The 72,089-nt window shown below is 37.9% G+C and overlaps 1 protein-coding gene across 1 annotated transcript; it reads left to right on the top strand.

Moving 5' to 3' along the window:
- The first annotated feature begins 36,207 nt into the window (after nucleotides 1-36,207).
- LOC132622860 (uncharacterized) lies at nucleotides 36,208-40,467 on the top strand. Its single transcript, XM_060337533.1, has 5 exons — nucleotides 36,208-36,335; nucleotides 37,078-37,356; nucleotides 37,436-37,546; nucleotides 39,304-39,806; nucleotides 39,912-40,467. The coding sequence occupies exons 1-4, from the start codon at nucleotides 36,333-36,335 to the stop codon at nucleotides 39,802-39,804; spliced, it is 894 nt and encodes a 297-aa protein (XP_060193516.1). The 5' UTR covers nucleotides 36,208-36,332; the 3' UTR covers nucleotides 39,805-39,806; nucleotides 39,912-40,467.
- Nucleotides 40,468-72,089: the final 31,622 nt, after the last annotated feature.

Raw genomic sequence — 72,089 nt, 5'->3', positions numbered from 1 at the left:
CTATGAAACTGTGTCTAGTAGAGTCCTACTTATGGCTGTGAAGCGCACCACACTTATAATTGGGAGGCTACAGGGCATCTAGAAAATGTTACCATTCTTTCAACTCTAGATGGTGCCATAGAGATATGCTGTAAGAAACCGTTCATGTGTTGTTCCCTTCCTACCGAATACGCGTCGTCCCTAAAAGAGGAAGGAGATGTAAAGCTAATAATTATCGATGTGTTACTTTCAGATGTAGTCACCACGAATGGAGCAAGTTGCAAAGGAACTCGTGGGGAGAATGGACCGAGCCCTTGGTGCATTTGAAGCTCTTATCTCGAGAGGATATGCTCTTATTCCCCCTCCCGATAATGTAACTCTGACCACGACTCCTAATAGAGTCGCTCCTACAATAAAAAGAAAGTAGAGGGCCACTTTTACCAACATACTAACTTTCCCTACTTGTGGGAAAAAACACTTAGGCGAATGCTACATGAGACTAGAAATATGCTACCATTATGGTAAGAGGGGCTACAAGAGGACCCAGTGCCCCAAGTTCGGATGTGGGGAGCGTCGCACAACTCCTTATCATAAGGACGCTCGTGAATGCTTTGTTTCTAAAAGATTGTGACATCTTCAAAAGGAATGCCCCCAGTTTTATAACAGTATGAGTTCTGAGATTCAGCAGCATCCTCCTTGCAGCAAATATAGTAAGGGACATATTGGACGGTGTCATATAGGTATGAATATGTGTTATAATTGTTGTCTTCGAGGCCACATGCAGAGAGAGTGCCCTTGGGTCAGGTATAGTAGTGCCAACAGAGGTAGTGGTGCAGTTCATCCCACCGAACCAACCGCAGCCAATTCAACAACAACTCTCCCAGCCTATGGCGCTCAGGCACCAGTAGGGCGAGGCACAAGTAGGAGTGAAATGCCAGGATCAAGAGGGGGTCAGGCCCGTTATCATGATATGGCAGGTTATTAGGCTTGAGAGGCCTTGCTAAACATTGCCACAGGTATGCCGATAATTTTCCTTCTTGATATGTATGAGCTGGTATTGCCCCTTGATCTACTGTGTTTGTAGTGGCTATCTCGTGTTTGAAAGTTCATAGTAGAGTATTTTAATTTTTCCCTTCAAGGATGTAGACATACTTCAGTGTGACTGTGTATGTGGCTAAAAGAAGGTATTGGTCGACCAGGAGATATGGTTAGATGATGTTGAGTCTCTTGACATAGTCCTAACTTATTTAAGTGTTTTGGCAGCATTAGAGGGTATGGTGTTAGTAAGTTGTCTTAAGAGGATTATTTTGATGGGTAATACAGAGGGTAGGTAACGAGATTAGAAGATAAGTCTCATAGAGATACTCATAGAGGCAGAACCAGAAGAATGATTAGATGGCAAATTATAGCTAGACTTAAAGGATCCACAGGCTTAAAACGTCAACTTTTGAACTTAGGTGGAGATGGTATGACAAGGTACCAAGGTATATCATGTGTTCCTTATATCGATAAGTGTCGAGAAAGAAAAGTTCGACGTGATGTTGCGTTTCCAATTCTAGAATAATTCACGTACTAGGTGGTACTTTTGCCCAGACGTACTCTGCTTATACCTTATGTACTATATCATGCCCATGTTAGCTCTTTACACTCCATGTTTATGATTCAAGGATGAAGACTCCCTACGATAGTAATCTATGCAACAGAAATGTTCTTTTATGTTCTGCACATCATGTTGTGCTTGTGTCTAAAGTTAAAAACCGCATTCATGTCCCACGTATCTATCGTGCTTTTATACCCATGTCCATGTTCTAGCTTCTAAGTGCTTTTCAAATATAATGTTGATTTTAATAATGATCGAGGAGAATGAAATTTAAGTGTTTAAAAAATATCCTATGGAAAGCACACCTATCCCTTGAATAAAAGGATAATGCCTAAGATAAAGTTTTATTTTGACTCCAATGTTATGCTATCTATGTTTTCACATACTCGTACCCACTATCCACTTATAGCAATATCATGACAATGATGTTGACAGGCAATGATGAAAGTAAGTCAAGATAGATGTCCTACCATGATTCTATGTAATTCGTGCTTATGTTTCTGTGGATAATGTTTTACAATCATGATGAAAACAATCAACTATAAGGGTAAGTTATATGAGTAAATGAGATGTTGAGCTAATGTTGAGTTTCATCTCCAAGGGAATTTTTGAAACTATCTCATAACTTGGCACAAAGGGTGCCCTTGATTTCACTAAGTACCTATGCCTTGTTTATGTTCAAAGTAACTTTCTACTCATGCCTGATGAATGAAGTATTCATGCATATGATTCTTTCCCTCATGAGCTTTATTTTATAAAGATGGTGTCGACTTACAATGATAAGAGTAAGCTATGTTGAACCATGTCCCATTCTTTCAGTTTATCTAAGTTCTAAAGGTAATGCTTTATTTATGCCCTACGTCCCTGAGTACCCAAGAGTGAAGCCTACAATCGTACTCCATGCTTGTCACTTATGTCTTATTCTTACTTCAGTATTCATGACCAAATGCCAAGGTATGTAACTTCAATGGACCCATGTCACGACTATACCTAAAATGAAGTGTCTCATATGATTCGTACCTATGATTCCTTTCCTCTCAATCCTTTATGATGCGCTCACGATAATGGAGTTGATGAACGAAAAAACAAGATAATTTAAGGTGTTTGCATCTAAGTTTTAGAGCGAACAAGATAAGGTTCAAAATAATGTATGTTCCAATTTAAAAAGGAGTTCCTTTCATGTACCCAGTGCTACTTATTTCAGAAGTATGCTACTCAAATTTGACGTATTCATGTCATACCCATGCTCGAGCTTCATGCTATAAGTTAGGATCCTATTACTGTTCTATGACTCATGTCTGTCTCATTCGCACCGAGTTGTCCCTTCATTGAAGGCCTAAGTCGTACTCTTATCTCATATGTCTACCGTGGTAATATACCAACATCTATGATCAAGTTGATGTGTCGTAGAAATATGGCACATTTAATGCCTTTTTACGTAAAGTTTTACTTGTTTTTAAGTAACTTGTTGTCGTTTTTGATATCTTTTGCCTTGTAGGTATTTTGGTCATGTGATGGAAAATACATGGAAAATAGAATGAAAAAGGCCCAAAATGTGAAGTTTAGAAGAGGCAGATTCAGAAAAGGATTTTACGGTGACTTATACGGTCCGTAAAAGATTCTACAAACCGTATTCCTTGCCCCATACATCAACAGAAACCTCTTTAAGACAAGTCAAAATACAGTCAGGATTTACCGACCGTAAAATATTTTACGACCCGTGAAATCCATCATAAAACTGCAACAGGAACTATTGCATGAAGTGTCATTCTCCGGTGGAAATATACGGACCGTATTTCTATTTTACGGTCCGTAAAAATGAAGCGTAAAAAGAAGACCTAATTTGAAGAATTCTGTTCTACGGTGGATGATGCAAATTTTATGGACTGTATTCTTGTTTTACTATCCATATTTCTTTCATCGGGGCAATTTTGTATGAAATTACTTTCCATGTTCGGACCATTATACATATATTTTTTAGGGTTTGTATTCATTATTCTGACTTTTACTCTTGGTCTTTGAGCATTAAATACATAGAATATTGGTTGTTGAAGCTTTTAAGAAGGAATCTTGCCCTTTTGTCATCTTCTTTTGTTACACCCCGTACTTTCAGAGAAACACTTATTAAATTTGAACGTAAGTATGTTGAGCTATGGCTAACTAAAACAACTTTGGATTATGAGAAACGAAGCATTATTAAATATATTGTAGGAGTAAAGGATGAATTACGATCTCTTAAGTCGTAACCGGGAAGGACAACCTTGGAACCAAAGGACCTGACCATTATCAAGTATGATTAATGACGAATATCATATACGGAGAGTTTCGGAGGGTTCCGGAACCAAGCAAATCGAAGAAAATAAGTTTGTCAAAAATTTGAAAATTGGTAGAATTTTGGATAGAGTTTTGGGTCAACTTTGGAGGGGAATATCTCCTAGTATATTAGGAGTTTTAAGGTATTTCAAAAGCCTAAAATGAAGTTCGTCGAGTCTAGTTTCCAACTCAATGGACCGCTCATCGATACAAAATCGCAGTAGAGAATTATGGACGTTACAAGTTAGGCTGACGGAGTAGAAACACGCTGCTGCAGTAACCGGGTGCTACAGTACCCGGGTTGCTAAAGGAAACCGACCCAACACACACCTATAAATACCCCTCTAACCCATTAATTTTCATCAATTTTCACCATTTTCTCATCCTTCATACTTCTTAAGTGTTCCATAATTTTCCATCACTTTCCATCATCTTCCATAACATTCCATAACTCTCCATAATTTTCCATAATCCTTCCATAATCTTCCATATCCTTTCCATATTATTAAGAGAGAATACCTACATCAAAACCTCAAAGAAAATTCATGGCAGGTTGTTCTTGTTTCTCTTTAAGGTGGTGATGAACTTGATCTTAGAAAGGGGTGAATAAAGTGAAGTTCTTCTACTATAAGGTATGTTCTTCCTATTATTTACATGATTGAGATGATGTAAAGGTTTAGCAATTCTTAGAGAGGAAAGAATCATAGGAGAAAAATCATAAAAATTTTAATTGAAGTTGATGGCCATGAGGTGTGTTTGAAAGAGAATTTTGGATTAACTTGAGATTAAATTAAATATAATTCTTTGATTATGGTATTACTGATGCTGTTATGGTTGGTTGAAAAATTGGACAAATGTTGTGTGGGACATTTTATGGAATATATTGGTGTTGACAATATTGTGGTTGATGTTGGTATTGTTGTTGTTGTTGTTGTTGTTATTGGTTGCTGGATTGTGATTTCGGGCGAGGCATATAAACCGGGGAGATGCTGCCCGAATTTCGACAGATTCTAAAGGGATTTTATTTAAATGCTTGAGACAAATGGGTGACAACTGGCCTAATGATAGTATGAATGGTTTATGTGTAGATTTGCGAGCTTGGAAGAATAAACGTTAAGTGACCAAGGAAACCGAAAGTTATGTTAAGGCTAAACCCTTTTTTTCTAAAGGCATGATTCTTTTGTTATAAACCTTTGTGCCATATCCACAATATCCTTGCTTCCACAAATGCTAGAAGTCTATGAATCTCATGATCCTTACGATATTATTGAGCTTATTCCTGATCTTGAGACTATTCTCTGTGATTGATCTCACCTCATAATACTTGTTCTTTCGAGGTGAGATGTAGCGATGACGATTCTATTTCTAGTGCTATCTAAGTTCATGGTTCTCGATACTCCCATGACATTATCGATTTCATCGTACGATGGTTGATCCTTCATGGAATGATATAGTGATAAAGATAATGCTGATGATGATGTTGATTTCATTTATGTATTTTTATGTATATGTATGTATGTATGCATTGCATCCCACTAATCAGTTGGGTATGACACCGGGTCCCGAAAGGGCCGGGTACAGATTACGTCGAGTCCCGAAAGGGCCGAGTACGGATATGACTGATATATGTATAGTAAATGTATGTGAATGCAAATGTGTGTATATTGTGTATGAATTTTTTTTTTCTCCTATAGACAAATTAATTTACGTGATAGAGTTCTGAGAAAGTGTACGAGGTATAATTACTCACCTTATCTTTTGCTATCTTCGTTTTTATATCATGTTACTATTTATGCCTTACGTACTCAGTACATTGTTCATACTGACGTTCTTTCTTGTAGAACCTGCGTTCATGCTCGCAGGTGCAAATGGACGAGACGAGGATCTTCCACCGTAGGCAGCCTTCAGGTAACAGTTACGTTTGGTGGCTCCACTTCTTCATGGAGCATTGCCGAGTCTAAGTATATATATATATATATATATATATATATATATATATGAATTGCGTTAAGGGTATGTCAGGGGCCCTGTCCCGACTTGTATATTTCAGTTATGTTCATAGAGGCTTTGCTGACAGTTCCTTGTATAACTTAGTTATGTTGTGTCGGTAGTTATGTTGGCACCGTAGCCCATTTCACATATATTTGTCCATGATATTATGTTCATATTTAGCCCTTAGCCATATTTTTACCATTCCAGACAAGAAGTATGCAAGTTATAAGTTGGTTCGCTCGGTTCCCGTAGGGTGCCGGGTGCCAGTCACGCTTTACCAAGGGTAGGGTGTGACAAATTGGTAGCAGAGCAATTCTGTCCTAGGGTTGTCTGCAAGCCGTTTCTAGCAGAGTCTTGTTTATGATATGCAGTGCACCACACTTATAAACAGGAGGCTGCGGGACATTTAGGAATGATTGACCCTATTTCCTCATCTTATATCGTGTGATAGAGCTATGTCATTAGGATTCCCTTTTTTCTAATTGTGCATTATGATTTCAGCAATGCCTTTGAAGAGAAAAGCCACTGCCACCCAGAAGGGCAAGTCAGTAGTAGAAAGGAGAACGAAACGAGATCTGCCTGCAGATATAGAGAAGGGTGAGTCTCAGAATGAGCTTCCGTCTCGGACCTCTTACGCTCCACCCATTTTAGAGGGGCATAACGGAGCCTCAGCTCCATCTCCAGCACACCCAGTTCCTCCACCAGATGCTTCAGGCCAGCAGATGAGAGAGGTCATTCAGTTGTTAACTCAGATAGTTGCCGCTCAGGCCCAGCGGCAGGGTGTAGGCCAAGGTGACAGAGCAGTTAGTGCAAGAGCCCGTGATTTTAATAGTTTAGACCCTCCAGAGTTCTTTGGGTCAAAACCGGATGAGGACCCACAAAGCTTTGTAGATGAGATGTCGAGCACGTTACGGCTAATACATGCTTCTGATACTGAGTAAGTAGAATTGGCTTCTTATAGATTACGGGATGTTGTGGTCCATTGGTATACGATCTGGATGTCCTCTAGAGGAGTTAATGTACCTCCCCCAGGATGGCAAGAGTTTGTAGACACTTTCCTTCAACATTATTTGCCGCCAGAGGTTCGGCGGGCCAGAGCCGATCAATTTTTGAATCTCAGACAAGGGAATATGAGTGCTCGCTAGTATAGTCTCTACTTTAATTCTCTGGCTAGGTATGCTCCAACCATGGTAGCAGATATGGGAGACCGCGTACATCTATTTGTGAGCGGTTTGGGGCCACATTTGCTTAAGGAATGTTTGACGACCTCACTTCAGGGGGGGATGGTCATTTCTCGTATTCAGGCACATGCTCAGAATTTGGAAGAGCAACGGCAGCTGCAAGAGGGTGAGCGCATTATGATAGTGGTGAAAGTAAGAAGGCTAGATCTTCAGGAGATATTAGTGAGTTTAGAGGAGGACTGGAGCCGCAGTATTCCAGGCAGCTAGGCCAGTCAGCGGCTAGTGCGTCTTCCCGATTTGTAAGTAAGAGATTTGATCTCCCTATCTATTCCGAACCGAGGAAGAGTTCCGAATTCTCGGGTATACAGTATAAGGGTGACTGGGGCCGGATGAGGCCACCTGCACCATGATGTACTCAGTGTGGCAGATTACATTGGGGACCATGCCGATTAGGTCTAGATGTTTGTTATGCTTGCGGCCGGTCAGGCCATATTATGCGTGAGTGCCCGTCCCAAGGTAGTATGGATACGGACCGGCCTACAAGATCAGTAATAGGTTCGTCATTATCGGTACACCCTCTGGGACAGGGGTCGCAGGTACAAGTAGAGGAAGAGTGTCTAGTTCAAGCGGCCCTTAGAACCATGATTATGCATTAGCTGAGCAATAGGATCATGAGCCTTTCCTTAATGCTGTCACAGGTATATCATCAATGTCTTCCCATGATATATATGTAGTGATCGATTCGGATTCTATTTTGTCATATATATATATATATATATATTACTTCTTGTATTTTCGATTGTGCTGGGGTAAAAAATGAAGCCTATGTTAAAGGTAGGTATTGATAGCATAAGATAATAGGCTTGGACTAGAGATATGGTTGTAAGGAAAGCAGGATGAATATACGAGGAGTAGACATACATGAGCATACGAGCAAGCTATGGTATTAAGAAGGGAAGTAAGAAATGAATGACAAGATGAACTTTATAGGTATTTCATGACGAAGACAAGGATTGACTAGATAAGGTATTGGAGGAATATGACACCCGATAATGGGGCAATCGAAAAGTAATAGAGAGCTATGAAGCAAGATGAGCTAAGGAAATGCAAGGAGAAGTTATGAAAATAGGTAGAGATGAGATCGCAAGAAAAAGATTCATGGCTATAAATAGAGGAGACGAACATTGAAGGAATCAAGGGACCCGTTTGATTAATGAATCAAAAAACCAGATAAGTGAGCTAGATTATGGGAAAAAACTTATCAGGTGGGAGTCGACCGAAGGCTAAGAGTAAAAGGAGAGCTCAAAGGAAATGATTAAAGATATCGCATTTGATGGGAACAAGCTGGTGACTAAGACAAAGGCCGGGAATATCTATGAAGCGTAAGAAGGATATGTAGAGATCGAAGAGAACAAGAATTTCTGAATGATAAGAAGAAGGATAAACTGTGCAATTGCAGTTTTTAAATAAGTAGGTAAGACTACAAGTGAGTAAACTAAATACCGGTAAATGCAGATAAAAATATCGACATTGCCCTCGGAATGAACTCTGCTTCAACATTCGGGGATGAATGTTTTTAAAAAGGGGAGGGGGGGGGGGGGGGGGGAGGATGTTACACCCCGTACTTTTAGAGAAGCACTTATTAAATTTGAACGTAAGTATTTCAAGCTATGGCTAAGTAAAACAACTTTGGATTATGAGGAACAAAGCATTATTAAGTATATTGTATGAGTAAAGGATGAATTACGATCTCTTAAGTCGTAACCGGGAAGGAGAACCTTGGAACCAAAGGACATGACCATTATCAAGTATGATTAATGATGAATATCATATACGGACAGTTTCGGAGGGTTCCGGGACCAAGCAAATTGAAGAAAATAAGTTTGTCAAAAATTTAAAAATTGGTAGAATTTTGGACAGAATTTTGGGTCAAATTTGGAGGGGTATATCTCCTAGTATATTAGGAGTATTAAGGTGTTTCAAAAGCCTAAAATGAAGTTCGCCGAGTCTAGTTTCCAACTCAATGGACCGCTCATCGATATGAAATCGGAGTAGAGAATTATGGATGTTACAAGTTAGGCTGACGGAGTAGAAACATGCTGCTGCAGTAACCGGGTGCTACAGTACCCAGCTTGCTAAAGGAAACCGACCCAACACAGACCTATAAATACCCCTCTAAACCATTAATTTTCATCAATTTTCACCATTTTCTCATCCTTCATACTTCTTGAGAGTTCCATAATTTTCCATCACTTTCCATCATCTTCCATAACATTCCATAACTCTCCATAATTTTCCATAATCCTTCCATAACCTTTCCATATTATTAAGAGAGAATACCAACATCAAAACCTCAAAGAAAATTCATGGAAGGTAATTGTTCTTGTTTCTCTTCAAGGTGGTGATGAACTTGATCTGGAAAGGGGTGAATAAAGTGAAGTTCTTCTACTATAAGGTATGTTCTTCCTATTATTTACATGATTGATATGATGTAAAGGTTTAGCAATTCTTAGAGAGGAAAGAATCATAGGAGAAAAATCATAAAAATTTGAATTGAAGTTGATGGCCATGAGGTGAGTTTGAAAGAGAATTTTGGATTAACTTGATATTAAATTAAATATAATTCTTTGATTATGGTATTATGGATGCTGTTATGGTTGGTTTAAGAATTGGACAAATATCGTTTGGGACATTTTATTGGTGTTGACAATATTGTGGTTGATGTTGGTATTGTTGTTGTTGTTGTTGTTGTTGTTGGTTGCTGGATTGTGATTTCGGGCTAGGCAATATAAACCGGAGAGATGCTGCCCGAATTTCGACAGATTCTAAAGGGATTTTATTTAAATGCTTGAGACAAATGGGTGACAATGGGACTAATGATAGTATGAATGGTTTATGTGTAGATTTGCGAGCTTGGAAGAATAAACGTCAAGTGACCAAGGAAACCGAAAGGTATGTTAAGGCTAAACCCTTTCTTTCTAAAGGCATGATTCTTTTGTTATAAACCTTTGTGCCATATCCACAATATCCTTGCTTCCAAAAATTCTAGAAGTCTATGTATCTCATGATCCTTACGATATTATTGAGCTTATTCATGATCTTGAGACTATTCTTTGTGATTCATCTCACCTCATAATACTTGTTCTTTCGAGGTGAGATGTAGCTATGACGATTCTATTTCTAATGCTATCTAAGTTCATGGTTCTCGATACTCCCATGACATTATCGATTTCATCTTACGATGGTTGATCCTTCAAGGAATGATATAGTGATAAAGATAATGCTGATGATGATGTTGATTTCATTTATGTATTTTTATGTATATGTATGTATGTATGCATTGCATCCTACTGATCGGTTGGGTATGACACAGAGTCCCAGAAGGGCTGGGTACGGGTGACACCGAGTCCCGAAAGGGTCGGGTACAGATGACACCAAGTCCCAAAAGGGCCGGGTACGGATGACACCAAGTCCCGAAAGGGTTGGGTACGAATGTGACAGACGTATGTATAGTAAATGCATGTGAATGCAGATGTGTATGAAATGTTTTTCTCCTATAGAAAAGTTAATTTACGTGATATAGGTCTAAGAAAGTGTACGAGGTATAATTACTCACCTTATCTTTTGCTCTCTTCATTTTTATATCATGTTATTAGTTATGCCTTACGTACTCAGTACATTGTTCGTACTGACGTCCCTTCTTGTGGACGCTGCGTTCATACCCACAGGTGCAAATGGACGAGACGAGGATCTTCCACCGTAGGCAGCCTTCAGGTACCAGTTACGTTTGGTGGCTCCACTTCTTCCTAGGGCATTGCCGAGTCTAAGTCTATATATATATGAATTGCGTTAAGGGTATGTCGGGGGCCCTGTCCCGACTTTTATATTTCAGTCTTGTTCATAGAGGCTTTGCAGACAGTTCCTGTGTATAGCTTAGTTATGTTATGCTGGTAGTTATGTTGGTATCGTATCCCATTGCACATATATTTATCCATGATATTATGTTCATATTTAGCCCTTAGCCATATTTTTACCATTCGAGACAAGAAGGATGCAAGTTATAAGTTGGTTCGCTCGGTTCCTGTAAGGTGCCGGGTGCCAGTCATGCCTTACCAAGGGTGGGGTGTGACATCTTCATTACACCTTTGTAAGATTTATGAAGGCTTTTCATGTTATTATATTTTATTTAATGAATATGAGTAGCTGATCCCATTAGCTAAGGTTGTGAGATCAAATATGTTAGTTATGTGATTTGGTTTTGCATTCAAACTATTTGTTAATGGTGTTTCCTATTAACTCTTCAAGCTTGAATGACTTTTAATGGTGGCCAACATTGTTTGTGCCTAAATACTTCTATTTTGCCTGGAAAAGAAAGTAAAAGTTAGGAAAAGAGTTAAATAGAAAGAATTTGGGGATTTAAATCCCTTCTAATAGCTTAAGCTAAGAATAGTAAAGCTAACTTGAAACTAAAATGGGTCTAAGGCTTGGAGAAGCTTAGAAATGATATTTATTGATTTGGTTGGAAAACTTTTGGTAAACAAAAGAAACCTATTGTTTATTATATCTAAACAAACTAATGAATTGAATTAATACCCATTTGCATTACTTTTGTTTGGAACCACAACCTTAGTCCCTTTATCAATAGATTAAATTTACAATAATATTTCTCTAGCAATTAGCATAACAATCTTCAAATCAAACAATATTTATAGCCCCTTCCCTAGAAATATAGACTAATAGTCAAGCGTTACACTTAGTAAGTAAATTTCTTCACTGTATTCTCCGTGGGATTCAATCCCAACCTCATTGACCAACGACCACTTTATACCTATTTAAAGGTGTAATTTGAGCGCATCAAATTTTGGCGCTGTTGTCGGGGAATACAGTATAGAAATTTACCAATTAGTATAAAACTCTACTTTTAGTCTTTATTTCTCTACTTACTTTTTGTTGTTGTTCGTATTGTTCAGGTGAAATGTCGGACACGGAATTCGATGATGGAATTGTAGGGGAGATCGGAGCCGCAATCCACCCTCCCCCACTTCAAGGGAACACAAGTTTCGATGTTAACAATACGATGTTGCATCTGCTCAACACTAAGGTCCTATTCGGAGGTCTACCCGCTGATGAACCGAATAGGCGCCTTAAGAACTTTCTTGGGATTTGTACCACCAATGTGAACCCGAACATCTCATGCAAGATGGTCAAGTTGAGGCTTTTCCTTTTCTCTCTCACGGGGGAAGCCATTGCATGGTTGGATGATCTTCCATTCGGTTTCATCACCACTTGGGCGGAATTGACCGAAGCATTCCTCAAGAAGTTTTTCCCTCCGAAGCGTTCCTCAAGAAGCTTTTCTCTCCATCCCAGATGTTGCAACTCCGCGATGAAATCAACAACTTTCATCAACTTCTTAATGAGGCTCTCCATAAAGCTTGGACTCGATTAAAAAAGAAAGTCAAGAGTTCTCCATAGTATGGGTTGCCCGATAGTGTTCTTCTCCAAATATTCTATTGGTTACTTCACTCGGTCAACAAGTCGATGGCTAACAATATTGCGGAGGGGTCCGTTATGGACAATTCATATGATGTGGTGAGTGCTCTACTAGATAAATTGACCGAGACCAATGAAGTTTCGCATACTAGAGAGGCGGAAGTCGTTGGAGGAGGTCCGTCTAAAATAGTATTGTCTCGAGGAGAAATAAAGAAGGAAGAAGAGAGAGATGAAATATTTGCTAAATTGGTCACTCAAATGGCGCTTCTCACAAAGCATGTACTGGGAGGAAGTACTAAACGGGTGAATGCGGTAGGGTCTTGCGAAGGAGGCCCTTAAGATGAACAGTGCTTCCAAATGTGTGATGAAGAGGGTAATTTTGTCAACAATCAAGCGGGAGGTTCCCAGCCTAACTACCAAGTTTCCAATCAAGGACCATGGCGGCAAGGTCAAGGGAATCAAGGTTGGAACAAAGATTAAGGAAACGCACAATAGCGGGACAAATCAAGGTCGTTATAATAACAATTACAACAATCACCAGAGCTCTGATCCCTATGTCCCACCCTATGGAATCAACAACTTTCAAGCCAACCATCCACTAGTGATCCCGCTAGTTTGAAAACGGAGGACATGCTATCTAGAGTGTTGAAGAAGGTTGAGTCGACCGACGCCTTTGTCAAAGAGACGGGAGATGAGATGAAAAGCATCAGGCAAGTTGTAAGTTCTTACTCTACTTACATTAAGGAATTGGAAGCACAACTTAGACAAATCTCTGCTATCCTAAATCAAAGGAAAAAGGGCACACTCCCTAGTGACATGGTTGCGAACTCGAAGAAAGATGGTGACTATAAATGCCATGCAATTACTACTAGGAGTGGCAAGACACTTGGGGAAGAAAAGTTGGTGAAAGATAATGTGGTTATTGATGATGAGGCAATTGCTGATGAACCCGTGTTTATTGAAGAAGAAAGTCATCCGACGAAGAATAGGGTAAGCATTAAAAAGCCCATTGTTGTTGAAGAAGTGTCCGAAAATGATGAAGCTACCCAAGGCAAGAAAGTGGTGGAGGAGGTAGCTAAAACTTTAACGCCTATTTTGAAACCTCCTATTCTATTTCTTCAACTGTCGGCAAAGAAAGCGGATGATGGAAAATTCATCAAGTTCATCGAAAAGTTGAAATAACTCTCAATCAACATCCTATTGGTAAAAGCCCTTGAACAAATGTCGGGATACGCTAAATTTATGAAAGATCTTGTGACAAAGAAGATGCAAACTAGCTTTGCGACGGGGGATGTTACGCATCATTGTAGCTCTATCGTCACAAAGGTTTTAGTACAAAAGAAAGAAGACCCCAGAGCCTTTACTATTCCATGTACCATTGGGGTGCATAAATTTGCCAAAGCTTTGTGTGACCTTGGTGCAAGTATCAATTTAATGCCGTTTGCAATATTCAACAAGTTGGGTTTCGACACTCCCCGACCTACAACAATGCGGTTACTAATGGCAGATCGAACCGTTAAGAGGTCGGTAGGATCCTTTTTGATGTACTTGTGAGGGTGGACCATTTCATATTTATGACCGATTTTGTCATATTTATCACGACCTAATTCGGCTAAGCCGTGCGGTCACTTACCTATCCCACCTCAGTAAGCGAACTCTCAACCCAATGATAAGTAAAGACATGAATAATTAAATCGAGCAAGCAGAAAAGAATAAATACGTAAGTCTCACAATAATATATAATAGAAATAGTCCTTTAACATCAACTTATATCAAGAATAACCATTAGCACCCGTCGCAAACTCATCTTGACAACCATGCCAGATACCAATTTTCCTTTCCTAATCTCTCGAAACCTACTCATATCCAAGATATTCTATGAAGTCTCACTTCGCTACGCACTTCCCACAAAAGTCCTCCTTCAGGTCCTTATTGTTAACTTCTTTTCTTTGTTACATGCGATCAGAATACGTTGTCCACATTCGATGTCATCACCGAACTTACACTTGTTCTCACATACCAAAGTCCAATACTCTACTGTTGCTGAATCGTCGACCCGCCATTGGTTCGCCAGTGTCATGCACACCATCATAAAGCCCAGATGAAGCAGAAGTCAAACCGATCATATATCGAGCGACCCACTATTGTTAAGCCATAATTGCACTTTTTCACATCCGGGCAACTCAACGCGGAAACATGGAGACCCTGTAACCCTCTGAACTATCTTCCCATTTATCACGAACTCTCACAATAAACGAGTCTAATCGCGACTCCACACAACAACTGAGTCTAATCGTCACTCTACACAATTAAAACCTCAGGCCATAACTAGTGACTGAACTGGGCCACACGTCCGAATCAAAATAACACATCTCATACCATACCACGACACGTCATAGATCAACTATTCACGTAAGAATTTAAAGATTGATTTTCATCTTCTGAGGATGATCAAGATAAGAAGGTCTAGATACCAATTGGAATCGACTAGATACCAATTTGAATAAAGTCGCACGAGAAAATGAAAGAATTTGAAGTTTCCTAAATGTCTTATAGCCACTCGCAGATAAGTACAGAGCTCATTGTACCGATCTACAAGACTCTACTAGACACACTCTTGTATTATAGACTGAGTAACCTAGGGCTCTAATACTAACTTATGACGACATATTTCGGCTAAGTCGTGTGGGCACTTACCTTTCCCACCTCGATAAGCGAACCCTCAACCCAACGATAGGTAAAGACATGAATAATTAAATCGAGCAAGAGGAAAAGAATAAATATGTAAGTCTCACAATAATGTATAATAGAAATAGTGCGGAATAAGGAACACCCCCAGGGTCTGATCTAAGTAATACAAGAGAATCTAATGAAAATATACAGGTGTGGAATAATATTACATAAATTTGTCTGTGTCTCAGAATAGCAATAATAAGACATAAAATAGGAAGAGTCTTCAAGGCAGCAAACGTCTTGTGCTCACCCTGGACACTCGCAACAATACTGATGATGACGATCAGCCACGAGAGATGGAAGCAGACCCAACCTGATACGCCACATTCATAAAGGAATGCAACAAGTACAGGTCAGTACAAAAAATTGGTACTGGTAGGTATCATTGGCCTACTAACCATAGCTAATACAATTCAGACAACAAAGCAAGATATGCAGATAAACCAACAAGTATAAGTTAAACACAATCGAAGCCAAGTACACGTTATAACCTAGTAGAGCATCTAACCCCAAAAGTGCAAAACCTTAATATATCAAATCCGAATCCAACATCACAAGTACAACACCAAATCATCTCAATGTAAGATGTGATACAATGCAATGCAATAATGTATGGATGCAATATAATGCCATGCAAATGCTGTGTACACATGTACTCTGGACAAAAATATCAACATCTCGGTAGCATAACCCAAGATGACTCGTGAAGTCTAAGTGCCACTCGTCCCGGATCTTTTCCCAACAGACAAACAAGACCCCAGATCTTTGCCCACGGGGGGTTCTCATCAGCACCACCCTGGGGGACCCACAGAGTCCACGCACTCACTCAATTCACGATTCTGCAACAATCATCGGATATATCGGACTCTCACGTCACTCTCATTTTAAAATTGAGCCCAGCTCATCACAGTGTTTCATCATGTATCAACAGTGTCTCATAAGTATATCATGAAGAATGAGAGTGCGTGCAATGCATGTATCAAAATCAATAATTATGCTCAATATCACAAGTACCAACAATGGGTACGCCAACAATATCATAATCAAGATGGAACAACATATTCTAATATCTACTAATAACACTTGGCATCAAGCCAATACAATAGAACAATCAAATCACAACACACGGGGTGGCTAACCTCAATCACGCAACAGGGCCCAATCTAAGACAATTTCCAACCCAACTTCATACCTGAAGGTTTACATGCTTTCTCCGACAATATAATCTAAATATGTGCTTCGCTATACGAAGTTTCACCAAGGGTAAGTCATAACCTACCTGGATGGCCGAACAACAAACACCGACAATCACTCTTTAGCCTTGCCCTCCCGTTGAGCCTCAATATATAAGAAGTCTAGGCATATTCGAAATCTAGATTAGAAATCATGAAGATGGATACTAATATTGCTATCACTCAATTTAGGTCAAATTCAACCCTAGAATTTAGAGAAACGGGGCCCACACGGTTAAAATGGAAAATTCGGGAGTAAAATATCAGATTAAGCACTAGGTGATCATAACCCAACAACTAATTTGCTAATTTAGCTCATGGATTCACCTAATTTCGAATTTCAAGTAAAACCCCCAATTTTGGGTATAAACCCTAACTCATAGATTCAATAATTCAACACTAATAATGGAGGGTATATGATTAACATCCCTAGATACATCATAATCTAGCATAATCCCAATAAATTTCATCATTAATAAGCTTGGATAGCAAAACCACCAAAACCCACTTTTAATCTTCTATTACTAATGAACTAATAAGGAAAAGGGTTTCTAAGATGTTTAGGCATAATGAATTGCAAGAAGCTTAGGTGGACTTACCACCAAGAATCTCTTTTAAGGCTTCTCTAGAAATGCTCCCAAAATGAACCACTTTTGGAATAACAATGAATGAAAAGACTTGGGGTTTTATATCATTTAAATACCCCAGTCACTGCCCGATCACCGCTTCTACGGTCACTCACACCACTTCAGCGGCGCCGCCCCAGTGGTCCCTTGACTGCTACAACGATCATGCCTGGAGGGCACGGGCCGCTTCAGCGGCGGGGTGACCGCTATAGCGGTGCCGCTGCCGCGGTGCTGGTGCTGCCAAAGCGGGCACCAGACACCAGAAACTTTCCCAAGTTTCACACTTCATCTCGAATTTCTAACTAATTCCTGAGGCTAGGTGCTCACAAACCACATACCCAAACACACATAAATACATGCTATGAACGCGTTCGTGGCCTCGGAATTCCCAACAGAGGTTTCGTTGACCGAGTCAACCCCCGATACCTCAATTCTGACGTCCCAACCTAACTTCCAAAATGCATCCGAGTGCATTGGGAACCGAACTAGATATACACACAAGTTCTAAATGACCATCCGGAACTCTCGGATTCGACGAATTTCCAAAAAAAAAGTCCGTTTACCCAAAAGTCAACTTTGAGTCAACTCTTTTTCGCTTTAAGCTCAAACTTCACAAAAATTCGCCCGACCCAAGTCTAAACACCTCAGGAAGAGTGTTAATGGTCCTCTTGGGTCAAAAGGGAGCTAACCAAGCTCGGGAAAGGGTCAAAGGGTCAGAAATGCAATAACGACCAAAATGGTCATTACATCAGTTACTAATTAAGCAATCGCTAGTCCTCGAGCGACAAGGAAGAGAGGACGGAAAAATGCTGGAATTGGCAATGACTGAAGATATCGGCCATGCACGTCGGACTTCTCCTTATTTGAAAAATTCTCACCGAACAAACTGAATCCCCAACGAATGATACAGAAACTACCAGAACGGTACTTCTCCAACACAGAAACATGGAACATCGGATGAACATTTAACAGGTCTGGTGAAAACTAACTCATAGAACAAGGGTCCAACAACAGGTAGTCTCAAACAGGCCTAAGTACCTCGGCACACTTACCAGTCACAACTCTCCACACTTAGCTCAAGTTCCAATTCTCATATCTCCATATTCGGATTTCCCTCGCAACTGATCCTTGAATAAACGAATCGCCTTACTCGAATTCTTCGATTTGATAAAACCGCAACTCTGAACACAAAGGCTCCACAACTACTTCCCAAACCGATGCAATCCTATACAACATAGTCACCACCATAACCCATCCTAAACCGATGAAATACTCTGATTCTGCTAACCTTTCCTTCGCACTTACTAGAGTTGTTTCTCGTACCGTGATTCCTTAGAAACATAAGAACACATATACCAAAATTCTGAACCCATAACTTACTCTCGCTAGAAAGAATCCTTGATTCATCTGCGATCTCTGCTCAATTCTATCAAAAACTAATCTTACCAGCAGCTAACTTCGCCAGTTCTGAATCTCCTAAAACTTTCAAATCACAATACAGGAACCATAGCACCAAATATTTTGTTGAGCAAACAACTGATCACTATAGAGACCTTTCGCACAACAGCACCTCCTCAAATCTGTACTAAGCTCATTGCAATCCATTATTCTATCCATGTAAATGTTCTCAGAAAATATCATTAAATTCACTAGGAAACCCTGACAAAGCTCGATAAATCTGTCATACCTCAATTTTGAGCCAAACGCATCGAATCTTTAAACATCTTCCTAGAAATATAACCATAGACCATTAAGCTTAACTCGAACCATGCTGACCCTGAATGAATGCACAAATCTCAAATATCACCAATTAGTCATTAGAACTGACTCCGAATTTCGAAACCAATCATAGACATATCACGCATAAAAAATCCTGTCTATCATTTTTAGTCCACAAGTTGAGTCCTATCCCAGTTATCAACTTAGTAACGAAGAACTATACCTTACGATTTCAAACTTCATGTTTCTCAACTTTTACCGATACACAAATCCGATACAAAATCGAACCTTTCGACGCAAAACCTAAAGCGTCATATAGTAATTATATAACCATCAAACCTCTCGTAGTACCACCTTGATATGCTCGTAAATTCGCCAAAAGTATCCAATCTTACACTGCCGCTCGAAATCTCATGCAATTATGCCCAAGTCCTTAATAACCAAAAGCTTTTACCCAAGCTGTCCAGTCAATATTATTTGCAATCATACTGCATTACCACGAGTAGGGTCTTACCTCGAAAATATACTCCAACATCACATAATAGGTATTCCACAATCCCTTCTCTTAAAGCACACTGACTCATTCACTGTAGAATGTTATGAACTTTTCCAACGGTGTACCACTGTGCCACTTCTTACAAATCTCAACATGTCGGTTCACTGAATATGCTTATTATTAGCTCCCGATCCCAAATCTTACGGAATTTTACTCATTTCACTTAGTCCATCTATAACTTCCTTCCTTAAGCTCACGCGATTATCACACCTCATCTGAATATGCAAGACAACGATGCCACAATCTAAATAGACTCAAGTAATCGCAAGATGTCCTCATTTTTGCCGACTCTCGTCAACTATACCTTCTCTTAACTCTTCCACTCCTCAATGTCTATCAGTTCACTTATACCGCCATCGTCTGACCATTACTTGAACCCACTCAGTAGTCTATCACATAACCATAAGTCTAGTACGCTGACTAAATCACATCTGAAGGTAATAGTAGGCCATAACTCTAAATCTAGCGTATTACACAACCAGTCTCACTAATATCCTCATGTATCTCACTGAAAAGTCTTTGCCCGAATTGCCATGCCTAATTTCTGAAATGTATACCGAACTTAACTCAATTAACCCATAATTGTCTATTCTATCATTTCAAGTACCCATGTTTAATAATCCTTTACTCAAATCATTAACGTTACGAGTCCTCGAAGAATTACCTCTTACCTCAATTATCGAATCTGAATACCTCTAACCACTTCCACGACTATCCCTTTTTCTTCAATCACCCAAGCCGAGTAATAACACACTACTAGAGGGATCTAGCCAATAACACAATGAATACAAGGTTCTAAAAATTAATGGACCACTAATCTCTATTAGTCTATGATATAATCGAACACACAGCCTATCCATAAAATCTTAAGCCCACTCTACACTGTACATTGCAACCAAACTCCCACATCACTAACTCTTGCTTCAACGATTTTCTTTCTGCCCTTAACCTCGTAGACACCCATCAACCTCATCGGTCACACCCCTTATTGTACATCGTGATATAATGTTCCCGCAATCCAACACAGCTCAAATCCACTCGATCTTCTAAACTAATCACCATTTAAGCCCGACAAACCATAAAACAAGATCAATGCTTCTCCTCCCGTCTAAGTGAACACCCTGTAACTCCTCAAGTCATTAACTTATCGGATATGCCCATATTTGAAATCATTTTCATTAGTCGTTTGCTCGCTTCTCAAAGCCTATAACCCAATCAAATTTAACGACCAAACGATGTGCCCGTAGCATTCACTAAATAATCGAGTAGTCTTTAACATCAACTAACTTATATCAAGAATACCTTTTAGCACCTGTCGCAAACTCATCCTGCCAACCATGCCAGATACCAATTTTTCCCTTCCCAATCTCTCGAAAGGTACTCATGTCCAAGATATTCTATGAAGTCTCACTTCGCTATGCGCTTCCCGCAAAAGTCCTCATTCATGTCCTTATTGTTAACTTATTTTCTTTATTACACGCGATCACAATACGTTGTCCACATTCGATGTCATCACCGAACTTACACTTGTTCTCACATACCAAAGTCCAATACTCTACCGTTACTGAATCGTCGACCCGCCATTGGTTCGCAGTGTCACGCACACCATCATAAAGCCTTGCCAAAGCAGAAGTCAAACTGATCACGAGCAACCCAATATTGTTAAGCCATAATTACATTTCGTCACTTCCGGGCAACCCAATGCTGAAACATAGAGACCCTATAACCCTATGAACTATCTTCCCATTTCTCACGAACTCTCACAATAAACGAGTCTAATCGCGACTCCACACAATAACCAAGTCTAATAGTGACTCTACACAATCGAAACCTTAGGCCATAACAAGTGACTGAACTAGGCCACGCATCCGAATCAGAATAACACATCTCGTACCATACCACGACACGTCATAGATTAATCATTCACGTAAGAATTTAAGGACTGGTTTTCATTTTTTGAGGAACGATCAAGATAAGAAGGTCCAGATACCAATTAGAATCGACTAGATACTAATTTTATTGAATTCGCACGAGAGAATGAAAGAATTTGAAGTTTCCTAAATGTCTTAGAGCCTCTCGCAGATATGTACGGATCTCATCATACCGATCCACAAGACTCTACTAGACACACTCTTGTATTATAGACCGGGTAACCTAGGGCTCTGATACCAACTTGTCACGACCTGTTTCGGCTAAGCCGTGCGGGCACTTACCATTTCCATCTCGATAAGCGAACCCTAAACCCAACGATAGTAAAGACATGAATAATTAAACCAAGCAAGCGAAAAAGAATAAATATGTAAGTCTTACAACAATATATAATAGAAATAGTGCGGAATAAAGAACAGCCCACAGACCGATCTAAGTAATACAAGAGCATCTAATGAAAAATATACAAGTCTGGAATAATATTACATAAATCTGTCTATGTCTCAGAATAGCAGTAATAAGGCATAAAATAGGAAGATTCTTCAAGGCAGCGAATGTCTCGTGCTCACCCTGATAACTCGTAACAATGTTGATGACGATGATCAGCCACGAGAGATGGAAGAAGACCCAACCTGATACTCTGCATTCATAAAGGAATGCAGCAAGTGCAGGTCAGTATAAAACAATGGCACTAGTAGGTATCATCGGCTGACTAAGCATAGCTAACACAATTCAGACAATAAAGCAAGATAGACAGATAAACCAACAAGTATAAGTCAAACACAATCGAAGCCAAGTTCACGTCATCACTTAAGTAGAGCATCTAACCCTAAAAGTGCCAAGCCTCAATATATCAAATCTGAATCCAACATCACAAGTACAACACCAAATCATCTCAATGTAAGCAGTGATGCAATGCAATGCAATAATGTATGGATGCCATGCAAATTCTATGTACACATGTACTCCGGACGGAAATATTGACATCTCGGTAGCATAACCCAAGGTAAGTCGCGAAGTCTAGGTGCCACTCATCTCGGATCTTTTCCCAACAGACAGACGAGACCTCGGATCTTTGCCCACGAGGGGTTCTCATCGGCACCAACCTGGGGGACCCGCGGAGTCCACGCACTCACTCAATCCACGATTCTGGAACAATTATCGGATATATCGGACTCTCACATCACTCTCATTTTAAAATCGAGCCCAGCTCATCACAGTGTTTCATCACGTATAAACAGTGTCTCAACAGTATATCATGAAGAATGAGAGTGCGTGCAATGCATGTATCAACATCAATAATCATACTCAATATAACAAGCACCAACAATAGGTACGCCAACAATATATCAGAGTCACAAGTACCAACAATGGGTACGCCAATAATATCATAGTCAAGATGGAACAACATATTCCAATATCTACTAACAACATGTGGCATCAAGCCAATATAATTGAAAAATCAAATCACAACACACGGGGTTGCTAGCCCCAATCACTCAATAAGGCCCAACGTAAGACAATATCCAACCCAACTTCATACCTAAAGGTTTACATGCTTTCTCTGACAATATAATCTAAATATGTGCTTCGCTATACGAAGTCACACCAAGGGTAAGCCATAACCTACCTGGATGGCCGAACAGCAAACACCGACAATCACTCTTTAGCCTTGCCCTCCCGTTGAGCCTCAATATATAAGAAGTCTAGGCATATTCGAAATCTAGATTAGAAATCATAAAGATGGATACTAATATTGCTATCACTCAATTTAGGTCAAATTCAACCCTAGAATTTAGAGAAACGGGGCCCACATGGTTAAAATGGAAAATTCGGGAGTAAAATATCAGATTAAGCACTAGGTGATCATAACCCAACAACTAATTTGCTAATTTAGCTCATGGATTCACCTAATTTCGAATTTCAAGTAAAACCCCAATTTTGGGTATAAACCCTAACTCATAGATTCAATAATTCAACACTAATAATGGAGGGTATATGATTAACATCCCTAGATACATCATAATCTAGCATAATCCCAATAAATTTCATCATTAATAAGCTTGGATAGCAAAACCACCAAAACCCACTTTTAATCTTCTATTACTAATGAACTAATAAGGAAAAGGGTTTCTAAGATGTTTAGGCATAATGAATTGCAAGAAGCTTAGGTGGACTTACCACCAAGAATCTCTTTTAAGGCTTCTCTAGAAATGCTCCCAAAATGAACCACTTTTGGAATAACAATGAATGAAAAAACTTGGGGTTTTATATCATTTAAATACCCCAGTCACTGCCCGATCACCGCTTCTACGGTCACTCACACCACTTCAGCGGCGCCGCCCCAGTGGTCCCTTGACTGCTACAACGATCATGCCTAGAGGGCACGGGCCGCTTCAGCGGCGGGGTGACCGCTATAGCGGTGCCGCTGCCGCAGTGCTGGTGCTGCCAAAGCGGGCACTAGACACTAGAAACTTTCCCAAGTTTCACACTTCATCTCGAATTTCTGACTAATTCCCGAGGCTAGCTGCTGACAAACCACATACACAAAGACACATAAAAACACGCTACGAACGCATTCGTGGCCTCGAAATTCCCAACGGAGGTCTCATTAACCGAGCCAACCCCCGATACATCAATTTTGACCTCCCAACCCAAGTCCCAAAATGCATCTGAGTGCATTGGAAACCAAACCAGATATACACACAAGTTCTAAACGACCATCCAGAACTCTCGGAATCGATGAATTTTCAAAAAAGGTCTGTTTACCTAAAAGTCAACTTTGAGTCAAATCTTTTTCGCTTTAAGCTCAAACTTCACAAAAAGTCGCCCGACCCAAATCTAAACACCTCGGAAGAGTGTCAATGGTCCTCTCGGGTTAAAAGGGAGCTAACCAACCTCGAGAAAAGGTCAAAAGAGTCAAAAATGCAATAATGACCAAATGGGTCGTTACAATATTGGATTGTGAGATTGACTTTGAAGTCCCCATTATTTTGAGACACCTATTCCTAGCCACTGGGCGAGCTGTTGTTGATGTCGAAAAAGGTGATCTCAAATTCCAGATGAACAGTGAGGAAATCACATTCCATATTTGCAAGTCAATGAAACAACTGGCGGATATGAGTGTTGTGTCGGTTATAAACACTATTGATGAGGCCGTAGAGACCACTGTTGCTCATAGATATGTTGGTGAAGTATTGGCGGCGGTTTTGATGAATTATGATGGTGAAAACTATGAAGAATTAAAGGAGACCGTTAATGCATTAGTTGGATTGGGGTCCTACAAATACAATCCCAAGAAGCTTGATCTTGATTTAGAGAATAGAGAAACTCCTCCCGCAAAGCCATCAACCGTGGAACCACCTACTTTGGAGCTCAAACCACTCATTTCACATTTGAGGTATGAGTTCCTTGGGCCATGTTATGGTTCCCTTTTACGCAGGGGCATAAAAGCTACTACGAGGTTGTTGGTGCTCTAATTTATTTTAGTATTTTAGAGTCGCCACCTAATTTATTTGAAGGAAAACTTGGAAAACCGGGTAAAAGGCTCTTCAAGCAAAAGAGAAATCTTTCAATACCAAAGTTCGAGGTAAGGGTTCTGGTGATCCCCTTAGGAAGGTTTTACACACCCTAGTATTAAAGATCCGTAGAATACGGTTGACTTATGAGCTTCAATGTGTGATTAATGTATTATTTGCTTAAAAAGTGTTTAGTTTTCCGTAAAACGTCATTCATTTGTATCATAAACTCAAGGAAAAATTTGACAAAAAGTCTCCTTAGAAAAAAGGTTTTTAGGGTTTAAAAATCTACATAAGTGTTCAACTCACTTCATTTCCGGACTAAGACACACCCAGAATTTCTTCCGAGTAGAGTCGCTATACTATTTTAGTACTAATGAAATAGGTTTAGTACTTATGGGTTTTATTAAACGTATATATAAAGTATGGAGTATATCTCCGATTTTTGTGTGTATATGTATATATATATATATATATATATATATATATATATATATATATATATATATATATATATATATATATATATAATAGGGATTTTTGTTTAAAGTCCAAATTATTTATTTGAAGCCCATATTAAGTTAATCCGTAATTCAGTCCAGAGTCCATCTTCCTCAAACTTGGTCCAAGTGAATTTCTCCTCATTTTTGGCCCATAAAGTTTGGGCTTTTGGGCCCAACAGTCTCAATTTTCTTTTTGAAAATCATTTAAATCCGAACCACAAAGTACTTTATTTTTCTGGAAAATTTTCTCAAGTTTTCAGAATTCAGTCCAAGTTAAAGAATGTCCATTATCTTTTTCATAGTTTTCACAACTGTCTTTAAACTCATTTTCTCTCGTTTTCTTGGCCCCAAATTAGTTTTTACAGTCCATTAAGCAGTTTGAAACTTTCCATAACGGGTTGGAGGCTCAAAATCACTTAAACATTGTCATCTTTATTCTCAAGTTCTACAAAGGGGCAGAGGGACCAAATTGTTCGCTACTTAATCATTGTTAAAAAAAAATAGTCATTTAACCTTAATGAAATGTCGCACCAGTTTTAAAATTTGATCGAAATCGAATTAAGTGCCAATTTTCATGCAAAGTTATATTAGCCGAGTTTTGAAAGTGTTTAAGCGACTTTCTAAGATACTAAGTGTTATTTCCTAAATTCTAAACATGCATAGGGGTTTCAATATTTATTCAAATGTTTTTACATATTCATATACACAAATAATGAAAGAAATAGAGGGAGTTTAAGCTGGTGGGCCTACCTAAGCCTACTAGTTACTATTTTCACCCATAGTTGGGCCTTCAAAGCAAATATTAGCTTCCCTTTCTCTTTATCGGACTCTATCAATGGACAGAAGCAGTTGGGCCTTAGGCCCGATAGGTTTTCAGGTGTGGAGAAATGGCTCAAATGGGCCGCGGGAGTTTCACATGCAACACGAAGTAGAAAAGGAAGATAGTAAGATTAAATAAGTATTTTGGACTTAATTATTTACTTAATACAGAATACATTATAATTATAAACACACCTATACATAAACAAATGTTCAGGTTATTAATGTAAGAAGTCCAAACCAAAGTAGTATACACAAAGGAAGGTTCAAAAGAGACCAACAAGTCCAACTTAAGATAACTATGGCCCAAAGCTGTGGCCCAAATAGCATTAAATGACAATAAATAAAGCCAAAGCCTAACAACAAAATACATAAGAGTAAGCCCAAAACCAAACATAAACTTAAACAACAAAGCCAACAATTATGGACTCACACGAGTGATAATACCAACCATATACCAATTTTTATACACTATATGTATACAGAACTGGATATACCTGGTATATTTAGGTATATTTCCCTTACCTATCATGATGGAAAAGTCAATGTTCAAGCCCAGCAAGGAACACCATTACACAAAACAAGCTATTTACCTACGCGGGTTACTGAGGGACAAATTTGATGTCACTATTCCGAGGTACTCTGCCACGGCGTCCCTCGGAAAAGTCAAATATTTTAATTTTTAATTATTTTTTAAAGATACCGAGGAACATCCCTCGGTAAACTATTTGACTTTTTTAAAGTCAACATTTAATTGACTATACCGAGGGACTCTATCGATACATAATAAAAAATAAATTAAAATTTCTGAGAGAGACCCTCGGTAATATAAATATAAATATTTTGAATTTTGTTTTTCCTGTACCGAGGGACACCATTAGTATGTTAATAAAAAAATAAATGAAAATTAAATAAAATGTATCGAGAGAGTCTCTCGATAGAGTAGATATAATTATTTTGAGTTTTCTTTTTGAAATTACAGAGGGACATCTCTTGGTAAATTAAATATGTAAAATTGAGTATTTAATAAATAATTATTTTATATTTTTAAATAAAAAATAGCGATGGTGTCAATTGGTAAGTCCCTCGATAATTGTTTAAAGTTTTTTTTTTTTTTTTTTGTTTTTTTAGTTATATTACATTTCTAGACTTATCATAATTAAGAAAATTACCTAGTACCACTTATTTATTGTACCGAGTAAGAGTGTATAGTCATAGCACTCTAGAGAATGTTATAAGTGATAAGTTTAAAAAGTGATAGTATAAATAGAAGTGTTCTTAGTGGCATCCTTAACAAAAGTTAATGATTGTTTAGCTTATAAATTGACAATGGTTAAAGTGCATTGTATTAGAAGTATTGTTTAGTAATGTTAGTGATTGATAAGTCTATTACATAATAATTCTAATAAGTAGAAGTATATTAGTGGTATTCTTAAGTAATACTGATTGATTATTACTGATTGATTAACTTATAAATTGATAATTATATAAATTGATAATTACACTAAGTAGTAGTGCATTAGTGGTATCTTTAAGAAATATTATCGATTGATTAGCGTATACGTCAATAATTACAGTACGTGAAATTGTATTTGTGATATTCTATTATGTTACAACTACTTAATGAGTCCGAATGATTATTAAAGATCTGTAACAAAGTCTTAATATCATTAAAATATCGATTAAAAAAATTCTATAAAGATGCAGCTCATCGTTTCCTCCATTTAATTATCGCTACCACTACGACATCCCCCATCATTAACAATTATTGTCACTGCCCACCATTATTAACTGTCACTACTTACAACCACTGCCATTATCAATTATTATAATCAACGTACAATGCCACTAGTCACTATTTACAATCATCACCACCAACCACCATTTTTGCAACACACCATCGTTCATGACTACCTGCAATCACCACAATCAGTCACCACTATATATCGTCAATCACCGTTATCCTTCACCACTATGCATCGTCAATCACCGTCATTATTTACCAACATTATTAGCTATCACTATCAATCGCCACCATCAACTGCTACCATCATTCATTACCACTAGCTACTACCTACAATACCACCATTAGCCGACACCATCTTCAATTGACACCTACAATACCACCTCTAGTATTGCCACCACCAACATTCAGATAATATTTTAAAAAATATTTTATTGATAACATATTGGATTAATTTTGTATTGTATTAAATTTGATACTGATTTTTTTTAAAATAAAGACATATTTTACACATTCAGATATTGTAAAGCAAACTGTCTTAACTATTAATAATGTAGTATTCAGACCTTAACACAATATCTTAGTATTCATATGTGTATTTAGATTCAGACATATAATTCTTAATGCATATCTTAAATATTCAGATATGCGTTTAGATTTTGACGCCTTAATCTTAATATAAACAAATGAGGCCTTAGTTATTTTGAGAAAACAATATTACGAAAAAAATTATATAAGTTTAGTGATTCTTGATTTGTTTGGAGATAATTTGATTTGACATTCCCAAACAAAATTTTATTTTCACTCTTTTATGATAAATTCATCTTTTATTAAAACAATCTCAATTTTGTCTTCACAAATATATAATATATCTTTTGTTAAGTTAAAATTTTATTCAACTGGTGATTCGATCTAAAATAGGATAATTTGAGTTATCAATTTTTAAAAGTAAATTGTTTTGCAAGTTTTCTACATAATTTGATGGTTATTATATAAATTTCATATTTTTATTTACTTATTATCTCAAAGCTTATAAATATTTTAATACTCCATCCGTTTCAATTTATATGAGCTTATTTTCTTATTAGTCTGTGCCAAAAAGAATGACCTCTTTGTATATTTGGAAACAATTTACCTTTATGCAATGATTTATAGCCACACAAAATATATGTGACTCATTTAACACCACAAGTTTAAAAGTTTTCTCTACTTTTTTAAACTCCGTGCAAAGTCAAATCGGTTCACATAAATTGAAACGGAGAGAGTATATACATTCCATTACCCATCCCCATTTGTGTTAAAAAAAATTAAAAAACTAAGGCCAGAATAAAAGAAACTTAGGCACCAGAACATAAGTGGAGCTGAAAAAAGTTGAAAAAAAAACTTAAAAGCAAAAAAAACAACAGCGGGGAACTTAGGCGCCATATATTTTAGCCAAAAGAAAGATAGAGCACTTTTAACTAGGGTTTGTTCAAAAGGAAGAACTAACCATTCCATTTCCCCAAATCAACATATGGGTCATTCATTCAGACGACTACAGAGAATATGTCCAAACAAGAGGACTACATAAAATATGTCAAGCAATCACAGGCAAAATTCTCATTTATCATCTGTATATGCTTCTTGTACCATCTTGTTTTATGTGCTGCTCTCTTCTCTTAAGTCCAATCTTGTATTAACGGCGCCACTTCAATCACGAATAGAGGGAAACTAAGAGACATGAAATAGTTTGAGAATACAGGGCCGAAGATACCCAATTTGTGGAATTGGAAGCAACAGTGAACACAAAGGAAAACAATTGACTTTGCAATTTCAAAGTGGAGACAAAGTTAGGGTTTTTTCTATATTCTTGAATAGGTAAAGTTTATTATTTGAAGTCATTAATTACTGCAATTATTTTGAAGGAATTTGAATAGGAAGAATCTTGATTGCATCTTTTGCTTAAATTTCCTCTTTTTTATGTGCAAAGATATAATTTTTAAACATTTTAGTCTTATGCTAAATGAATTCTAATTTGGGGGTTTTTTTGCGAGAGTATTTTTAGGTTTGCTGGCTCTTTTTTTTTTTTTTTTTTTTTTTGTTGGCTCAGCTTTAAATTGCCATAGGGTTTAGTTTTCTTTCTAGAAGGTCCAAATAGAGGGAAAAGGATAGCAAGGGTTCATATTATTTATCGGACTAGTTTTGATTGAAGCACAATTGTTGTTTGTGTACTGTGGTATTTAGAAGCTTTTCTATGAGATCTTCCCCCAAGCCCCTTGTTTTTAATTTGGAAGAATAAGATCAATTTCCTCTTTGAAATTCTAAAGAACAACTTATTTTTAAACAAAATGAAAAGCCTAAAACACAATTTATTTTTAAACGGAAGGATTATCTATTTTGAAAACAGTATGTCAACTCTTCATCGTGTAATTTTTTAAATATTAACTATGCATGAAATTGTATATCGAATTTGGTTTATTTACTAGATCACTAAAGCTGTGTACTAGATGTAGAATTACTCTGTGCATCTTAAACTATTCATGTGGATTGTTATTTGTACATGTAGATGGACAATGAACATCGTAGATGGATGTATAATAGGGTGTTACCTAATCGACGGGGGTTGAGGGATGAATTTACGCTAGGCGTTGAGGGGTTTATTAATCAGGAAAATTTATTTTGTCAAAAGGATGGGACAATTAGGTGTCCTTGTGCAGATTGCAATTGTATAAAGTGGTTAAAACCCGAGGATGTTAGGGATGATCTTTGTAGTAAGGGTTTTATGGACGACTATTATGTTTGGACTAGTCTTGAGGGTAGTGCCAGTAATATTTGCAATCATAATTCTGTTGTTGGTGAAAGTAGTCAAGATTCTAGAGTGCATGAAATGGTTATGGATGCTCTTGGGATGTACAATAAGGGTAACAACCAACAACCTATTGATTAACCTCCCAATGAAGAGGTAAAATATTTTTATGCACAATTAGAGTCTGTTAGTCGTCCATTTTGCGAAGGCATGTCGCACTCTGCATTATCTGTTGCCGTTAGCCTGCTAAGTATTAAATTGGATGCGAATATTTCTATAGCGGGCATAAACGCTATGATTGAGCTTATGAAAGAACTTAATCCGAACTTAGACATACTCGATGATTACTTTAAAGAAAAAAAAATTGTTTCCAAATTAGGTCTCTCGTCTATGAAAATTGATTGTTGTGAAAAAGGTTGCATGTTGTATTATAAGGATGATGCAGATTTAGAGAATTGCAAAGTTTATGGAATATCTCGTTTTAAATAGCTTGCCAGCGGTAAGAGGGTTGCAGTTAAGGCGATGCATTATTTACCTCTTATACCAAGGTTAAAGAGGTTGTATGCATCACTGAGTTCTGCTCCTCATATGAGATGGCACTATGAAAATAGAAGGCCACCCGGTGTTTTGTGTCATCCATCAGATGGAGAAGCATGGAAGCATTTCGATATAACGTTTCAGAATTTTGCTAATGAACCAAGGAATATTCGATTGGGTTTGTGTGCTGATGGATTCACACCATTTTCTGTCTCAGCTGCACCATATTCATGTTGGCTAGTCTTTGTCACAGCATATAATCTTCCGCTTGAGATGTGTATGACAAGTCCATATTTGTTCCTAACTTGCATTGTCCCGAGTCCACGTAATCCAAAACTTTTGATTGATGTATATTTGCAGCCTTTGATTCACGAGTTACAGACTTTGTGGCACGAAGGTGTTTTAACATACGACATATCAAGCAAACAAAACTTCAACATGTGTGCTGCTTTTATGTGGACTATTAATGATTTCCCTGCCTATGGAATGTTGTCAGGGTGGATGACTGCTGGCAAATTAGCTTGTCCTTGTTGTATGGAAAACACTAAATCATTCACTTTAAAAACACGGGGGCAAGAATTCATGGTTTGATTGTCACCGTCAGTTCTTACCAATGGATCATGAGTTTAGGAGTATGAGAAATGCATTCAGGAAGAATAAAACTGAACATGACTTACCACCGCCAACATTGTCAGGGGAGCAAATTTGGGAGAGGGTTAGGGACTTGCCTAAGGTGACAGAAACTCTACCTTCTAGATTAAATGGGTATGGGGTTGAGCATAATTGGACGAAACAGAGCATATTCTGGGAGTTACCTTATTGGAAGCATAATCTTCTCCGACATAATCTTGATGTCATGCATATTGAAAAGAATTATTTTGATAATCTGTTTAATACAGTGATGGATGTTAGGGACCAGACAAAAGATAACATAAATGCCAGAAAGGACTTAATGGAATATTGTAGGCGACCAGAATTGCACCTACAACAATCAAAAAACAAAAATAGGATCGTCAAGCCAAAGGCCAGTTATACATTCACTTTGGAGGATAAACGAAAGATTTGTGAGTGGATAATGAGTTTGAGGATGCCCGAGGGGTATGCGTCCAACTTGGGTAAGCGTGCAGATGTGGTAGAAGGCAAGTTGGTGGGTATGAAAAGTCATGATTGCCATGTTTTCATGGAAACTTTAGTTCCTATTGCATTTCGTGGCTTACCCGAAAGAATATGGAAACCAATCACAGAGATTAGTTTGTTTTTCAAAGATTTATGTTCCAACACATTGAGGGAAGATACTCTACTTTTGATGAATCAGAACATTCGTGTAACCTCATGTAAGCTGGAGAAATTTCTTCCATGTGGTTTCTTTGATGTGATGGAACATCTTCCGGTCCACCTTGTACAAGAGGCACTACTTGGAGGCCCAGTTAAATATAGATGGATGTACCCTTGGGAGAGGTAACTATTATAAATTATTATTTAATTTTTGAATATTGAATAATTCTTGTAGTTCCTATCTAATTTGAAGTTATACAGGAAAATTGGCAAATGTAAACAGTTTGTGAAGCAGAAGAATAGGATTGAGGGATCTATATGTGAGGCCTATGTCGCTGCGGAAACCTCTCACTTCTGTTCTTATTATTTTGAGAAACACGTTCCGTGTTTGAGAAATAGGCCAACTCGAAACTATGAGGTGAGAATGATCCTTTGGCCCCGCTAAAATCCATATTCAATCGACCAGGTCGGGGTTCTAAAACTATTAAAAGAAGACTCCTAACTGATATGGAGAAAAAATCAGCCACAACACATGTATTGTTGAATTTCCCGGAAGTTGAACCACATTATAAGTAGGTTTCAAATTATATTATTGAGTTTTTCAAAATAATCCATACTAATATGTCACTGACAAGCGTTAAATGTGTTGGACAGTTTGTTCGTGGGTAGGTATGGCTATGCTCCTGTTTATTCCGAGTTTAGCGAGTGGTTCAAATGTTATGTAAGTGTTATGTTATAAAATTCAACTATATTTCATTTTTTATAAACTATAAATATTTGCTAACTTTTTTTTTTAACCACTAGGTCCATGATCCAAATAATGGCATAGCTGACCAATTTCTGAAAGATATAGCTTGGGGACCAGACCCTTATGTCAAAACAATGAAAAAAATACAATGTCAATGGTTACAAATTCCGTATTGAAGAAAGCTCCAAGCATTATAAAAGCAATAATAGCGGAGTCTGGGTTAAAGGGGACACTAACAATCAGGATGGAGATATTGATTATTATGGTGTGCTCCAAGAGATTTTAGAACTATAGTATCCTGATTAGCCATAGAAAAAGTTGATACTTTTTCGTTGTAAATGGTTTGACCCAACACCAAAAACTGGTACAAGGATAGATCCACATTACAAAATTGTTGAAGTTAAGCATACAAGGCAATATGGAAGCTATGATCCTTTTGTCATTGCACAAAATGTCAAGCAAGTGTATTATGCTCCTTATCCATTGCGTAGGGATAAATCGGATTGGTGGGTTGTTATTAAAACAAAGCATGTGGGTCGTGTGGAAGTCGAGAATACTTTGAATGTTGCATACCAAAATGACATATCGAGTGTTCAAGAAACAGTGGACAGAGAATTAGAAAATGAATTGGAGCATCCTGACAGCATATATGAAGAAATTGATCTCGGGGAAGGAACTTCCATGGCAAATGAAGAGGAAGAACTATCTGTTGACGATGAGTACTCTTCTTATGAGGAAGATTCAGCAAACAGTAGCGACACAAGTGAAGAGGAAGAATTACCTGTTGAAAATGAAATAAGCGAGGAGGAAGAATTACCTGTTGAGACAGAAATAAGCGAGGAGGAAGAATTACCTGTTCAATATTCTTCTTCTTAGTCGCGAGCCCTAAACTCTCAACCCTAAATGTTCTTTGGGCATGGATGAAAGCTTGTTTTTCGTTTGCAGGTTCGGGTTCAAGTTCTTGTTTTTGTTTGTGCTTATGATAAAATGGATGTTTTTCCAGTGGCACCAGTAGCAGTAGCAGTAGCAGTAGCTTCAACATTTTTTACAATGCCAGTTATTTGTTTTGGTATTCTTATTATTGTTCTTGTTGTTTTTTTTTTAAGATGCCACCAAGTGTTGGTAATTAGTAAATTATTTTTGAGATGTTAGAGAAAAATTAGATAGTCTTTGACTTTTTTTTTTAGTAAAAGTTGTTTAGTAATTTTCTGCATGCAGACTAGTATTGGTGTTGGATTCTCTTAGTTTTTTTTTTCAATGGAATAAATTTCAATCTCATTATGCAGTAATTAGCTAATTACAGTGATGCTATATGAATATTACTCTTCTAAGAATTGGAATTTTAGGAATTCACTCTACAACTAAACATAGTCAGCATAATAGTTAAGATATCTAACTGTGTTATTAATTAGTCCATTAAGTATAAATTTTGTTGCAAATTGTAGTTACTTAATTTGCAAATTGTGGTTGCTTAATTTTTAGCATCTGTTAGAGTTCTTGCCTTCACTACTGCTATTGTTGCTGTGCTGTTGCTGAAAAAGAAAGACCAGAACAGTTTTGTCGTCGCCAGTTGTGGTTCCCTTCTTTCTCTCTCTTTTTCCCCATAATTCTATTTATTTTTCTTTTGAAATCTATGATTGAATTGGTTTGGTTTTTTCATAATGAACTGGTTTTGTTCTTTGGGATTCCATTCATCCTCGTTTCTCTGCTTAGGCATTTGTTTTCTAATTCCTAAAATCTTTGTGTTTTTTGTTTTGTTGTTGATTGAACGATTCCTTTAATCCTTTTTTTGGTTGTTCCCTGCCTTTTATGTGATTAAGCATTTTATTTGTAGACTATGGGGAACTGTATATCACTAAAACTGTGTCACCTCACTATATATCAGTCATGCTTGCTCCTCACTTTAGGTTTAGTATTGTGTCAATTGTTGCCAATCTGCCATAGTTGCAATTTCTGTGAGGTCTGTTAGGAATTTTGTTCAAGGTGATGAAATGTCCACTCCAATAAAAACAAACTTAATCCTCAATATTTTAGTTTTAACAATCTCATTATGTAGTAATTAGCTAATTTATGTTCTAACAATCTCAATTTGAACTTTGCAGATGGCATCAGGTGATAAAAATGAGCGACATCAGAGTAATAGTTCGCGTGGGAAGAGTACCACTAAGAGTAAGGGTGGGAAGAGTACTACCAAGAGTCGAGGGAAATCAACCGTGTTTACATCAAGTCCATCTCATTCTACAATTCCACCATTGCATCCTCCTTCACATGGCTCATCATCAAAGAGTAAAGGGGAATCAACTGTGTCTACATTGAGTCCATCTCTTTATTCCATTCCACCAATGCATCCTCCTTCACAGGGGTCGTCATCATTTTCACATTCTTTTTATAGTACTATGCCTCCCCAGGGATATAGCTCGATGCCTCCCCCCAGCTATAGATCTATGCCTCCCCCCCCCCCTATCTATAGCTCGATGCCTCCATAGGGCTATAGCTCAATGCCAACACAGGGCTATTCCAGAATTTCAACTACTGCCCCTTTCTACAATATGCCTCCCCCAGGATGTTCCTCGATGCCTCCTTCTTATGTACCTCCACCTGGCATGCATTCAGCTTACCTCGCTGCCATGGAACGACATCCATCTCCAGAGACTCCTTCGTCAGAGGCCACTCGATCAGCCAGTCCACGCCTTTCTAGGCTAAATACTGGATCGAGCAATTCTGAGGCATCTCTTAGCCAACCTTCGACGCCGTCTTCAGTTGATGGTCCAGATTTTCCATCGCCTGGAAAGTTAGATCATCTACGGAGGGTGTGCATCATCGCTGATGGAGAAGGGTATGTTTATTCTTTTATTGCATTCTAATTCCTCTATTATTTTCTAATTCTTGAATTAACAATTTTAAATGTTTTAAAATTGTTGTCTTGTAGGTTTTATCCTTCTAGGCCAGCTGCAAATGCAATCTCAACAACAATCCAGAAATTTTATAGCGGTGCCTTCGCGACGTGGGGTGAAGTTCCATGTCATACGTAACAGGCAATCCTTAACGAGTTTATGGTATGTATACTTTGGATCACAAAATGGATTAAATGTGTCTTCTCCTCTAATTCTAAAATATCTTAAAGTACTATAGTGGGAACTCTCTGTTATCTCTTTCTCCATGTCTCAATACCTTTCTTCTTTTACTAATTACTATTTCCATCTTTTTGTTCTAGCTATCTTCTTTTTACTATTTTCTGGTTTACTTCTTGTTCTAGGCCTAGTTATCTTCTTTTCTTGAAGTTTATTAATCCTCCTTTCTATTTGTTTTCACTTTTATGTCTATTGTCTAATGTCTGTCTTCTTAAATGAAAAAATATGCCTACAGATCTTATATGTTAGTGCCTACAGTTCTTATATGTTGGTTGTTTTTGTGCTGCTAACTAGCTATGTAGACCATTACTACATGTTAATTTATTTTCCTATCAAATAAATCATAAATCTTGGCCTTTAGATATAGAGGCTTTAAATTATCAGTGTGCTTTTCTTTTTGTAACTTGTACTCCAATGACAAGAGTGTATACTTTGATTTAGAGGGTTTGGGCAACACCACTGGCCAGTGGGATTTGTATGGATCAGATGACAAAGAAGGGCATAATAAGAATAGTTGTTAGCTTCTTCAAGATACCTTAAATATAGAATGACAAGAAGTTATTCTGATATTGATTTTGGCACTTCAAATTCAATGGAAGATGTCTTCTTAGTGTAGGCACTTCGGGACGTCTATTCCTCTGATGTCTTTTACATTTTTTTTTTCCAGAAAAAGTGTACATGGAACCCTGTCGAGGATAATGTTATTAGAAGCAATTTTACAAAGAAGGCGAGTTCTCGGTTGTCAAATATTTTTTCTGAAGCTCGAAATAAAGGTCAAAAGCCTGGCTGGCTTGGGACAGATTACTGGGAGGATCTCAATAAATACTGGGCTACGCCGGAGTTTCAAAAGAAGAGCGCCCAGACAAAGGTAGCTCGAAATTCTAAGAAGGGTGGCTCATTGCACACTTGTGGTTCAGTGTCCATGGGGACTGCTCGGAGGAAATTGGTAATTGTTTAAGCATTTAGATGGCAGCAAATACAAATAATGACATAAACAACGTTAACTTGGTTTATTTCATTTGCAGAAAGTTTCTCTTGGTAGACCACCCACTCGACATGAGCTATGGAATAAGACCCATATGAAAATCGAAGATGGAAAAGAAGTTTGGGTTGAGCCACGGGCAGAGGATACCTATGTAAGCTCTAAACTTACTTGGAATATATTTGACTAGTAAGATTGTTTTTATGGTTACTGGTAAGACTCAACTTCTATTTAGTTTTCTCTTCATGTTAATCCTTCTTAAGTTCATATAAATAATCTCTTGGTGATATTATCTTGGATAAATTTTTGTGGCTGGTATATCTGTGTATATCAATCTGAAATACGTGTTGTTCATAGACAAACTACAACCTGTAGATGTGTTGTGGTAACTCTTCCTGTAAAATACTTCCAAAAAGTAGTATATTCCACTGCTTTTTCTAACTGCTGTAAATAGCAGCTCCCAGCAGTATTGCACACCTTGCTGCAAATAGCCCTTGCAGCCTTTGTTGGTTTTTGGTCAGTGATGCAGTGCATTTATGACACCACATCTGCATATGAACTGCAGCATATATTGCCTTCCTGCCCTGCAGCACATCTCTTGACACCATTGAACAGACCAAGTATCAAGCTGCAATGTATTGCTTTTTCTGGGCTGCTGTAAGCAGCAAATTGTGCCTCAGCAGTGCTGCACATAGCTTATCACCAGCTTTGTGCAATGTTGGCCACCTTTTGTTGTCCTCTACAGAAGGTGCTGCACATAGCAGTGCTGTTTTCACCAGCACTACATCAGGAACCAAGAAATTTGCTGCTCTTCATAACTGATTCCCTGCAGTTGCATCAAACCAGCTTCAGCTTTCCTGGCCACCTTGAGTTGTCCATTCTAAACTTGCAAAATAGAGCACATTGTTAGAGTAAAATACCATCATGCTTTCCTCCAAATGGAATCGAGCATGATGGTTCATTATCACTGGAAACACCAGGTCTGAGCACCAAGTTTGCTACTATTCCTCTCCACCTCAGCACCCTTCTGTCTCCAAGTTATCTGCAATTTATTGTGGTGTTTATTCCTTGCTCAAACACCCCCAACCTTCTCTGCATTTGTATCACCAGCTATCCCCAAAGAAGCAACAGTATCTGTGCTCTCATGATGCTTCCCAACTATATTATCTGTTGTTCATAGGCATGAGCTGCATGTATTGCAGCATATATTGCCTTCTTCTCTTGCTGCCTCTGTTCCTTTCTCCCAATACCTTGTGCTCTCCCAACTGCATCCATCACAGTGTGACTGCTCTTTTCACTCCTACTGCATAGAAATATCCATAATGCTGCTTCACGTTCCTTCATGTGTATATTTGAACCATCTCATTTCCCATGCTTGGATCAGTGATACAAAGAGTTGAGCATGATGGTGTACTGTCACTAAACACACCAGGTCTGAGCCACATTTGCACCTCAGCATGTCTGCTTAGCCTCATAGTGTACTTGATCAGTACATCTGAATTGCCCCAGGATTTTTCAAAGTACACCAGGTCATGTCCAAACTGTGAAACATCATCATAAGTTGGCATTATCGAGCCAACTCAATTTTGAAAGACTGGAATCCCCCCTGATTGTAAACAGCAGTGTTGATACTGTGCAATCTAACCAGCTTCATGATCATATTTATTCCAAACCAGCAAACACATTCAACCTTCTCTGTTTTTTTTTTTTTTTTCTGTGTGTGTTCCCCTCCTGGTGCACACCAGCAGCAACAAATGCTACATTTATGCACACCTTGTGCCTATCATGACTTGTGGTATTTATTCCAAACTAGCAAAGACCTTCAACCTTCTCTGCTAAATTTTTTTTTTTCACTTTTCAGAATTTATTTTATACCGTTTGTTTATATACTAAATTTTACTTTTAATGTAGAATCGGTATAATCAAGCGATGGAGGATCTCATTACGAATCAGTCGACTAATGATCAAGGCAATCCAATCACGCCATCAGAGGAACAAACTCTCTATTGTTGGTTAGACGTGGTTGGTGGTGTAAATAAGGGAAGAGCGTATGGCCTTTGCTTCGAGAAGAACTTTCACCGGATCCAGTGTGGATTGCAAGGTATAGGGAGTTCTGTCACTGTGTCAAATGAGCAGCTCGAGGAGATGCGAGACGATCTTCGGGAACTTGCTAGGAAATATGAGGAGGAACAGAATAAAAGGTTGAAGGAGGAGCAACGTAGGATAGTGCTTGAGTCAGACGTCAAAGAACTCAAGGCCCAAGTGTGTAACCTCATCAAGTTGCCCCGTTCTCCACCCCCGACCCACGATCATGATGATGGAGAGGATGTAGAGGATGAGGAGGATCAGGAGCATGGAGATGATGAGGATCAGGAGAATAGAGAGTATGGAGAGACTGAAATGGAGTATTAGGGGTAAGTTGTTATTTTTGTTTGTCCATTTGGTGAACAGATGCTATGTGTGCCAAAAAGAGTCAGAGTCAGTTGACATATTTTTTTTGCATTACCCTGTTGCAGCAGATCTCTATCACATGTTTGCAACAATTTTTTGAATCAGTTGGACAATCCCATATAGCTTAAAAGGAGCAGTTGAAAGTTGGAGCTTATGGAAAGTGAACAAAACCATCAACATGATCTGGTAAATGATACCTGCATGTGTTTTTTGGTGTTTATGGATAGAGAAGGAACAACAGATCTTTGATGGGACTTCAACTCCTAATTGTTCTCTAAAATCAAAGTGTTTAGTTAACCTTTTTAGTTGGAGAAATCTATCCCCTGTGAATGATGTTATCCCCCTTTTAGATTTCATTGGCTCCCACTCAGTGGCTTAGTAGCCTTGAGTCTTTTGCTCATGGTTTTAAACTCCCAGCTCTTACTAGTTTTCTTTTGCAGTGTCTGGAGTTTTTAGCCTTTTCTTTGTAATGTTTGCATCTGCTTGATGCTTTTGAATATGAATATAACAACTTAGTTCACCAAAAAAAAAAATTGTTATTTTTGTTCCAACTTATGTTACTTTGGCTTGTTTGAAGTCTAGTGGGATGCTTGTGATATATTTTTGCATAACGTCGAAGTTGGTTAGATTCGTACGATGTTTGTTGGCTTAATTTTAATGTATGAATTATTTCGGAGTATTTTTATTATTGTTTTGATGGCTATTATTGGTTGTGTTTCAGTTTCTATTGAATCGGCTATTGAAATATAAGAATATAGCAGGTGTTGTAGAAAAAATAGGCATTGCTTGCCAAAATAATACTAGAAATAATGAGGGACTTACCGATAGAGTCCCTCGGTAACAAGTGTAATTGCAAATCTCAGATTTTCAGGTTACCGAGGGACGTCCCTCATTATTTTCAAATATCAAAGTACTTTTCATTTAGCTTACCGATGGACATTCCTCAGTAAAATGAAAAATATAATTGTTAAATATTTTATTTATCGAGGGTTGTCCCTCGATGTATTTAAAATTTTAATTTAATTAACATTAATATACCGATGTATGTCCCTCAGTAAATAATATATCAATATTATATATATTTCTTAAGTACCGAGGGTTGTCCCTCGGTATATTTAATTTTGCATGAATGTGAGGAAAGGGAAGTACCGAGGGATGTGTGAGGGTCTCCATCGGTATTTGCCGAGAGTGTCCCTCGGTATTATTTACCAAGGGTCAAATTACCCACAAGCCTAGTACCGATGGCGTCCCTCGATAAATCCTGTCCCTCGGTAAATTCCGTTGGATGTCCCTCGGTAAATTCTGTAGGTAAATCAGGATTTTTTAGTAGTGCACATTAAGGTCTTTATGATGCTTTAAGACTCCATTTAGATGAATACAAGCAGAACCTAGGGGGAAGATAGAAAAAGGGCAATGCAGTACAAAGAGCGGGTATCAAAGGCCAGTTTATACCATTTAACAAGCAAAATGCTTAATATCAGTTTCAGATTTTTTAAAAGGTGACTCAGCATGCTCTTATACACATACTTTCTCTTGTTTTTTCTTAAAACTTGGAGGGGCCCATGGGATATGAGCTTCAATGGGGGGGACCCCAGCAGCCTAGAATAGAGAGATTCGGCTGAGTTAGATAGTAGTCTTACAATGAACAGGACAGGACTACAATACACCAAAAGTTCACGCTGATGGCCTGCCCATCACTATCTCTTCTTAAGGATCACACATAAGTTATATGTGATGGGTTGGGAAAATCATTTGTAGATCTTTTATGAGCTTCCATTTGGCTATGGCATTTCCTTTGTGAAGAAGAGTTGTTGATGAAAAGCAGCTCTACAACACTTCTCTAACTTAGAAAAAAAAAAAAAAACAACTGCGTGGAAAAAAGAATTTTCAAAATCTTGAAACAAACACCATTTTCCAAAAATTACTTCACTTGCAAAAAGTTCACACAACATACGCCTTTGATTCTCTAAATCTTAGGTCGAGAAAGTCCACAAGAGCGTCTTAATGTAGCAATTTAACGTATTACATTTGTCATTCGATAGGAACATAAAGCTTCCAACTGCAACTCAGGATCTAAATTTAGTGCTCCAGAGAAACGGCATTGCTAAAGTTCATTAAAAAAAAAAAAAAAGGTACTTGCATAATAACTTACTAATGCGGACAAAAATGAAAATACAGAAAGGGAACATTGTTAATTGAACATTAGGCAGGAAAAAGAAAAACAAAGAGCTAATTACTACTATAAAACTAAGCTAAAAGAACTATACTTCCTCGTCTCGACGGGTCCCTGAAACCTAAGATCAATATCTGAAGCTGCATATAAATTGCTTTTTATTTTTTTCTTTGAGGATGGAACTTCTAATTTCCTAGTAACACCACTAGCAGTGAAGAGCTTATTAATGACATCTTCCTTTTAGCTTATCATTTGGAAGTTCACATAATTCTCTTTCATGTTCCAGAGCCTCTGAGTTTAGACTTTTTTCTTGAAGTATTAGAACATGTAAGTTCATCCATGTTTAGGCTAAAGCTCTATTAATGGCAAAGACAATTATGAGACAATTTGTTAACGATAAGAGTATATGAATGGACCAAAAGTCTCACATGGGCAAAATTGAGCAATTTCATATAGCTATCATGGCCGACCCCAAGAGAGAGTCTTTGACTTGTAAGTTGGACATCTTATCAGACTTGCTCAAGAACTCTTCTTTGACCATCTTTGCGTCTCTTCTTGGCTCTAAACTTCCAAGAAGTAAAAAGAAGAAAGTTGTTATGAGAAGTAATATTATGTCTATATGGGTCCTAACTTAAAGAAAGATCATGCATTAGCTTGGAGAAGAAAGGCTTTGAATGTTGAAATTTTTAGGCTGTGACAAGAATGACTAGAATTGGTTTTATAACAAATAAAGCAATGTCAGAAAACGAAATTCTGGTTAAGTTTTAGAGGTACTCTATCTATTCCAATTTATGTGATATAGTTTGACTAGACACGAAATTTAAAAAATAAAGAAAAGCTTTTGAAACTTGTGGTCCAAAATAAATCATTTGTGTGGTTGTAAATTATTTCATTAAGTGTGAAAGAAAAAATTTAAAATTAAATTATTTCTAAATATGAAAACATATCATTCTTTTTTTAACAGACTAAAAAAAAAAAAAAGTATATTATATAAATTGAAACCGTGGGAGTACTTTACAAGCTCTACAAGGAAAACCATGAAGATTTGCCAGTTGCCTCCAGTTTTCAAGCTCAAATCGGTTAGTGTAGCCCTTGAAAGTTGAGGTGTCACGTTGGGATTAGTGACATTGATTGGAAACATCATCAAACAAGAAGATTCTCTTTTGAAGATCTTTTCACATTATTTTCCCATGTTAATACGTTAATAAGGCCAAAAAGAGAAGAATATTCATGTCCAATAGCTAAGGACCTAAGGCTATGCTCCGTCACTATTAGGATTGATGGATATCCTAATTTCCTCCTAAAGAACCATCAGACACAAGTTGCAAAGTTTTTGAGGGTGGCAAGGGTGGCTCAACAATATTTGTGGCCTAAAGTGAAATTTTGACGAGAGGCCTCTATCTTTTTACTCTCTCCGTTTCAATTTATATGAACTCATTTGATTGGGCACGACATTTAAGAAAGAGGGAAGACTTTTGAAACTTGTGGTTCAAAATAAGCCTTGAAAAATTGTGTGGCTGTAAATCATTCTTAAAGTGAATTTATTTCCAAATTAGGAAAGAGGTCATTTATTTTGGCACAGACTAAAAAGGAAATAGGTTCAAACAAATTGAAACAGAGGGAGTACTATTTTATAGGAGCATATTTTATTTGACGCATATTTTCCTAGTTTCTAAGATTTGAAGGTTGATAATTTGATAGCAAAATAATTTCTCTTGACTTCAAATGCTTGCTAAAATACTTGAAAATATGAAAGAAAAAAAAAAGAATTTCAATACTTTGTTCTTGATCGGTTCTTTTCTTGTTTTTTATATAAGGGGTAAAAAATTTATGCGGCTCTCTTCTTCTTGTTTTTGCATAGAAAGACTGAAAATATGTGATACAATTTTTATAATGGTAAAAAAGCAGAAAGGATATTAAAGTAGAAATGTAAGTCACTTATCAAAATAGTACAAAGTAGAAATGCATTTTCACAAGACAACATCTCTAAAAATTGTTTTCTTTTACGCAGAAGACTATTTATGTAATACAAAATAATACTCAAACAGTGGAATCATAATTAAAACATAATATTCTTTTAAAAATATTGTAATTCTTCATTTCAAATGCTTGTTTTTTAAAAAAAAAAAAAAAAATTATTCAATCCCAATAAAAAGTGAGGCCTTCATGATTGGGGGGCCTAAGGCAAAGGCCTTGGTTGCTTTATGCTTAAGCAGCCCCTTGAGGGTGGATGTACTAATTCAAACTGTTTGATTCAATCCTCAGGAGGGGCGAATGTAGCCTAAAGTATCGGGTGCAAATGAACCAGGTACTTTCGACACGGAATACAAATGTAAGTGTAAAAATTCACTAATTACGATAAATAATAGATATGAACTCATAACTTTGAAAAGATAATGTGTTCCATGCTAGAAATCTTAGAAGTTGAACCCATAAAACTTAAATACTTGCTAGATCTGCCTCTATTCCTCATTGTTTTTCTTTCTCCTTTCTATAGGATAGGAGGATGCAACGTTTGAAAATGCTAAGATTGTACGAGCTACTCCGGGATCAATTGTGGTAAGCAGCATTAACAAGCTCTGAGCCAACTGCGTTTTTCCCATGTAAATATGCTATTAGGGGTGGGCATAATTATCGAAAACCGAAAAATCGGACCGAACCGAATTAATTCGGTTTTTCGGTGTTCGGTTTTTCGGGTTTTCGGTTCGGGTTCGGTTTCAATTTTCAAAAATTTCGGGATTCGGTTCGGTGTTCGGGGTTTAGTATTCGGTTTTTCAGGTTTTCGGTTTAAACCGAAATATTATGTATTAGCCCAAAAATATTAAATAGTCTAAGCCCATGCCCATTAAATTTAAGCCCAAAATAAATAAAACCCAAGCCCACTTTCATTATTTTGTATCAAATATCAATCATCAGAGGTTAGATAAGTATAAAAAAAAAAAAGCCCACTTTCATTGTTTTGTATCAAATAACCTAACGTATCCATCTTCCATCTTCACACATCTAAGTTCTAACCTAACGTATCCCTATTCCTAATTTAATTTTCACTTCTCAGTTGACTGTCTCATTTAATTTTCATTTCTCAGTTCACTGTCTCAGAGCTTTAAACTTCAGAGCTTCACTGTTCACAGCTCCGGCGGGGGCTGCTCTTCCAATCTCGGCGGCGACTTCTCTTCCAAGTTCCGGCGGCGACAGAGTAAGTATTTCTCTCTCTCAGTTCTCCTAATCTCAGTCGTCACTTCTGGCGGCGAATTCTCTCTCTCAAACTTGTCCTAATCGACTTCCTCTGTTCTTTCACTAGTTGATATGAGTTTCTTGCTACTGTTTTGATTGTTGTAACATGATATGTGGGGGTTGTGAATTTGTTGTAATTAAATGGGTAGTTGTTTGAGATCTCTCTGTTTGGCTGTTTGGCTACTGTGTTGTTTGTCCGTTTAAACTGTCTTTTTTGATTGATGAGTTCGTGAGTTGACTTGTGCAAAATGTGTTCTTTTAATTTCTTTGCTGTCACCTATATGTCAAAAGATTATGCCATTTTTCCATTTTACAAGATGTTCTTTTGAAATTTCAAAGATTCATTGCAGACACTTGATTTGGCACTTTGGCTTGCTATTGATTTGATGTGTTGAGTTCTCTTATGTTAGGAAAAACCTGTGTTGGAAGTGATTAAATTGTAATGTAAATCTAACATCATTCTCTTACCTTGCATTTAACTGTTAATTTCCTTGTTAAAATTTAACATCATCCTTTCCTTCTGTTGATCTTTATTCCATTGTTGGCGAATGCGCTTTCCAAACCCCAGCTAAGGCAAATTCCTTTTATTTCTGTTTACTGAAAAGGCCTATTTGGTAGCCAGTATTTCGATTGTGAATATAAGCCTAGTGTTTATACTTGTAATATTGTGAGTTATTGCTGTTAGTCGATTAGTTCAGTATGCATGTGGAGAAGTTGAAGCTAAGGACTGGTTGATTCATCTGAAATTAGATCCATCTCCTGGGTTTTTAGTTTGCTGAGTACCAGGTTGGGTTTATCTGTAGCAGCTAATTTTATTCTATGGCATCCGTGTCATTAGTTACAATCAGACCTTGCTACCTCAGTCATCCTCTATAATAACATTTCACTATAATGGCTATATTCTCTTTGGAACCAACTTTTCATATTATGCTATATCGTACGTATTTTTATAACAGCAGTTTGCTATAACAACTAAGGTAGGGTAAGGTCTGCGTACACCCTACCCTCCCCAGACCCCATATTTGTTGTTTGTTTATGGTTGCTTGTTGATTGCTACTTGGTGCTGCAGCTTGATATGTTTGGATTGGAAGAGTACTGTTAAATTTCTGACTGATCGCCGAGTTGGTGTTGTCTCTTTGGTGGTTTGTTTGCATGTTTAGTTGTTAATTCTAAGCTTCCAACAATTACAGCAAAACATTTTTGTACATTGAGGCTATGCTGCTGCCGCAGTTTCAGCGCTGCTGCTGCTGCTGAAACTGTGGTGCTGAAAGCCTGAATTGAAAACACCGAATTGAAAAAATCGAAACCGAACCGAACCAAACTTCAAAAAACCGAAACCGAAAGAACCGAACCGAACTAGTTTGGTTCGGTGTCCACTTTCAAAACACTGAAACCGAAATAGCCGAACCGAAGAACCGAACGCCCACCCCTATATGCTATCACAAGCACTCTTTGCGGGAGAAATTGGCAAATAAATAGATATTTTTTTAGCACTAATTAAGATTTAGCTAGTATTTCAAAACTATTAAACGCTTATCAACCTTTTAGGCGTAAATAAAATTTTCACAAAAATAACCTAACTAAAAGACGAAAAATCTTCAGGAACTTTTATTGGCGTTTGAACATTTATTAGTTCAAACTTTAGGGATTGTTCGTAGAGTTTCAAATGTGCAATTCGAACTCCAAGAGAAAATTCATGGAGTTCGAACTCCAGGAGAAATTCAGGACCAGTCGTCTTTACCGAGAGTATGGATGAATGCCTCACTTCATCCATATGTGTAAAGACACTAGTCGCACTTAAAAGCCGAATACTCTACTGTTGAGTTCGAAACCCGAAGAAAATATCAAAAAAAATGTGTAGATCCAATCGGAAGAAAAAGAAATAAAGAGATTAGACAAGACAACCAAAAACCATTGAAAGAAGAAATCTAAAAAAAATACATTCACATTTTCTAATTAATTTTAAAAATAAAATAAAACTAAGTAGACAACCTTTTTTAGTTCGAATTCCAGTAATTGTGATGGAGTTCAAACTTTTACAATCTCACAACATCTTCTCCCCTTTTCTCTGATTTCAATTTCAAGAAAAGCATAGTCTTTTGACTTCCCAGTCGCCTTATCAGTTATCAACCCCTTACTTTCTAATACTCAGAGAGACAAAAAAGTGTAAATAGGTTTACAGCTGGCAGATAATGTTTGGGTGTGCGAACAAAGTACCACATTTGTAGCTAAAAAGAAAAAGGAGCTACTTATAAGGTGTTGGATTACTCTTAATGATGTGAGGCCTTTTGGAGAAAAGCGTGCGGGCTTGGCCCAAAGCGAACAATATCACATCATGTTAAGTGTATCTTTGGGCCGTTTTAGCTTAACAACTGGTATCAAAGCGAATGGTTTGGAGAGACAAGTATGATGATGGCGGAGTGTGGCGTGGGGCTCGACTTAGTGCCTTTGCCCGTCTATGGGCTGGTTTACAACCTTTACCCGTAGCTTTGAAGACGCATATATAGCCTTTGGGCTTCGGTGACCATAAATACTCTGACGATGTGGGTGGCATACAGACATGTTGAATCTCTGACCCGTGAGTTATGGTAATGAGTCATGTGGAACTTAGTTCGTGGGGGAGATTGTTGGGTGTGCGAACAAAGTACCACATTGGTAGTTGGAAAGAAAAAGGAGCTACTTATAACGAGTTGGATACTCTTAATGATGTGAGGCATTTTGGAGAAAACCATGTGGGCTTGGCCCAAAGCGGACAATATCACATCATGTTAAGAGTATCTTTGGGCTGTTTTAGCCTAACAATACTTTGGTTCCTAGATTCTTTCTAGTTAATCCTTTTAGTCCTATTACAATTAATCCCATATGCATTAAACTTCGTCTAGTATTTCTTATTTGTCTTACAGAATCTGAATTAATTATGTTTATTGTTGTAACACTATTTCCTATAGTTGTATAATTGTGTTGTACTTGAGAAATGTCCTATAATATATAAATTTTTTGGATTAAGTAGTCTTATTGATTTTGCTGGAAAATTTGTATGTCTCTATCTATGTCTATTACATCATCTAATTGTTGGTTTTCTTCTGGTCTTCTTCTATTTAGAATTCGTGACAAAAGGTTATTACCTGTTCTATTATCTGAAAAACTTACTCCGGGTCTTTCTAATCCTCCTTTGTTTCTCGATCTAATTGAAAGAAGGTCCATTTTTGTGTTTTTTTTTATAATTATTTTAGCTTTTATTTGGGGTGTTATTTCTACTCTTTCTAACTGGTCTGTTAATTCGTCTATCTCTTTATTTCTTGGAGTTTCTAAGGTAGTTTTATCCTTAATCATTTTATCTAACTTTGTGTTAACTTCTAATAGTATTGCTATTATAGTATTGTTTTGTTTTAGCAAGATTTGATCAGATTTAGCGCTAGGAATATAATCTTTATAGCCTTGTGGAAAGGGGACCTTAAAAGAGATATGGTAGATTTTCAGAATAGTGCATTTCAAGATTCACAAGATCCAAATGATATCGATTCAGGGATGAGTTTTGATTCTATTGCACTACACAATCTAGACACGTAAAAAAGGCTGATAGACAGATAATTACTACAGCCAAGACAAAGAAAAAGCAGATTCGTTGAAGAAAGCAATAAAGACGGATGAAGACAACTTTGATAAAGTAGCTTTAATAAAGCAGCTACAGGATCAACAAGGACAATAATATAAAGATTCTTCTGAAATTTTCACGTGACGATGGGACCCAATGCACACCTGGCTGAATTTAGAAAGATTCTTTAATAATTTGAAATCCGAAGTTGAAGTCCAGACTGGAAAGAGTCTAGATTATTTTAAAAAAGAGAGATAAACAGAAACTTAGAGATATAACTACTTGATAAGAAGACATTCAGGAGTGAGGACAAAATGTTAGCCATGTGCGAGGTGTGGTTAAAGAAGAGGGTTATCAAGAACAAAGATTAAGAGAAAGACATGAACAGTGTAACAAGATTCATGACTGGACATATTCCAGCTTATTTAAAAAAAAGGCGATAAACAAAAACTATATATATATATATATATATATATATATATATATATATATATATGTTGCAGCGCTCAACCTGATCACATAAATATTCATACATCTGTTGTGGCGCGCAACCTGTTCCCATATTTTATCAAACTAATTTCATCTTTCTTTTATCACATCATTTTCACACCATTTCCATAATGTATAAGTGTATGAATGCAATAATGCTAAATCAATACGGTCAATGCCAATAATCATGCTATGGAAGCCACAAACACCATAAGCCATATCAAGACTTGTATAAATCACAACAACCATGGAAATGGACTCAACAACTAGTTTCAATCACCAAAGTGAATCTATCATATCACTTCACTTCCAAACATAACAAGTACACCATAAGTCACACTGCGTAAAAAATAACAGCAACAAGCTACATAATCAGAAATCATACTAACCTAAGAGTATATCCATCCCAACATCATGTCTGAAGACCTAATCATGCTTTCTCTCATCAATTCTACACATACATACATTTCACTAATCAAAGTCTAACTAAATTAAGCTGTAACCTACCTCGAATACAGAACAGGAGCCACTTACAACTCTACCTGAGCCTTCCCTTTTCGAAGCACCTCAAAATGATCAAAGTCTAATAATATCAATGCTAAGTAAGTAAATGACTACAACAAAGTCAACTAATCGGAAAAAGAGACGGGGTAAAAGTTACTCAAATATCATGTCATCTCGCGTCCGGGGTAATCTCATAATCTTCCCACTACAGTGGTGTGCACATCTACGTGCCTGCCCAGCCGACTATAGCGCGGCGCGGTGTGAGAAAATAGCTATATATATATATATATATATATATATATATATATATATATATATATATATATATATATATAAATGCATGAAGGACTCATGAAAGGATACTCTGAAAACTGTAGATATGAAACACATGAAGACAATGATACAATGAATCCTATACCATCTAGGAGTAGAGTCTTTGGAACTCGCTTGCTTACTTCTTTCGATTATATGATAAGGATCATGACAAAAGACTAGAAGGGTCAGCCTTAACATACCTTTGCGTCTCCTTACTCACTTAACACCTATCTTCCGGAGTTCACAAATTTACATTCAAGACCATTTACCACATAATTAGGTTCATGGCAAACACATAATCCAAGTTTAAACTAGTTCTTAAGTTAACGGAATTCTGGCAGCATTTCCCCTATAATTTCCATTCCAAATCAAGCCCAAACATCAATAACAACATAATCAAGAACTACAAGTCAAGTCATAAGTAATTCCATCCCAAAACTTCCTTTAAATCAGATCCCAAGCCAACCGCATCGACATGCCAACATGTAACCTTTATATCATGATTTCCTTAACTTAAAACTATTAAATTCCTTCAAGAACTATTTAATATCAAAGATTAGGTGGAAAACATAACTTATATAGTCCAAAACCTCAACCACAACACTTCGATTTAAGCTCACAAGACCACCAACACAATAGAAACACAAGTTACTATGATGTCCTAACTAGTCTCGGGTTTTACGGGATTAAATCTTACTTGGATGGTGGAGGGAATTAGGAAAAGGGTTGAGAGGAGTATGTAACATCACGTTAATCCGTATAGAGTGTGAAAGCATTGTATGAGTCTTTTGGAATCTTATATGTTGGGTTACATGCATGACTTTAGGCTAAAGACCCAAGAGGAGATGGCCAAAATGAAAATTCACTGCAGTTTCACGAAAATGAGGTTTGACGGTCGTCCTTTGTACCGTGTATCTGTTCGACGCTCCGTCCTTTGCACCGTAGAGTGTAAGGAAGAGAAAGTTACTCACTGGATATTTCATGACTTTGACGGAGCAGATCGACGCTCCGTCATTTGTACCGTCGAATTGACCTAGCACAAAGACCATTTGACGGAGCAGATCGACGCTCCTTCAATCTGTTTTATGCTCCGTCATTTGTATGGTTGAATTCACTTAACACAAAGACCATTATACGAAGAAAATCGATGATGCGTCGATCTATTCGACGCTCTGTCGTTTGAACCGTCGATTGTGCCTGACGGGCTGAAATTATATAAGTTGCAAAATTTTAGTTTTTCTTCCATTCTTTTCACTCTAAAAAACCCTAAGGACGAAAATATCTTTCTAGGGCTCCAACACTAAGGTTAGAACATCTTAATCATTGATTATCAATTCTAGCATCAAATCCATGATTCTTAACATGATTCTTGTGACTAAAACCTAGGGTTTGCAACATAATTCTTCCTAAAGTGATTCAAGCTAAGGTTTGGGTGTTCTTCACTAGAAAAGTGAAATGTTAAACTTTGTTTAACATACTAAGGTATGTCTCTCTGTTTTAAAAACCTTATTATGGATATATGTCTTCTTCTCAAAAGTTCTTTATTGAATAAAAAGGTGAACTTCTCATACAAAACCCTAATTCATGTTTTGATGGTGGTTGGTGTGCGTGAGGGGACAAGCCCACATTAAACCTAGATTGTATTATCCTCTATATACGTATATGAAATCATAGTCATTTTCTTCCGTAAGACATGATCAATAATGATGGTTAATTGTTGGTACTGATGTTTTATAATGAACCATGACAATGGAATCTTGTTTAAAGAAATGGAAACATTTTAAAGATTATCTATGAAATTATGGATTTTCATAATGACATAATGAACTTTAATGCTATTTGATGGTGAGACTACTTTGAGATAAATTGTGAATCGGCTTCTATGCTATTAACTTTATTGTTGTGTTTGGCCTAGCTACTTGGGAAGAAGGGTAGCCACTATAGATCCTAATGTGATAATGCCTAGCCATTCGGGAAGAAGAGTGGCCACTTCCGGGTTCATTACCTGGGGTGTGATTATGCCTAGCTATTCGGGAGGAAGGATAGCCACCGTTGAATTTCATATTCCGGTGTGGTGTGCTGTGACAAGGGAACCTATACGGTCACCCATTCGATATGCTTAGTTCTTGGGCCTGTATTGGTATGTGTGATATTTTTATTTTCTCATGGAGTTGTTATTGTTAATTATGATCAATTGAAAGACATATTTGAAGTTGTACCTTGACAAGAGGCCTTATAATTGGTTTTGATAATTCTTATTGAGATACACAAACTGAATAACTGTTCTTACATTGGTTTCACATGATTTTCAGGACTGATTTCTTTATGTATTATTGTACTTTATTTTCATATTACCTGTTGTGCCCGAGGCACTCACTGAGTACGAAGTACTCAGGCATACCATTGTTGTTTTTATGGTATGTTAGGTAGCGGTGAAGAGCAGGTTCTTGATACTCCGGGCGTTAAGGAAGGACTTGCGGTTGCTGCTGATTTGGTGAGCCAACACATTCATTCACGGGACACCCTATTTATTTAATTTCATTTATTTATATTAGTTTTTGGGCTGCGTCCCGATGAGTTAGACATTTATTCCTTATTCTTAGAAGTTCCTTAGTATACATTCGAATGTGGGTAGAAGAAGAGTTGTTGTTTAACTCTTTCGGGCACACTATCATGTTTTGGTTGAATTATTTAAATTATAATGACTTCCGCTGATTTAATTCATATATTCATGATTTGTTACATTTATTTTATAAAATGTTGGAGGCGAATATTGAGCCTGGCGGGTTCAAGTGTTATTATTGTGTCGTTTGTTGTTCATAATGTCGGATGCCGGTCACGCCTAGGGTGGGTTTTGGGGCGTGACAAGCTTGGTATCAGAGCCTAGGTTTAAATACGTCCTAGGATTATTATCGGTGTCTGTGGAGCTGTATCTAGTAGGGTTTTGCTTGTGCAGCCTGATCACCTGCATGACCGAGAAACTCTCAGGACATTTATAGGTGTTTCCTATTCTTCTTTATTCTAGATTGTGCTGTAGAGCTTCAAGTCCTTTTAGGATTGTTCTAATTTGCTCGTTAATTTGTGCCTTGCAGAAATGGCTCTTACGCGATCCAAAAATGACAACCGAGCACAACCCGTGAGGGCTAACCGAAATCTTAGGGGCGCGAATGCTCTTAATGGAAATAATGCTGGAAATCAAGCACCACCCCAGCACCGCCTGCTCCTGTTGTTCCTGTTGTGGGTGTGCCTGAGATTGGTACTGTGCAAACTGCTATTCAAATGTTGACTGCATTGGTTGCGGCTCAGCAGCAGCGTGGAGGTGTGGGGCCTCATGGTGGAGGCAGACTTAAGCAATTCCTCGACTTGAAGTCACCAGAGTTCTTTGGGTCATGAGAGGTGGATGACCCCCAACACTTTTTAGATGAGACCTTCAAGGCATTGAGGGCAATGGATGCCCAGGATTCCATAGCAGTGAGGCTTGCTTCTTATCAGTTGAAGGATGTTGCTCATGCATGGTTTGAGATGTGGGAGTCTGAGAGGGGTGACGCTGCTTTAGCTCCAACGTGGGCTAAATTCGAAGAGGCGTTCATGGAAAGGTTTCTGTCTGATGAGTAGAGATTTACTATGGCTACGAAGTTTGAAAAGCTAGAACAGGGTAACAAGTCGGTTCGTGAGTATAGTTTGGATTTCACCCGTTTGTCAAAGTATGCTTTATATATGATTCCGACTGAAAAGCATAAGTTGACTCAATTTGTGAATGGCTTGGTACCACATATCAAGTCTGCATGTGCTGCTGAGGCTATGTTTCCTACTTGCACTTTCTCATCTCTGGTTGGGTTTGCTGAGCAACAAGAGAGTTGGAAAAATAAGGAGAGAGTGGATCGAGATCAGAACAAGAAGGCTCGATCGGCGGGTGGTTTTAGTGGTAATAATTATAAGTGAGGGCAGAGTAAAGGGTATTCTGCACTTGCTCAGTTTGGCGCTTATTCCCATGCTAGTGTGCCTTCTGGTAGGCAAGGCCAGAATAATGATGATGATGATGATGATGATGATGATGATGATGATGATGATAATAATAATAATAATAATAATAATAATAATAATAATAATAATAATAATTTTTCGCAGGGAAGTAGTCATCCAACAGTGTGGGAAGAGCATATCTGTCATCACTGTGGGATTAGAGGCCACATCAAGAGGGAATGCAGAAAGTGGCTACGTGAGATGGCTGCTATGAATAACAAAAAGAATGATTCGCCTGCTTCTTCTAGAAATTCGCCTGCTGGTAATGCTAACAATAATAATCAGAATGCTCGTAACAACGACAAAGGAAAGGAAGTTGCTAATACTTCTGGTGAAGGAACAACTCAACTTTATGGGCTGGCTCGTAGGGAGGCAGCTGAGGCTTCTAACGTTGTGGTTATAGGTATCCTTACTATCTGTTCTCATGATGCTTACTCATTGATTGATCCGGGTTCAAATTTATCCTATGTGACTCCTTATTTTTCTCTTGATATGGGTATGAAACCCGAACCTTTGTTGGAACCTTTTGCTATTGATACACCTTCTGGTGTTCCTGTTATTGCTTCTAGAGTGTATAGAAATTGTGTTGTTGTGATTAAGGGACGTGAAACTTTAGCTGATTTGTATAAACTTGAGATGGTGGATTTTGATGTAATTATGGGGATGGACTGGTTGTCTACGTGTTATGCTAATATGGATTGTCGCCATAAGTTAGTTCGTTTCGCCTTCCCAATAAGCCTGTTATCGTGTGGGAGGGTTAAATCGCTAAGCCAAGGGGTAGATTTATTTCTTATCTTAAGGCTTATAAGATGATTACTAAGGGGTGTATTTACCATTTGGTTGTTGTTAATGATACAAAAGCCATAGTACCTGAATTTGCATCTGTTCCCATAGTTAGTGATTATCCTAAAGTGTTTCCCGAAGATCTCCCTGTCATCCCTCCTATAGGGTTATTGATTTCGGGATTGATGTTATTCCCGACACCTAACCTATTTCTATTCCACCTTATCATATGGCTCCAACAGAACTAAAGGAGTTAAAGGATCAGTTGAAGGACTTGTTGGATAAACGTTTCATCCGACCAAGTTCCTCCCCATGGGATGCTCTAGTCTTGTTTGTTAGAAACAAAGATGGTTCCCTTAGGATGTGTGTTGATTACTGTCAGCTTAATAAGGTGACCATTAAGAATAAATATCCTTTACCTAAGATAGATGATCTATCTGACCAACTTCAGGGTGCTAAGTTCTTTTTAAACATTGACCTGAGGTCAGGGTATCACCAATTGAAGATAAAGGAAAAGGATATCCCAAAAACTACTTTTCATACTCGTTATGGGCACTTTGAGTTTCTAGTGATGTCCTTTGGGTTGACTAATGCGCCTGTTGCGTTCATGGATTTGATGAACCGGGTGTTTAAGCCGTATCTAGACAGCTTCATTATTGTGTTTATTGGCGACATCTTGGTGTACTCTAAGAATCATGAGGATCATGCTAATCATTTGAGGATAACTTTGACAACACTTGAGGAGAACGAGCTTTATGCAAAATTCTCTAAGTGTGAGTTCTGGCTTGAGTCTGTGTCTTTATTGGGTCACGCGGTGACTGGTGACGGCATTAAAGTAGACCCTCAGAAAATTTCAGCTGTTAAGGATTGGCCTAGACCAACTAGTGCGACGGAAATTCGTAGTTTCTTGGGTTTGGCAAATTATAACAGAAAGTTTGTGGAAGGTTTTTCGCCCATAGCCTCACCATTGACTAAATTGACACAGAAGACTGCTAAGTTTCAGTGGTCCGAAGCTTGTGAAGAGAGTTTTCAATAGCTTAAGACAAGGTTGACTTCGGCTCCTATTTTGACTTTACCTTCTGGGTCTGGTGGATATGTGGTGTATTATGATGGTTCTAGAATTGGTTTGGGTTGTGTATTGATGCAGAACGGTAAGGTGATTGCTTATGCTTCGCGTCAGTTGAAGAAGCATGAGAAGAACTATCCGACTCATGACTTAGAGTTCACTGCCGTGGTTTTTGCCTTGAAAATTTGGCGTCATTATTTTTATGGTGAGCATTGCGATGTTTTTACTGACCATAAGAGCTTCCAATAGATCTTTAAGCAGCGACAGTTGAATCTCAGACAGCGGAGGTGGTTGGAGTTGTTACAAGACTACGACTTGAATATTTTGTATCATGCTGGTAAGGCGAATGTACTTGCTGATGCTTTGAGTAGAAAATCTATGGGCACGTTCGCTTATTTCCCAAGCTCATCACATGCCCATGGGGAAGGAAATTCGAAGACTTGCTAGTCTTGGGGTCAGACTTGATAAAACTAAAGATGGAGAGTTAGTGGGAATCACGCCATCACTGTCTGACATGGTGGAAAGGATAAAATCCAAGCAATATGATGATGAACTTTTGGCAAAGCTGAGAGATGGAGTGGAAAGGGGTGAGTACACTTCATTTACTGTTGGTACTAGTGTTAGTGTTATGCGGTTGCAAGGACGATTGTGTGTTCCTGATGTTGATGGTCTTCGACAACAATTAATGATGGAAGCTCATAGTTCCAAGTATTCGGTTCCTCCGGGATCCACCAAAATGTATAAGGATTTGAAACAACACTATTGGTGGAAGAGCATGAAGGTTGATATTTCTAACTTTGTGGCTAAGTGTTTAAATTGTCAACAGGTGAAGGCTGAACATCAAAGGCCTGCAGGCCTGGCTCAAAATATCTTGATTCCACAGTGGAAGTGGGAGGAGATCAATATGGATTTCGTTGTGGGGTTACCCCGCACAAAGGCCAAGTTTAACTCGATTTGGGTTATCGTGGATAGACTCACAAAGCCTGCCCATTTTCTCCCTGTGAAGATGCCATATACCGCAGCCGGGCACGCCAAGTTATATCTAAAAGAGATAGTTAGATTGCATGGTGTTCCGACATCGATTATATCTGACAGAGGTACGCAATTTACTGCTCATTTTTGGACATCCTTTCAGGAAGGGTTGGGAACCAGAGTGAAATTGAGCATTGCCTTTCATCCTCAAACTGACGGGCAGGCGGAGAGAACTATTCAGACTTTGGAAGATTTGCTACAAGCTTGTGCAATCGATTTTGGACGAAGTTGGGATGAACACCTACCTCTAGTGGAATTCGCTTACAACAATAGCGATCAAGCGAGTATTCAAATGGCTCCTTATGAAGCTCTCTATGGGAGGCGTTGTCGATCCCCAATTGGTTGGTTTGTGTTACACCCCGTATCTTCGAAGAGCACTTATCAAATTTGAAACATAAGTATGTTGAGTTAGGGTTAAGTAAAACCACTTTGGAATATAAGGAGCAAGCATTATTAAGTATATTTAATAAGTGAAGGATGTATATAAGATATACTAGAAGGTTTTATAAGAAAATGAGTGGAAGAAATGAAGTAGTACGACTTCGGAGAAAGGATGGGTACTGTTTTGTGTGAAAGTTTTGGTCCAACTTGGGGGACGCATATCTCTTAGCATATTAGGTGTTTTAAGGTGAAACAAAAGCCTAAAATGAAGTTCGTCGAGTGTCGTTTCCAACGCAACCAACTGCTCATCGATAGGACATCGGAGCAGAGAATTATGGATGTTACAAGTCCAGCTGACAGAGCAGAAACGCGTGCTATAATACTGCTACAGTACTGACTTGCTATAGTACTGCTACAGTAAAATGCTACAGTGACCCCCCGAATTTGACCCTTATAAAAAGGGTAAGACCCCTTTTTTTCACCAGATTTTGCTGGAAAATTCCAAAAAAATTGAAGAGAGAAAGTGAGGGAATCAAAAGAGTGCAATTTTTAAGTCGCGGAGTAGTGGTTTAGGTCCGGGTAACGCATGGTTGTGATTCTAGTATTGTTTTGCGGGAGATTTTAGCGTGGATATTGAGGATATTGCTGTCTTAACAAGAAAAAAAGGTATGAATCTTTCTCTTTTGGTATTATTTAAGCCTTATTTACGGAGATAAAGTCGTTAAATAATTGTGTAGTAAGTTGGTTAGTTATGGAAGTTGAAAAATAATGTGTGGGCTGTTCTATGGAATACTTTGGTGTTGGAAATGATGTTATGGATGTTGGTATTGTTATTGTTGTTATTGGTTGTTGACTTGAGAATTCGGGTTAGGCATATAAACAGGGGAGGTGCTGCCCGATTTTTGGCAGAATATAGAATAGTATAATTTCAAACCTTTTACAAGTGTGCGATGAAGAGGCTAACGTTAGTATAAATCCTCTTAAATGTAGACTTGCGAGCTCGGACACATAAGCGTAGCTACTAGGAGGTTGAACAGGTATGTTAAGGCTCGTCCTTTTCTTTCAAAGGCATGATTCCTATGGTATGATTCCATAAGTGTTTTCATAACCTCCTTGATTTCAAAGCTAGAAGTTTATGACTCTTAAAGCTTCTTATGATGTTAAGAACGAGAATGTTTTTATGAGGATTACGTTGAGGATGATTTTATGCTTAAAGGTCTCAAATATGATTTCAATGATGATATGAAAATGTTAAGCTATTTCATGATTTTCTCTATTTATTTCATTGTTGTTGATCTCAGCTTATAAATTGTTCCTCCAAGGTGGGATAGAGCGATAGTTTTCATTTGAAATCCTATGCATGCCATGAGTATAATATATGCATATGGCTATTTTGTGACATTACAGAGAGCTCTATTATTTCATTTTGATTATGCACTGCACTCATTTTCATTCTTCATGTATATGTAAGGCACAATTGACAGGGTGTGTGTTGTGGCCTTTGTTGTGATGTGTATATGTATGGCACAGTAGACAGGGGGTGTGCTGTGGCCTTTGTTGTGATGTATATATATATGGCACAGTTGACAGGGGGTGTGCTGTGGCCTTTGTTGTGATGTATATATATATGGCACAGTTGACAGGGGGTGTGTTGTGGCCTTTGTTGTGATGTGTATATATATGGCATAGTTGACTGGGGGTGTGCTGTGGCCTTTGTTGTGATGTATATATATATGGCACAGTTGACAGGGGTGACGCTGTGGCCTTTGTTGTGATATTTCTATGGATATATGTGTTTCTTTGATATAGCTATACTGATGCATTTATTTTGCCCATTCATTGACACGCCTCAAATGTTTTCCATCATTTTATGTATATATTGATTTCATGCCTTACATGCTTAGTACACTATTCGTACTAACCCCCCTTTCTTCGGGGGCTGCGTTTCATGCCCGCAGGTACAGACCCTCAGCTTGGTTACCCTTCGGCTTAGGATTTCTGCCTAGCTGTTTGGAGAGCTCCATTGTCCCGGAGCTTGAGCTATTTTGGTACAGATCTTCTTATATAGACTTTGTCATACTCCTAGAGGTCTGTAGACATGTGTGGGTTATGTATATGGTTTGGTCAGCTATACAGATGTAGTTCGTTTTGGATATTCCCGTGTATATTGGCAGCCTTGTCGGCTTGTGTATTTTGTTATGTTTGGTTAACTGTGACTCTTCAGGAGACAAGTTCATTATGATATATGGCATTATGAGTCTACAACATCTGTGTGTATGGATTGTTGTTTATCTTTGTGTTGTGCACCACATCTATAAACAGGAAGCTACAGGACATTTAGGATGTCATCTTTTTTTCTGATCATAGATCGTGCAATAGAGCCAATGATAGGAAAGCTCGTTCTTGGTACGATTTTTGATAAACTGCAGGATTGTATTGGAGAAGAGGACAAGTTCAGTCAATGGGAGCGTAAGTAAGGCTCCGAAGGGGGACATAAGACCCGTATCACCCATCGACTCAGGATCGAGGATTTCAAGAGGTATAAGAAAAAGCATCAGCTATTCCATTGAGACGGACCCATCGGAGGACATGGTTCCAGTTGGAGGAGACCCGACTGAGAAATCATATGATAAACACCCGTTTAAGGGTTCACAAGACTCCTGTGAACGAAAACGTAATTGAGGAAGTATAGAGTTTGGCACATTTAGGTTTTCCTTACGTTTCAGCATTATGTTAGGCCAGACTAGTAGACGGTGGGAAGACAAGGATGGAGAGCACACTTCACTCTATAGCCCACCAGATCAGGCTAAGGACCGATCGGCTACAGGTATACGAGTTCTTATTGGAATTTCCTATGTGCGTATGTAATTACTTCAGGGCAATATTGAATAGTGATGAGCGAAAATCTAAAGGGGTCGATAACCAAGCATTCATAAGTAACGGCGACCAAGGTGTTTTCCCCACTATTGGGAATCTGGAAAATCTAGGATGAAGGGTAGTCATACACATAGGTGAAAGGTGAATATTGAGGATTGAAACGGCCAAAAATAATAATCGTGTAGTCGGAAGAGTAAGAGAACTTTTCTAATTCAGTGGGAGATGCGCTACAGGAATGTTTTGGAATCTGTTAAGACCTCAACTTGCTCTAGATTATATGATGAAGGTCATGCAGCAAGGTGGGTGCGATTATATCAGCACTAACACACCGGATTTTATCAGAGTTTCAAGGTTAAGCGTGCTAGAATGAGAGAAATATTAAGATGGGTGACCCCCTGGGAAGCGTGCAAAAAAACGGTTCTATGAATTTAGACATAAGAGACAAATGAGAAGCTAGAGTAGCCTATGGGAAATTGAAATATGCAGAGTGGTTAGAAACCTTAGGAGTTCGCGTAGGACGAGGCAGATTAGATCGGTGAAAAGAAAGGAAGTGCATCACAGCTCTAGAATTAGGATGAGTTAAGTAGCGTTTGGAAATACTTTGTAAGCAAGGCGTTAGAAATTACATATATGAATGCGTGTGATATCCCATATGTGGCTGTATCAATGGGTATGTGTATCCTAGCAACTGACGTTGCGGCATATTGGAGGCATTGATCGAACGGGATAATAAAGTTCAAGTGATAGAAGAACGTTACCAGCTAAGCTGATGTTACTTTCACTACAAGTTAGGTTTGGAAAGTTCTAATGCAATGACATCTGGAAAAGAAAGAAAGTGAGTATATGGAAGGTAAAGAGACAAAAAATGTCAGAAAAAAAAGAGGATAAGAAACATGAGTGAGTGAAGCCTCCAAGAGAGACGATGGGCACAACACGGGACTATTTGGGTAAAAATTCAAAGGTAGGCATGTGAAAGGGATAAAGTGTGGTAGTATAGAACGAAAGAGGAATTTGTGGGATTAGAGAACATATTTCGATAAGTGGGATTAAAAGGATAGCGACCACAATGAGGAATATGAAGTAAGAGAAAGAATGATTAGGCCTTGCAACGATGCTAAGAGATTTTCAGCTCTCGCGAGGTATATAAAAGGATGAAATGGATAGTCATATTGACAAATATTGACATGGTTGCCTCAGATATAGAGAAGCTTTCCTAAAAGGTGACTTAAGAATAGAAAGGATTTGCACGTTCAAAGGAATATTTCACGAACTTCCAAACCGATACTATAAATAACAAAGAGGAGAAGGGCGCTCGAGAAGAAAGGAACCTAAGGAGGATTAAGGACGAAAGTAGGGAAAGTATACTAATGGGTTGATCGAAGGAAGAGGAAAGCATTTAGGAGTAAAGTAACTGAAAACCTTCAACCACGAGGGTAAGAAGGATACTCTGATGAGTTGGCTATAGGAAACCGATCAATCATCGAGATAAGAACGAGGATGATGGGGTGACACAAATGATTCAAAAATTAGTGACATAGAACAACAATTCCTGTAAAGACCGAGAGATGCGATCATAGTGGAAATAGAATGAAATGTAAGGAACGTGCATGGAGGACAACCTGGCTGTGACATCAGAAAGATAGATGAAGACTCGATGAATGAGGATGGGGAGATTTTACATTGTAAGAATTCCGTGCTAAGAGCAAGAAGTAGCGGGACACTCGAAAAACTCAGATGCACAGCTGCAGCACAAACGCGTAGTCAGGAAGAATTACGAGTAAGTGCGCTAAACGGGTGAAAGGACTGGTAGTAGATGGAAGAGTAGGGAATATTGATAAAATGGTATAGTATATACATAAATGGAAGGAGAACTCAAGGTAAGAAGAATTTTAGATATGTTATGAGCAAAGTCGATAGGAAAGACGAGGAGTAAGGTATAATCGAAGACTTCATAAATAACGTGGTGACTCTCGATGTCCCCATTAACTTGTGGGTCTGAAAAACCGTTAGTCATAAAGGACAGAGGTCGAAAAGACGAAAAAGAAGGCATTGGAATTGGATCTAACCCTTATAAGTATTCCGATTGGATACAAGAGTGTAACTACCAAAAAGATAGATAAGTCAGACCATACGATGATGGAACCCCAACCGTAAAAAGATCGTGAAGGGCGGCAGATAATTATCGAAGATGATGGATACTTGAAGGCTATTGGCGTATAAGGACCTCCTTAATAAGGGGGGAAGAACATATTAGACCTGAAAGGACTTATGACGTTCTCAAACATCAGAAGAAAAAATTTATTAGCTCAGGGCTAGAGTTCAAGGCGTATTGGCATATCTGAAAGGTATCAGAAAGAAGCAGAAACAAATTGAAAATAAGTGTACCATGAGGCAGACATAGGAAGAAAGTATGGAAGACACCTTAAGAGAATTCTTCACGCCGACATGAGCTACGATATTTATAGACTATGGTTTAGAACCCCCGTATCGGGCAAAAAGTGTGTCGTACTTAAGTATGCAGTGACATGACCTAAAGGGTAATGAAAAGAGCAAGAAAAGTCTCCAAGCTAAATTCACAAAGGGTGTTAGAGGATGACGAACCCAAAGGACACTTAGGATGACAACGACAATTGTAATAAAAGGAACAACGATTGGTAGTTGGAAATTTTTTAAGGAAAGAAAGAACGTTGCTTCTATGAATGGAAATAAAAGAGTTCACTAGCTATTAGAAAATAGTTCGTGGGCCACTAATTATACTGAACATAAGAGCATATGCTATGGAATTATATGAATCGTCAATGTGAAGCTATGCCCAACTACAATTGTAAGAAGGCCACACCGGAAAGCCAACAAGGAATAACGACTGACGAAATGATCGCCGATACAAGGAAATCGAAGATAAGTATACTTGCGTTGCAAGAGAGTCATAATAGAAGAATTGCCATAGTCCTATGCTTCTGAGATTGTATTGATAGATGTGAGGGAAAGAGGTAAAGAAAAAGTTGTAGCAGGAGCTCAAAAATGTTGCGAGTTATGAAATTAGTTGAACTCGGATTATAAGTTTGCCATAAGTGTAATTGGACTACGAAGGATAATAAACGGCGAAGAAACATTACGTATAAATGTATTTCGGATAATGATATAACTGGCCTTAGAAAGGAACATAACCCTTAGGTTCACTAGCGACACAGTTATGCTGGGTAAACATTTGGAATGTAAGGGTAAAAGAGATGGCGACAAGGAGGTAAGGATTAGAGAGCCTGACTAATGGACTACAAAAAATCGGTACAGTGTAAATCTAAGATCAACGGGTACAAAAGGATAGCCCGAGATGGCACCAAAGGAGTAAACGCAAAGAGGGGCGCCGTAAAGGGAGAAAGGTAGCTGCCCACTAACAAGGAAACAAAGAGCGAGAAAAAAAAGAGTACTTACAGGACGATGGATAGTTAGGGCACGATAAGCCAAGACTACCATAATGGAGAAAGAACAAGAGCGAGATGCTAGTTAATTTTCGATCATGTACATGAGGACAAAGAAGTGAAAGAAGATGACTGAAGGCAATAAAAGAGTTAAGAAAGAATGAGAAGAGACTGATCCAAGTTATAGTTTAAACAAATGGTAATCGGACCCTAAAGGAAAAAAAATAATTGTTCTAACAAATCAAAGATGGTGTCGTGGGTTGGAAATATTTCAACATTCGAGGACGAATGTTTTTAAGGGGGAAAGGATGTTACACCCCGTATCTTCGACGAGCACTTATCAAATTTGAAACATAAGTACGTTGAGTTAGGGTTAAGTAAAACCACTTTGGAATATAAGGAGCAAGCATTATTAAGTATATTTAATAGGTGAAGGATGTATAGAAGATATAACGGAAGGTTTTATAAGGAAATGAGTGGAAGAAATAAAGTAGTACGACTTCGGAGAAAGGATGGGTACTGTTTTGTGTGAAAATATTGGTCCAACTTGGGGGACGCATATCTCTTAGCATATGAAGTGTTTTAAGATGAAACAAAATCCTAAAATGAAGTTCGTCGAGTCTAGTTTCCAATGCAACAAGCTTCTCATCGACAAGACATCGGAGTAGAGAATTATGGACGTTACTAATCCAGCTGACAGAGCAGAAACGCGTGCTACAGTACCGACTAGCTACAGTACCGCTACAGTACCGACTTGCTACAGTGACCCGACCCGAATTTGACCCTTATAAAAAGGGTAAGAACCCCTTTCTTTCACCAGATTTTGCTGGAAAATTCCAGAAAATTGAAGAGAGAAAGTGAGGGAATCAAAAGTGTGCAATTTTTAAGTCGCGGAGTAGTGGTTTAGGTCCGGGTAACGCATGGTTGTGATTCTAGTATTGTTTTGCGGGAGATTTTAGTGTGGATATTGAGGATATTGCTGTATTAACAAGAAAAAAAGTATGAATCTTTCTCTTTTGGTATTATTTAAGGCTTATTTACGGAGATAAAGCCGTTAAATAATTGTGTAGTAAGTTGGTTAGTTATGCAAGTTGGAACACAGCGTGTGGGATGTTTTATGGAATACTTTGGTGTTGGAAATGATGTTATGGATGTTGGTATTGTTATTGTTGTTGTTGGTTGTTGACCTGAGAATTCAGGCTAGGCATATAAACAGGGGAGGTGTTGCCCGATTTTCGGCAGAATATAGAATAGTCTAATTTGAAACTTGTTACAAGTGTGCGATGAAGAGGCTAACGTTAGTATAAATCCTCTTGAATGTAGACTTGCGAGCTCGGACACATAAGCGTAGCTACTAGGAGGTTGAACAGGTATGTTAAGGCTCGTCCTTTTCTTTCAAAGGCATGATTCCTATGGTATGATTCCATAAGTGTTTTCGTAACCTCCTTGATTTCAAAGCTAGAAGTTTATGACTCTTAAAGCTTCTTATGATGTTAAGAACTAGAATGTTTTTATGAGGATTACGTTGAGGATGATTTTATGCTTAAAGGTCTCAAATATGATTTCAATGATGATATGAAAATGTTAAGCTATTTCATGATTTTCTCGATTTATTTCATTGTTGATGATCTCACCTTATAAATTGTTCCTCCAAGGTGGGATAGAGCGATAGTTTTCATTTGAACTCCTATGCATGCTATGAGTATAATACATGCATATGGCTATTTTGTGACATTACAGAGAGCTCTATTATTTCATTTTGATTATGCACTGCACTCATTTTCATTCTTCATGTATATGTAAGGCACAGTTGACAGGGGGTGTGCTGTGGCCTTTGATATGTATATATATGGCACAGTTGACAGGGGTGTGCTGTGACCTTTGTTGTGATGTGTATATGTATGGCACAGTTGACAGGGGGTGTGATGTGGCCTTTGTTGTGATGTATATATATATGGCACAGTTGACAGGGGGTGTGCTGTGGCCTTTGTTGTGATATATATATATGTATGGCACAGTTGACAGAGGGTGTGCTGTGGCCTTTGTTGTGATGTATCTATATATATGGCACAGTTGACAGGGGGTATGTTGTGGCCTTTGTTGTGATGTGTATATATATGGCACAGTTGACAGGGGGTGTGCTATGGCCTTTGTTGTGATGTGTGTATATATGGCACAGTTGACAGGGGGTGACGTTGTGGCCTTTGTTGTGATATTTCTATGGATATATGTGTTTCTTTGATATAGCTATACTGATGCATTTATTTTGCCCATTCATTGACACGCCTCAAATGTTTTCCATGATTTTATGTATATATTGATTTCATGCCTTACATGCCCAGTACACTATTCGTACTGACCCCTCTTTCTTCGGGGGCTGCGTTTCATGCCCGCAGGTACAGACCCTCAGCTTGGTTACCCTCCAGCTTAGGATTTCTGCCTAGCTGTTTGGAGAGCTCCATTGTCCCGAAGCTTGAGCTGTTTTGGTACAGATCTTCTTATATAGACTTTGTCATACTCCTAGAGGTCTGTAGACATGTGTTGATTGTGTATATGGTTTGGTCAGCTATACATATGTAGTTCGTTGTGGATATTCCCGTGTATATTGGCAGCCTTGTGGGCTTGTGTATTTTGTTATGTTTTGTTAACTATGACTCTTCAGGAGACAGGTTCATTCTGATATATGGCATTATGAGTCTACAATATGTTTTACATATTTCCACATTGTTCTTAGTATCAGTCTGATTATATCTAACAGGTTCGTATACGAGTGTCCAACTCGGGCACTAATCATGGCCAATCGGTTTGGGTCGTGACAGTTTGAACCAACTGAAGTGGAATTTTCGGGTCCGGATTCAGTTCATGAAGCAATTGAGAAGGTTAATCTTATTGTGCAACGAATCAAGACAACTCAGAGTAGACAGAAGTCCTATACGGATATGAGGCGGCGTGAGCTGGAGTTTTCTGTTGGTGACAAAGTGTTCTTGAAAGTATCACCGATGAAGGGAGTAATACAGTTTGGAAAAAAGGGTAAACTTAGTCCTCGTTTCATTGGCCCTTACGAGATTGTTAGGAAAATTGGGACGGTGGCTTATGAATTAAAGTTGCCATCAGATATGGCCATGGTGCACCCTGTGTTTCACATTTCGATGTTGAGGTTGTAAAAATCTGATCCTTCCCATGTGTTGAACCATGAAGAGATTGAAATTAATGAAGGGTTAACCTATGAAGAAAAACCGGTACAGATTCTAGATCGTCAAGTTAGAAGGTTGAGGACGAAAGATGTGGCATCGGTTAAAGTGATGTGGCGAAACCATAATACTGAGAAAGCTACTTGGGAAGCAGAGGAGGACATGAAGAAGAGATATCCCCACTTGTTTCCTATGGCAGGTATGAGCTATCATTTTAAATTACTCATGGATGAATCATTATGTTTGTTCGAATCAACCTGTGGTTTAGTGAATTCTTTTCTAAACTATTATTCTCATTCGAAGACGAATGAATCTTAAGGGGGCATAATGTAACATTCTGTGAATCTGTATAGAGTGTGAAAGCATTGTATGAGTCCATTGGAACCTTATATGTTGGCTTACGTGCATGACTTTAGGCTAAAGACCTAAGAGGAGATGGTCAAAATGAAAATTCACTGCAGTTTCACGAATGGGAGGTGTGACGGTCGTCCTTTGTACTGTCGATCTGTTCGACGATCCGTCCTTTACACCGTAGAAAGTAAGGAAGAGAAAGTTGCTCACTGGAAATTTTATGACTTTGACGGAGCAAATCGACGCTCCGTCGATCTGTTAGACGCTCCATTGTTTGTATCGTCGAATTGACCTAGGACAAAGACCATTCGACGGAGCAGATCAACGCTCCGTCGTTTGTACCATCGATTGTGCCTGACGGGCTGAAATTATATAAGTTGCAAAATTTTAGGTTTTTCTTCCATTCTTTTCACTCTCAAAAACCCTAAGGACGAAAATATCTCTCTAGGCCTCCAACACTAAGGTAAGAACATCTTAATTATTGATTATCAATCCTAACACCAAACCCATGATTCTTGTGACTAAAACCTAGGGTTTGCAATATAATTCTTCCTAAAGTGATTCAAGCTAGGGTTTGGGTGTTCTTCACTAGAAAAGTAAATTGTTAAACTTTGTTTAACATACTAAGGTATGTCTCTCTTTTAAAAAACTTATTATGGAAATATGTCTTCTTCGCAAAGTTCTTATTGAATAAAAAGGTGAACTTCTCATACAAAACCCTAATTCATGTTTTGATGGTGGTTGGTGTGCGTGAGGGGACAAGCCCACATTAAACCTTGATTGTATTATCCTCTATATACGTATATGAAATCATAATCGTTTTCTTACATAAGAGATGATCAATAATGATGGTTAATTGCTGGTACTGATGTTTTATAATGAACCATGACAATGGAATCTTATTGATTATCTATGAAATTAGGGATTTTCGTAATGGCATAATGAACTTTAATGCTATTTGATGGTGTGACTACTTTGAGATAAATTGTGAATCGGCTTCTATGCTATGAACTTTGTTGTTGTGTTTGGCCTAGCTACTCGGGAGGAAGGGTAGCCACTATGGATCCTAGTGTGATAATGCCTAGCAATTCAGGAGGAAGAGTAGCCACTTCCGGGTTCGCTACCTGGGGTGTGATTATGCCTAGCTATTCGGGAGGAAGGATAGCCACCGTTGGATTTCATATTCCGGTGTGGTGTGCTGTGACAAGGGAACCTCTACGGTCACCCCTTCGATGCACTTGGTTCTTGGGCCTGTATTGACATGTGTGATATTCTTATTTTCTCATGGAATTGTTGTTGTTAATTATGATCAATTGAAAGACATATTTGAAGTTGTACTTTGACAAGAGGCATTATAATCGGTTTTGATAATTCTTATTGAGATACACAAACTGAATAACTATTCTTACATTGGTTTCACATGATTTTCAGGACTGATTTCTTTATGTATTATTTTACTTTATTTTCATATTACCTGTTGTCCCCGAGGCACTCACTGAGTACGAAGTACTCAGACATACCATTGTTGTTTTTGATGGTATGTTTGGTAACGGTGAAGAGCAGGTTCTTGATACTCCGGGCATTTAGGAAGGACTTGCGGTTGCTGCTGATTTGGTGAACCCACACATTCATTCGTGGGACACCCTATTTATTTAATTCCATTTATTTATATTAGTTTTCGGGCTGCGTCCCTATGAGTTAGACATTTATTCCTTATTCTTAGAAGCTCCTTAGTATACATTCGAATGTGGGTAAAAGAAGAGTTGTTGTTTAACGCTTTTGGGCACACTATCATGTTTTGGTTGAATTATTTAAATTATAAAGACTTTCGCTGAATTAATTCATATATTCATGATTTTTTACATTTATATTATAAACTGTTGGAGGCAAATATTGAACCTGGCGGGTTCAAGTGTTATTATTGTGTCGTTTAGGTTCTTCCGATGCTGTTCATGGCATTGGATGCATGTCACATCTAGGGTGGGTTTTGGGGCGTTTCAGAGTATTAGGACATTTAGGGTCTGTTGGTATGTGAAATAATGAAGGGTAAAACGAAACAAATCAATATATAAAAAATGGGACACCTGTCCACCGCCTTACTGTTGATGGACCGTCAAACGTCGACGGTGTATAACTCCCACTGTCAATGTACAAATGAATTGCTGCCAATTGCATTGGAAAGTAGATTCACTGAACTTATGAATGCATAGTCTATGCATTGGAAAGTAGATTCTCCTTAACTTGACATATCTTCATCGCTTCTCTTCTCATTTTCCTTTCACACGAACTCTTATCATTTCCTCGACTTATTTCTGCTCACACCTTGCATTGAACTTGCTAATATCATACGCCTTCTTATCTTATTCTGGAGCTGTAAAAAAAATACCAAATAGTCCTTTTTTTTTATAGCTAAACCTTTTAATACCTGAAAGCCATAAGTCGAAGAATGTACTTGAGTATTTAAACGTTTGTTTATCACTCTTTCTTTATCCTTATCACGAGCCTTGAAAATCTTTTCTTTTATATTTCCAAGTTACCATTGCCTTCACCTTGCGCTACGTCTCTAGAATTTTCCTTTTGGTTTGTCCTTCGTGTAGTATGGCCCGTTGGTTTGAACGCTTTACTGGATATACCATATTATCCCATTGTTTACTAAATCATCATTTGATGCCAGTAGCCTTTCTCAAATTTTTATATTTTGTCAACTTAGAGTTGTCACTTTTGTGCTTGATATGCTTCCATATTCTTCTCACTTATGTCTCTACAGTGATAGGATCGTTCTATATCCTCTACTTGACATTGTCGCTTCCGCCTTTGTAGTTTATCTATCTTTTCTTTCTTTTACTATTTACCTCATTATATTCTTTCTTCGCTCATTTCTTAAGTTAAATATCATTCTTGTGCCCTGCAATTCCCTTAAAAATGTTCTTTCTATTGTCAATCAATTCCTTTGAACTGGCTAATGGTTACATCAGGTTCTTCGTATAGCAGTTCCTTGTCTGCTTACGTTCTGGTGTAATACTATATTTATCTTTCTTAGCATCGATTCCATACTGCTATTTGTACCTCCTTTTGTGGTATCCCACTCTTACAATCCATCACTTACCTTCGAGCATTGACCATCTGTTATTGGCTGTGCATTGAGCCATGTTCCTGTCTGATCAAATTCTGACCCATTACAACGTGTTTCCTATTATTCATTGTCACACCTGCAAGTTATAAAGTTGTATCCTTAGTTATGTTCCATCCCTTTCCGAGTTTTAAGTTCCCTATCCTGTCATTCTTCCCAAGGCGTGTTCCCTTGAACTCCTTACAAGTTAAGCTTAGTCATAGGTTACTTCTCGTAAATCCCTTACGTACTTTACCTTTCGCAATTATATCCTGGGAGTTATCATATGCTTCATCCTAAATACCACTCTTATTAACCGAAATTCTATAATTTCCTTTAGTCATATTCTGACAACAATATACTTAGGGAAACTCTAATCTCCTTATTGCAACTTGAACTCAACTTTAGGATTAACACACTCGAATTCTAACTGATTATAGGCATATTTGATATCCGTAGATCTGGTGTACTTGCAAACTCTAAGATGCATAGCTCATATAGGGGAGCAATAAGAATATGTCGAGTCATATTGGCGAATCTCAGAATAGCCTTACAGGTTTCGTTGACTAAGTTTTACTTATTCTTTCAATCCTTTCTTGACATTCTGAGTTCTCTGTCGTCAATATAGGAAATGAATCAACATTTATTTACTTAACTTCCTTCTTTTTGGTATCATAATTTATATAACTCACCACCTGTCTTTTCTGGTACCGCTGTCGTTCTCCCAATCATCTACCATGTTACTCACGGAAGTCTCTTATCGTATACCCCCAGCTTCACTCATTGTTGTCTCACTTTTGTCTCAATATTCACCTGAAGATTCCACTTCTCGTCATCATTTTCTTAACATGGGATTCCCTTCGTCACTTATTTCTTATTAAGGTTTCGAATCTTGTTTGTCTTAGAAAATTAATTACTTTCTAAACGTAATTTATCTTATCCAAAATAACTCATGACCATCTTGTCCTTTTTATTGATTGTAACTCATAAACATTCTATCTTAATCTTGGCTATTACACTCAAACTTATCGTTCCCCCCTTAATAGCTTCTGTTAGAACATCACGAACAACTTACTTATATCCTTTATCCTTGACATTTATTCATAATAACCTCTTGAATCCTCAAAATAATCAAACAAACTAGAAATAATGCTTCGTCTTTTTTGTGCCTTGTCTCGTCTATTTTTTCTTTAGACAGCAAAAAGCTTACTAGGTTAACCTTGGGCATTACCAAAAACTTCGTAAACTTAAACTTTGGCAACAACTTTAATTTGAATTGAACTGCGTCCTTTTGGAATTTCCTCAAATTAGTCTGTGATGCCATAACGGGTGATCCTTTATTACTTTGAGGTATCATTGGAATCCTGGTGATATTACTAAGTGTACTTAGGAAGGGCGAGAAATCCATTCTTAATAGATATTTTGAGAACTGAAGTTTTCACTAATTATAACGCCTTATGTCTTGATTGAAATAATCACCTATCACCAATCCTTGATGGTTTTGTCTTAATCTCAACCGTCTTAAAGTACTAATTTCCTTCCTAACACAGAAGTACCTGTGGGGAGTGTATCTTCCTCATACTGTATTTATCATAGCCGTTATAGCGGATAGGCGTTTAATTATCTGCCTCCTTGCTAAACCTTTCCTTTCATTTGTTTTAATTACGAATACTTCATAATGTCACTACTCACTCTCCACTCATC

The sequence above is a fragment of the Lycium barbarum genome, chromosome 12, assembly GCF_019175385.1.
Source record: "Lycium barbarum isolate Lr01 chromosome 12, ASM1917538v2, whole genome shotgun sequence".
Lineage (NCBI taxonomy): Eukaryota > Viridiplantae > Streptophyta > Magnoliopsida > Solanales > Solanaceae > Lycium > Lycium barbarum.
The sequence above is the reverse complement of the archived record's forward strand: the minus strand, read 5'-3'. Positions and strand labels throughout refer to the sequence as shown.

Coding starts and splice junctions, on each gene's coding strand:
- LOC132622860 (XM_060337533.1), top strand. Junction 37,357..37,435: donor GGACTGCTCGGAGGAAATTG/GTAATTGTTTAA, acceptor TTTCATTTGCAG/AAAGTTTCTCTTGGTAGACC. Junction 37,547..39,303: donor CACGGGCAGAGGATACCTAT/GTAAGCTCTAAA, acceptor CTTTTAATGTAG/AATCGGTATAATCAAGCGAT.